The following is a 70,000-nucleotide window of genomic DNA, read 5'->3' as shown; positions in this document are numbered from 1 at the left end:
CACTTTACAATATTTATATCACAGATTCTATCGCTGATTAAACGCTAATTATAGAACTAAGAATAAATAATCAATCACAATAAACCTGTGATGGAAAAGATGGACAATGAATGAGCAAACTGCTTGGCGTGACATTTCTCTGCCATTTGATACAGCTCGGTTTCCTCTTCCTGTGCTCGTGTGTCATGGAGAGACTCATCACGTTAATAGAAATGTTATACTGATCATACCAGGCGAAAAAAGGACCAGGCTGTGGAATTGTACAGAACAATTTGCATTTTGGAGATTCTATTAAATGAAAATTCAAATCCATAATTACAAGACGACCTGAAAACCCTTCCTACAATGCAGGTAACATTTTGTTTAGCTATAACTGATAAGTCAAATTATTTATTTGCCCTACATTTGATTAACGTAAACTTATGTTGCTATGGCAACAAATTCAAGGCAAAATAATAAAAAGGTAAACAAATGATATCTTGACACTGGCTCCAGCATTTGATCAACATTCTATTTTATTTTGCATTTATAATATTTATATTACTAGTTTTAAATTCTAATTAGACCTTTTTAATTCATCTTCATTAAAATGTTTTGTAATGCTTGTGTATATAATTCTATAACATATAATAAAGGGACATTATCTCAGGGACATAAGCTTGTAAAAGTCTGTACGGTATGTTCATCTAATCTCCTATGTTGTAGCCAGCCAGTTACAGATACAATAAGCTCCTGCCCTGATCAAACAATAGCGGTTACACACATAACATAGATACTGACATCAGATAAAATCCATAGGCCCAACAAGACTACCAAAACTTTACTAAAAGTGTAAACTTATTTACTTTGTAGTATACCTTATTCATATCACAGGTATTAATTAGTATGTCTTGCATGAAATATATCAATGTCCTACTTTTAGCAGCGTTCTCCTAATATTTCTTCCCTTTCTCTCCCGTTTCTGTGGTGTCAAATAATAACAAAATAAAATAAAAAACGTATATACTCCTTGTGTCATAACATCTCATTGTATGGAAATCTATACACGATAAAGGAATGATAAGACAGCCATATCCAATAACATTGTCCCTTTGATACACACAAGTTGTCTTTCATTTCTAGATTGGTCCGTTGTAAGGACCCATCCAATTTGCTGAATAAGATCCAATAGGAGGAGCAGTGCGAGCCAATAAAAAGACACTTCTATGGCCGCGCCGTACCCTTTGAAAAAGCCACGGTAGTGGCGAAACATGTTAGGGAATTGTTTGTTGAATGCCGTGTAGCATTTTTTATTTAGCAGGAATGGTGGTCTTTATAGTATAAAAATTGTGGTTGTGCACAATATTGATTTAATGTAATCTATATAGAGAATAACCCAGTAACTATATTAGAAATAGAACCGGCATTTAGAGCGAGCGCTCAGTGTTGACTGCAGACAAGCGGTTAAAAAATACGGAACTCGAAGGCAGATATAATACCGCAAACTGTCAGCTTTAGATCAGCACTCAGCCTGCCAAAACGCTTAAAAACTAGAGTGGTAACACCTATCAATTTGTTATTTTTCAGTACAAGCTAAGCCAAGTTAACTTAATATAGTGGAACAGAACTGGCAGTTACAGCAAGAGCCCAGTATTTATTATAAACAAGCGGTTAAGAAATATAGAATATAAATATATACATAATACCGCAAATCAATTATTTAAGAGTTATATCTAACTTTGGAAAATGCATATTATGCAATTCAGCAATAAATATTACGCATCCTATTTTTTAGCATAAGCTAAGCCACGCTAACTTTACAAAACAGAACCGGCACATATATTAGAAGCCCAGTGTTGATCCAAACGTGCGGTTAAGAAATTTGAAGCATCAAAATAGATTTACAATACCGCAAATTGTTAGTTTGAGATCAGCACTTAGACTTTTAAATGTCTAACATTTAGTCCGGTAATATATACCAACAAGCCTATCTTTAATATAAGCTAAGCCAAGCTAAATTCACGAGCAGCAGCTACTCTGCAGCAGCTCCATATCAAATTCATATAACTGCTATGACTCTGAAAATGAAATAAACACAATACAATCTCAATAAAAATACTGAGGTGAATAAAGATGATAATAGAATTACAAGTCACTTAGGTGAAATATTGCAATAAAAACCGAAAATAAAAAAGTCATTCAAGAAAGTTATTACATCTAACATTAAATGTTAGCAAAACAAGTGCACAATTGATAGAAAATCTTGCTCATGCAGCCAACAACAAATACTGTGCTAACTATAGCAGAAACTAGACAAAAGTGTAACAAATAACTATTCTATACAGTTAACTATGAATTAGATATTGTACACATTTAATATATAAATAAACTTCTAAACAATGGGGTACAATTGAAACTTTTTACAAGCACTTTGTTACAACATTAATTACACGAATCACGTGTTAGAAATAATACTATACCTATCTAAATAAGTGCAATAACAAAATCAAGTTAACCAATTGCTATCCTTTTATAGCTGAGTATCAATATCAGACTCACAACAGAGTAAATATCGAAGCACAATAGCTTTACTGATACCACTTTAGTGTTACCAATATCTAACAGCATATAAGTACTGAGAATACCACAACGTGAAATTGGACTATTAATCCAAGTTTTTCTCTATATATATATCACAACCACCTGAATTTTCTGTAAAAACAGATATAATTTAATCAGACCCAATCCTGCAATTTTTAACTTAGTATGTATGTAGATTGTATTTGTTGTTGCCTTTTTTTTAAATTTACCAATAAAGGTTATATTTTAACTCATCCCCACTCACTCCTCCTATTCTAGACTACTATACCTTGTCCAACTCTTGCCATTGTTAAATAGGGAAAGAGTGCTATACAGGTGTACATTCCATCAATCCTAGGATTGATACTCTTTGTATTAATTAGTATGTAGTATACCTCATTCATATCACAGGCATTAATTAGTATGTAGGATACCTCATTCATATCACAGGTATTAATTAGTATGTAGTATACCTCATTCATATCACAGGTATTAATTAGTATGTAGTATACCTCATTCATATCACAGGCATTAATTAGTATGTAGGATACCTCATTCATATCACAGGTATTAATTAGTATGTAGTATACCTCATTCATATCACAGGTATTAATTAGTATGTAGTATACCTCATTCATATCACAGGCATTAATTAGTATGTAGGATACCTCATTCATATCACAGGCATTAATTAGTACGTAGGATAGCCTCATTCATATCACAGGCATTAATTAGTATGTAGGATACCTCATTCATATCACAGGCACTAATTAGTACGTAGGATAGCCTCATTCATATCACAGGCATTAATTAGTATGTAGGATACCTCATTCATATCACAGGTATTAATTAGTATGTAGTATACCTCATTCATATCACAGGTATTAATTAGTATGTAGTATACCTCATTCATATCACAGGCATTAATTAGTATGTAGGATACCTCATTCATATCACAGGCATTAATTAGTACGTAGGATAGCCTCATTCATATCACAGGCATTAATTAGTATGTAGGATACCTCATTCATATCACAGGCACTAATTAGTACGTAGGATAGCCTCATTCATATCACAGGCATTAATTAGTACGTAGGATAGCCTCATTCATATCACAGGCATTAATTAGTACGTAGGATAGCCTCATTCATATCACAGGCATTAATTAGTACGTAGGATAGCCTCATTCATATCACAGGCATTAATTAGTATGTAGGATAGCCTCATTCATATCACAGGCATTAATTAGTAAATAGGATAGCCTCATTCATATCACAGGCATTAATTAGTATGTAGGATACCTTATTCATATCACAGGTATTAATTAGTATGTAGTATACCTTATTCATATCACAGGTATTAATTAGTATGTAGGATAGCCTCATTCATATCACAGGCATTAATTAGTATGTAGGATAGCCTCATTCATATCACAGGCATTAATTAGTATGTAGGATACCTCATTCATATCACAGTCATTAATTAGTATGTAGGATAGCCCCATTCATATCACAGGCATTAATTAGTATGTAGGATAGCCTCATTCATATCACAGGCATTAATTAGTATGTAGGATAGCATCATTCAAATCACAGGCATTAATTAGTTACGAGGATAGCCCCATTCATATCACAGGCATTAATTAGTAAATAGGATAGCCCCATTCATATCACAGGCATTAATTAGTACATAGGATAGCCCCATTCATATCACAGGCATTAATTAGTATGTAGGATAGCCTCATTCATATCACAGGCATTAATTAGTTACTAGGATAGCCCCATTCATATCACAGGCATTAATTAGTATGTAGGATACCTCATTCATATCACAGGCATTAATTAGTATGTAGGATAGCCTCATTCATATCACAGGCATTAATTAGTATGTAGGATAGCCCCATTCATATCACAGGCATTAATTAGTATGTAGGATACCTCATTCATATCACAGGCATTAATTAGTATGTAGGATAGCCTCATTCATATCACAGGCATTAATTAGTATGTAGGATAGCCTCAATTATATAACAGGCATTAATTAGTATGTAGGATAGCCTCATTCATATCACAGGCATTAATTAGTATGTAGGATACCTCATTCATATCACAGGCATTAATTAGTATGTAGGATAGCCTCATTCATATCACAGGCATTAATTAGTATGTAGGATAGCCTCATTCATATCACAGGCATTAATTAGTTACTAGGATAGCCCCATTCATATCACAGGCATTAATTAGTAAATAGGATAGCCCCATTCATATCACAGGCATTAATTAGTACATAGGATAGGCCCATTCATATCACAGGTATTAATTAGTATGTAGGATAGCCTCATTCATATCACAGGCATTAATTAGTACATAGGATAGCCTCATTCATATCACAGGCATTAATTATGTCATGATTTACACCTGTACCTTTAAGGTTATCTGACACCAGTTGCCATCTGTATAAAAACCCCACCTTCAGTTCATTCATTGCTTAGTAATTTTTGACTACATCAGTCATTTACCTTAGCCTCGCCTGGAATTGTTACTACAAGTCTTTGGACCATTGCTACAATACGTTTCTACTTTGTTGCAAATTTCTAAAGTTACAAGTTCCATCTCATTCCTATTTTTGTTCTCTGATCGATCAGTATTCAGCTTTCTCGCAACTGACAGATTCACAAGCTAATCACGCTGTCTACCGCAGCTGTCTGTGTTACCTTCAGAGCCGGAGTCCGTGGTGACGTCACCCGCCATCTCAGCTGTTCCTCTTACCATCGGGAAGCCGCAGCACACGCTTGTATCACACGCTCTCCTAGCGTGTTCCAAACTCGATCCTCAACTCCTTCAGGCTAATCCAAAGCGGTAACAGTAAGCATTTACCTCCGGTATCTATATTTTTACTTCCTTGACTCCTGACTTTATCTCTCCGGTACAGTTATTCAAGTTGGTTTATTTTATGATTGCCTGTTAACATCCATACTATCTGCCTTAACCAATCTTACATTAACTTGTAAAATTTATCACAAGGTTTTTATTCATAACATAACCTGCCAAACTTGTTGCCACCTATTGGCTATAGGTTATGATTATGATAAGTTAACCTAATAGTAATGGTAGGATTGTTGCCTTAATAAATGAAACCATTTTCATTTAATTCCTTTACCTTCCTAAGTCAGCAATTCTTCCACACTCCTATAACTTTGAAAGTGATACTATATTTATTCTAAGATACTTTTATCTACAGTTGGATTCACAATCTATCCTTATATCTCTCCCTACAGGGAAATATAGGATCTTGACTGAAACCTGACACTAATTACTAAGCCCACACAATGAATCCAGTAGATATAGTGACCCATGTTCAGACATTAACTGAAAAAGTAGAGACAATTACACAGGCACTAAATACTCTGCAACATGAAAATTCATCTCTTAAAGCCTACATAAAAGAAATTGCTGACTTACAAATAACTACTCATGCTTTAGAACCTAATGTTAGCTCACCTGAGCATTTCCAGGGAGACAGAAAACATTTCAGAGAATTCAAGAATGCTTGTTATTTGCTTTTCTCACTAAAACCTATCACATACCCCACAGATCAAGTCAAAGTCCTAACAACTATCTCTTATTTAAGGGGGAACCTTGCATATGGGCTAACACATTTTTTGAAACAAATGATCCAATACTACAATCCTTAGAATCTTTTTTTAATGCCATGTCACAATTGTATGATGATCCCTATAAGCAGCTCACAGCTGAAAATGGTATGAGAGCATTGAAACAACTTAAAAAGCCTGTAGAGGATTATATAACTGAGTTTAAAAAAAATTCTAAGGACAGTGGTTGGAATGATTTATCGTTAAAAAACCAGTTCAGGTTAGGATTATGTGATTCACTTAAAGATGAATTGGCAAGAGTTGAATTGCCAGACACCTTGGAAGGGTTAATTAATCTCTCAATTAGCCTAGATAGACGTCTTAGAGAATGTAGATCTGAACGTAGTTCCAGTGATTTTACCTTTAGACGTCCAAACCTGACAATACCCTCCTCACAAAATACACGTAGTCAAACATTTTCCACACCTGAGGCTATGGACATAGGATTTATAAAAGGACCACTTAATCCTCAAGAAAAACTCAGAAGAAGGCAAAATAATCTGTGTATGTACTGTGGAGCTGCACAACACACAGTAAAGGATTGTCCAATACTAGGACGTCAGAAAAGGGGTAAGGAAAAACACATGAATACCTGTTATAATGTACAAAGTTCCAGATCTACAAACTGCTCACTCACACTTATTTTGCAGTGGGAGAACCAACGAGTAACCTCCAAGGCGATCATTGACTCAGGAGCCAGCACTAATTATATGGATTTGAATTTCACTATATTAAATAAAATACCGCTTATAAAAAAGACAAATCCAGTGTTGCTCAGAGTTATTGATGGTAGTCAAATATCATCCGGCCCTATCTCACATCACACTATACCTATAAAAGTGTCTATAGGGGGAACACATATTGAATATGTGTCCTTTGACGTTATTCCTTCTCCCATATATCCTTTGGTTTTAGGTTACTCATGGTTAAATTTACATGATCCCACTATATCTTGGAAAACCTCTGATGTTATATTTTCTTCTGATTATTGTAAAACAACCTGTATATCCAGTCATTACATTTTACAAACTGAGCATAATAACATACCATCTGAATACTCTGAATTTTCTGACGTATTCTGCAAAAGAGAGTCAGAAAATCTTCCTCCCCATAGGAAGTATGACTGTCCTATAGACCTTGTTCCTGGGGCTGATATACCATGTGGGCATATTTTCCCTCTTTCCAAAAATGAATTAGAGTATTTAAAAGATTACTTAGAAGAGAATCTTCGTAAGGGGTTTATAAGACCATCGACCTCTCCAGCTGGAGCTGGAATGTTCTTTGTCAAGAATAAAGATGGCACAATTAGACCCATAGTGGATTACAGAGAACTTAATCGCAGAACTGTAAAAAACAGGTATCCACTACCCCTAATTCCAGAATTAATCGAAAGACTTGAGGGGGCTTCATACTTTACTAAATTAGACCTGAGAGGTGCATATAACCTCATAAGAGTAAGACAAGGAGACGAATGGCTCACTGCTTTCCGTACGCGTTACGGACTGTACGAATATACAGTGATGACATTCGGGCTTTGCAATGCGCCCGCCACCTTTCAGTATCTAATAAATGATGTGTTTAAAGATCTGTTAGATATATATGTTGTCATTTATTTAGACGACATACTTATATACTCAAAATCTAAGTCAGATCATATAAAACATGTTCGCACTGTACTTTCTAGGTTACGTCAACACCACCTGTATGCAAAGCCAGAAAAATGTATCTTTAACTCCAATAGCATTACTTTTCTGGGTTATGTAATTTCTCCTGAAGGAATAGATATGGAAAAAAATAAAATAACAGCTATCTTGGAATGGCCTACCCCTACTTCCAAGAAACATATACAGAGGTTTATGGGGTTTGCAAACTTTTACAGAAAGTTTATTAAAAACTTTGCTCATATCTCTAAACCCCTCACTAGCCTCACAAAGAATAACATCAAATTCCACTGGTCTGAGGAAGCACAAAAAGCATTTGAAACATTAAAACATAGATTCACTTCCGCACCTATTCTATCATACCCTAACCCCTCATTACAATATGTCATTGAAGTAGATGCTTCAGACTATGCTATTGGAGCAGTTCTGTCACAAAGACAGAGTTTAAAACACCCACTACATCCTGTTGCTTTCTTTTCACGGGTGATGTCAGAATCAGAAATCAATTATGCAATAGGAGAGAAGGAACTTCTAGCCATTAAGGCCTTGTTTGAACACTGGAGGCATCTGTTAGAAGGAACCACTTTACCCATTTTAATATACACTGACCACAGGAACTTACAATACTTGAAAACAAACAGAACTCTTACAGCTCGCCAGGTGAGATGGAATCTATTCTTCAATAGATTTAATTATTTAATAACTTATAGACCTTCTAACAAAAATTTGAAAGCAGATGCACTCTCTAGAATACCAGATAAACCTTCATCTCAAAATACTCATCACTCTATAATTCCTCATGATAACATCATAGGTCTCACAGAGGATATAACTAGCCTATTAAAAACACATCTATTATCAGATTCTGAATTACCTAAAACACTAGTAACATTGGGAACCAATGGTCTTTATTATCATGACAATCTTGTATATGTACCACACACATTAAGAGAGAAAATTCTGTATAGCTATCACGACACTCCTTTGGCAGGTCATCCAGGAATTTCAAAAACTACAGAATTGATTACCAGGCATTTTTGGTGGCCAAGTATGAAAACTGATATTACTGACTACATAAGTTCTTGTAAAATATGTACAGTCTCCAAGACACAACACCAACGACCCACAGGGCACTTACTACCTTTACCTATACCATCACGACCTTGGACTGACATAGCACTAGACTTTATAGTAGAATTACCTAAGTCTTCCAATCATACAACCATATTGGTTGTTGTTGATATCTTCAGCAAGATGGCACACTTCATTCCTACCACTAAATTACCAACCTCTTCAGAAACAGCTCAGCTTCTTATACATCATGTCATCAAATATCATGGGTTACCACTTAGTATAACATCAGATCGTGGAACCCAATTCACTAGTAGATTTTGGCATGAATTATGTAAAACATTGAAAATACGCCATCGGTTAAGTACCTCTTTCCACCCTCAGACTAATGGGCAGACGGAGAGGACTAATCAATGGCTTGAACAATTCTTACGTTGTTTCATTAACAACAAACAGGATAACTGGTCATCTCTCTTAACATATGCAGAATTTGCATACAACAATTCTGTGAATAGTACCACTAAGTTCTCACCCTTCTACATCAACTACGGGTTCCATCCAATATTTCACCAGGAAGATTTACAGGATAGTTCTTGCCCACAAGTCAATGACTTAATTAACACCATATCTGATACGTTCACTACAGTGAAAGACAATATTGCTCACTCTAAGACTTTGCATAAACTCTACTATGATAGAAAACATTTACCATCACCAAATTATCAAATCGGGGACAAAGTCTGGTTATCAACACATAACTTGAGGTTACCATATCCGTCCCGTAAATTGTCCTCCTTATTCATTGGTCCCTATTCTATTAAAGCAATAGTGAATCAAAATGCTGTTACTCTTTCATTGCCTGACAAATTCCGAATACACCCCACGTTCCATGTATCATTGTTGAAGCCTTACAAGTCTACACGGAATGACGATTCCATACCTAAGGATCCTGATATACTTCATGATGTGGACTTGGAATATGAGGTCGCCTCTATTAAAGATTCTCGTCGTCATGGGGGAAAACTTCAATACTTAGTACATTGGAAGGGTTATCCGGATGAGGACGATTCCTGGGAACCTGCTACGAACCTCTCTGCACCCCGTTTGGTTTCTTTGTTCCACAGAAGAAATCCTGATAGACCCAAACCATGATCCCCGGAGTGGATCTTTGAGGGGGGAGTTCTGTCATGATTTACACCTGTACCTTTAAGGTTATCTGACACCAGTTGCCATCTGTATAAAAACCCCACCCTCAGTTCATTCATTGCTTAGTAATTTTTGACTACATCAGTCATTTACCTTAGCCGCACCTGGAATTGTTACTACAAGTCTTTGGACCATTGCTACAATACGTTTCTACTTTGTTGCAAATTTCTAAAGTTACAAGTTCCATCTCATTCCTATTTTTGTTCTCTGATCGATCAGTATTCAGCTTTCTCGCAACTGACAGATTCACAAGCTAATCACGCTGTCTACCGCAGCTGTCTGTGTTACCTTCAGAGCCGGAGTCCGTGGTGACGTCACCCGCCATCTCAGCTGTTCCTCTTACCATCGGGAAGCCGCAGCACACGCTTGTATCACACGCTCTCCTAGCGTGTTCCAAACTCGATCCTCAACTCCTTCAGGCTAATCCAAAGCGGTAACAGTAAGCATTTACCTCCGGTATCTATATTTTTACTTCCTTGACTCCTGACTTTATCTCTCCGGTACAGTTATTCAAGTTGGTTTATTTTATGATTGCCTGTTAACATCCATACTATCTGCCTTAACCAATCTTACATTAACTTGTAAAATTTATCACAAGGTTTTTATTCATAACATAACCTGCCAAACTTGTTGCCACCTATTGGCTATAGGTTATGATTATGATAAGTTAACCTAATAGTAATGGTAGGATTGTTGCCTTAATAAATGAAACCATTTTCATTTAATTCCTTTACCTTCCTAAGTCAGCAATTCTTCCACACTCCTATAACTTTGAAAGTGATACTATATTTATTCTAAGATACTTTTATCTACAGTTGGATTCACAATCTATCCTTATATCTCTCCCTACAGGGAAATATAGGATCTTGACTGAAACCTGACAAATTAGTACATAGAATAGCCCCATTCATATCACAGGCATTAGTTAGTATGTAGGATACCTTATTCATATACCAGGCATTAATTAGTACATAGGATAGCCTCATTCATATCACAGGCATTAATTAGTACATAGGATAGCCCCATTCATATCAAAGACATTAATTAGTATGTAGGATACCTTATTCATATACCAGGCATTAATTAGTACATAGGATAGCCTCATTCATATCACAGGCATTAATTAGTACGTAGGATAGCCTCATTCATATCACAGGCATTCATTAGTACGTAGGATAGCCTCATTCATATCACAGGCCTAATTAGTACGTAGGATAGCCTCATTCATATCACAGGCATTAATTAGTACATAGGATAGCCTCATTCATATCACAGGCATAATTAGTACGTAGGATAGCCTCATTCATATCACAGGCATTAATTAGTACGTAGGATAGCCTCATTCATATCACAGGCATTAATTAGTACGTAGGATAGCCTCGTTCAAATCACAGGCATTAATTAGTACATAGGATAGCCTCATTCATATCACAGGCATTAATTAGTATGTAGGATAGCCTCATTCATATCACAGGCATTAATTAGTATGTAGGATAGCCTCATTCATATCACAGGCATTAATTAGTACGTAGGATACCTAATTCATATCACAGGCATTAATTAGTACGTAGGATACCTAATTCAAATCACAGGCATTAATTAGTACGTAGGATACCTTATTCATATCACAAGCATTAATTAGCGTGTAGGATACCTTATTCATATCACAGGCATTAATTAGTATGTAGGATACCTCAATTATATCACAGGCATTAATTAGTACATAGGATACCTTATTCATATCACAGGCACTAATTAGTACGTAGGATACCTCATTCATATCACAGGCATTAATTAGTATGTAGGATAGCCTCATTTATATCACAGGCATTAATTAGTACGTAGAATAGCCTCATACATATCACAGGTATTAATTAGTATGTAGGATACATTATTCCTATCACAGGCATTAATTAGTATGTAGGATAGCCTCATTCATATCACAGGCATTAATTAGTATGTAGGATACCTTATTCATATCACAGGCACTAATTAGTATGTAGGATAGCCTCTTTCATATCACAGGCATTAATTAGTATGTAGGATAGCCTCATTTATATCACAGGCATTAATTAGTACGTAGAATAGCCTCATATATATCACAGGTATTAATTAGTATGTAGGATACATTATTCCTATCACAGGCATTAATTAGTATGTAGGATAGCCTCATTCATATCACAGGCATTAATTAGTATGTAGGATAGCCTCGTTCATATCACAGGCATTAATTAGTACATAGGATAGCATCATTCATATCACAGGCATTAATTAGTATGTAGGATAGCCTCATTCATATCACAGGCATTAATTAGTACATAGGATAGCCTCATTCATATCGCAGGCATTAAGTAGTACGTAGGATACCTAATTCATATCACAGGCATTAATTAGTAAGTAGGATACCTAATTCATATCACAGGCATTAATTAGTACGTAGGATACCTAATTCATACCACAGGCATTAATTAGTATGTAGGATACCTTATTCATATCACAGGCATTAATTAGTACGTAGGATACCTTATTCATATCACAGGCATTAATTAGTACGTAGGATACCTCAATTATATCACAGGCATTAATTAGTACATAGGATACCTTATTCATATCACAGGCACTAATTAGTATGTAGGATACCTCATTCATATCACAGGCATTAATTAGTATGTATGATACCTTATTCACATCACAGGCACTAATTAGTACGTAGGATAGCCTCTTTCATATCACAGGCATTAATTAGTATGTAGGATAGCCTCATTTATATCACAGGCATTAATTAGTACGCAGAATAGCCTCATACATGTCACAGGTATTAATTAGTATGTAGGATACATTATTCCTATCACAGGCCTTAATTAGTATGTAGGATAGGCTCATTCATATCACAGGCATTAATTAGTACGTAGGATACCTTATTCATATCACAGGCATTAATTAGTACGGAGGATAGCCTCATTCATATCACAGGCATAATTAGTACATAGGATACCTTATTCATATCACAGGCATTAATTAGTACGTAGGATAGCCTCATTCATATCACAGGCATTAATTATTATGTAGGATACCTTATTCATATCACAGGCACTAATTAGTACATAGGATAGCCTCATTCATATCACAGGCATTAATTAGTACGTAGGATACTTCATTCATATCACATGCATTGATTAGTACGTAGGACAGCCTCATTCATATCACAGGCATTAATTAGTATGTAGGATAGCCTCATACATATCATAGGTATCAATTATTATGTAAGATACATTATTCATATCACAGGCATTAATTAGTACGTAGGATAGCTTCATTCATATCATAGGCATTAATTAGTTCATAGGATACCTTATTCATATCACAGGCATTAATTAGTATGTAGGATAGCCTTATTCGTATCACAGACACTAATAAGTACAAAGGATATCTCATTCATATCACAGGCAGCAATTAGTACGTAGGATAGCCTTATACTTATCCCAGGCATTAATTAGTATGTAGGATAGCCTTATGCTTATCACAGGCATTAATTAGTACATAGGATACCTTATTCATATCACAGGCATTAATTCGTATGTAGGATAGCCTTATTCATATCACAGACACTAATAAGTATGTAGGATACCTTATTCATATCACAGGCAGTAATTAGTACGTAGGATAGCCTCATACATATCATAGGTATCAATTATTATGTAAGATACATTATTCATATCACAGGCATTAATTAGTACGTAGGATAGCTTCATTCATATCATAGGCATTAATTAGTTCATAGGATACCTTATTCATATCACAGGCATTAATTAGTATGTAGGATAGCCTTATTCGTATCACAGACACTAATAAGTACAAAGGATATCTCATTCATATCACAGGCAGCAATTAGTACGTAGGATAGCCTTATACTTATCCCAGGCATTAATTAGTATGTAGGATAGCCTTATGCTTATCACAGGCATTAATTAGTACATAGGATACCTTATTCATATCACAGGCATTAATTCGTATGTAGGATAGCCTTATTCATATCACAGACACTAATAAGTATGTAGGATACCTTATTCATATCACAGGCAGTAATTAGTACGTAGGATAGCCTTATGCTTATCCCAGGCATTAATTAGTATGTAGGATAACCTTATGCTTATCACAGGCATTAATTAGTACATAGGATACCTTTTTAATATCACAGGCATTAATTAGTACATAGGATAGCCTCATTCATATTACAGGCATTAATTAGTACGTAGGATAACCTCATTCATATCACAGGTATTCATTAGTACGTAGGATAGCCTCATTCATATCACAGGCATTAATTAGTATGTAGGATAACCTCATTCATATCACAGGCATTAATTAGTACGCAGGATACCTTATTCATATTAGAGCTATTAAAGGGACAGTCTAGTCCAAAATAAACTTTCATGATTCAGATAGAGAATGTAATTTTAAACAATTTTCCAATTTACTTGTATCACCAATTTTGCTTTGTTCTCTTGGTATTCTTAGTTGAAAGCTAAACCTATGAGATTTGTATGCAAATGTATAAGCCCTTGAAGGCTGCCTCTTCTCTCAAGGCATTTTGATAGTTTTTCACCACTACAGGGTGTTAGCTCATGTGTGTCACACAGATAACACTGTGCTCATGCACATAGAGTTCAGGTGAGCCAGCTCTGATTGGCTAAAATGGATGTCTGTCAAAAGAACTGAAATAAGGAAGCAGTCTGCAGAGGCTTATATACAAGATAATCACAGAGGTAAAGGGGGGTAGTTAACAACGTGTCAACTTTCCTGCCTTCGCCGGCCCAATACGCCCGCCTAAGCTCGCCTCACATCGCCGCCGCGGACCTGAAAAATTTCGCCTAAGTTATCAAATAAAGCTGTCAAAAAGCCGTGGGGCGATGAGCAGCGGACTGTGAGAGTTATCACTCATCCGATCTCGCTGCTCTTCGGCTTTTTCCCAGCTTTATTGCTAGCCTGTCACTAAGCACTCACACTAACTACACTGTTCTACACCCTATACCGGCGCCCCCGGAGCCCCCCGCAACTAAATAAAGTTATTAACCCCTAAACCGCCGCTCCTAGACCCTGCCGCAACTCTGATAAATGTATTAACCCCTAAACCGCCGCTCCCGGACACCGCTGCCACCTACATTATACCTATTAACCCCTATCCTGCCCCCCCTACACCGTCGCCACCTATAATAAATTTATTAACCCCTATCCTGCCCCCCACTACACCGCCGCCACTGTAATAAATTTATTAACCCCTAAACCTAAGTCTAACACTAACCCTAACACCCCCCTAACTTAAATATTAATTAAATAAATCTAAATAATATTTCTATTATGAACTAAATTAATCCTATTTAAAACTAAATACTTACCTTTAAAATAAACCCTAATATAGCTACAATATAAATAATAATTATATTGTAGCTATCTTAGGATTTATTTTTATTTTACAGGCAAATTTCAATTTATTTTAACTAGGTACAATAGCTATTCAATAGTTATTAACTATTTAATAGCTACCTAGCTAAAATAAAGAGAAATTTACCTGTAAAATAAAAACTAACCTAAGTTACAATTACACCTAACACTACACTATACTTTAATAAATTATTCCTATTTAAAACTGTTACGGTACCAACAGTGTACCAAGGGTTAGTACCAGGGAACAATGTCCTGCATAGGGAATCAGCAATTCACAACCCAGCCAGTTTCAGGTTTAAAACAGAATGTCATTTATTAAAGGCTATGCCTAGTATTTATGCAGGTCTGACCCCGCCCCCTCAGATGGGGGTTGAAAGACTGTTGTACATTACATGGAGGGAACAAGCCCTTTGACATGATACAATAGAATTATTTTACTTAAACACTTCAACCACAAGACACTCTTGGCTCTTCTTATCACTTAGGCGTTTTCTCTCTGAGGGTGATCAAAAAATGGAATTCTTATCACTAACTAAATTATGGTTGGAGCCAGCAACCTGTGTTTAGAAAATAGTTTCTTAAAGCTAAACACAGTTAACTCCTTCAGTCCTGACAGAAGGGTCTGTCACAAAAACTAAATACTTACCTTTAAAATAAACCCTAATATAGCTACAATATAAATAATAATTATATTGTAGCTATCTTAGGATTTATTTTTATTTTACAGGTAACTTTGTATTTATTTTAGCTAGTTAGAATAGTTATTAAATAGTTATTAACTATTTAATAACTACCTAGCTAAAATAAATACAAAATTACCTGTAAAATAAATCCTAACCTAAGTTACAATTAAACCTAACACTACACTATCATTAAATAAATTAAATAAATTACCTACAAATAACTACAATTAAATACAATTACATAAACTAACTAAAGTACAAAAAATAAAAAAAGCTAAGTTACAAAAAATAAAAAAAATAGGTTACAAACATTTTAAAAATATTACAACAATTTTAAGCTACTTACACCTAATCTAAGCCCCCTAATAAAATAACAAACCCCCCAAAATAAAAAAATGCCCTACCCTATTCTAAATTAAAAAAGTTCAAAGCTCTTTTACCTTACCAGCCCTTAAAAGGGCCATTTGTGGGGCATGCCCCAAAGAATTCAGCTCTTTTGCCTGTAAAAGAAAAATACAACCCCCCCAACATTAAAACCCACCACCCACATACCCCTAATCTAACCCAAACCCCCCTTAAAATAACCTAACACTAATCCCCTGAAGATCATCCTACCTTTAGTCGTCTTCACTCAGCCGAGCCACCGATGGAACTGAAGAGGAGACCCGGACCGGCAGAAGTGATCCTCCAAGCGGCGCTGAAGAAATCTTCCATCCGATGAAGTGATCCTCCAAGCGGCGCTGAAAAAGTCTTCCATCCGGGCGATGTCATCTTCCAAGAGGCGCTGAAGAAGTCTTCTATCCGGGCGATGTCATCTTTCAAGCCGGGTCTTGAATCTTCATCCCGCCGACGCGGAACATCCTTCTTTACCGACGGACTACCAACGAATGAAGGCTCCTTTAAGGGACGTCATCCAAGATGGCGTCCCTTCAATTCCGATTTCGATCAGCCAATAGAATGCGAGCTCAATCTGATTGGCTGATTGGATCAGCCAATCGGATTGAACTTGAATCTGATTGGCTGATTCAATCAGCCAATCAGATTTTTCCTACCTTAATTCCGATTGGCTGATAGAATCCTATCAGCCAATCGGAATTGAAGGGACGCCATCTTGGATGAAGTCCCTTAAAGGAGCCTTCATTCGTCGGTAGTCCGTCGGTAAAGAAGGATGTTCCGCGTCGGCGGGATGAAGATTCAAGACCCGGCTTGGAAGATGACATCGCCCGGATAGAAGACTTCTTCAGCGCCTCTTGGAAGATGACATCGCCCGGATGGAAGACTTTTTCAGCGCCGCTTGGAGGATCACTTCATCGGATGGAAGATTTCTTCAGCGCCGCTTGGAGGATCACTTCTGCCGGTCCGGGTCTCCTCTTCAGTTCCATCGGTGGCTCGGCTGAGTGAAGACGACTAAAGGTAGGATGATCTTCAGGGGATTAGTGTTAGGTTATTTTAAGGGGGGTTTGGGTTAGATTAGGGGTATGTGGGTGGTGGGTTTTAATGTTGGGGGGGTTGTATTTTTCTTTTACAGGCAAAAGAGCTGAATTCTTTGGGGCATGCCCCACAAATGGCCCTTTTAAGGGCTGGTAAGGTAAAAGAGCTTTGAACTTTTTTAATTTAGAATAGGGTAGGGCATTTTTTTATTTTGGGGGGGTTTGTTATTTTATTAGGGGGCTTAGATTAGGTGTAAGTAGCTTAAAATTGTTGTAATATTTTTAAAATGTTTGTAACCTATTTTTTTTATTTTTTGTAACTTAGCTTTTTTTATTTTTTGTACTTTAGTTAGTTTATGTAATTGTATTTAATTGTAGTTATTTGTAGGTAATTTATTTAATTTATTTAATGATAGTGTAGTGTTAGGTTTAATTGTAACTTAGGTTAGGATTTATTTTACAGGTAATTTTGTATTTATTTTAGCTAGGTAGTTATTAAATAGTTAATAACAGGTAAGTATTTAGTTTTAAATAGGATTAATTTAGTTCATAATAGAAATATTATTTAGATTTATTTAATTAATATTTAAGTTAGGGGGTGTTAGGTTTAGTGTTAGACTTAGGTTTAGGGGTTAATAATTTTATTACAGTGGCGGCGGTGTAGTGGGGGGCAGGATAGGGGTTAATAAATGTATTATAAGTGGCGACGGTGTAAGGGGGGCAGATTAGGGGTTAATAAATTTAATATAGGTTGCGGTGGGCTCCGGGAGCGGCGGTTTAGGGGTTAATATGTATAGAGTAGCTTGCGGTGGGCTCCGGGAGCGGCGGTTTAGGGGTTAATACATTTATTATAGTTGCGGCGGGGTCAGGGAGCGGCGGTTTAGGGGTTAATATGTATAGAGTAGCTTGCGGTGGGCTCCGGGAGCGGCGGTTTAGGGGGTAATAACTTTATTTAGTTGCGTCGGTGTAGGGGGGACAGATTAGTGGTGTTTAGACTCGGGGTACATGTTAGGGTGTTAGGTGTAGACAGCTCCCATAGGAATCAATGGGATGTCTGGCAGCAGCGAACTTGTACTTTCGCTATGGTCAGACTCCCATTGATTCCTATGGGATCCGCCGCCTCCAGGGTGGCGGTTTGAAAACCAAGTACGCTGGGCCGGAAAAGTGCCGAGCGTACCTGCTAGTTTTTTGATAACTAGCAAAAGTAGTCAGATTGTGACGAACTTGTGTGCGGAACATCTGGAGTAACGTAAGAATCGATCTGTGTCGGACTGAGTCCGGCGGATCGAAGTTTACGTCACAAAATTCTACTTTTGCCGGTCTCTAGCCTTTGATAACTAAGGCGAATCAGCCTCGCCACAAATACGCTGCGGAATTCCAGCGTATTTGAGGTTGACGGCTTGATAACTAGGCCCCAAAAAGTGTATTTATATAACTGTGTTGGTTATGCAAAACTAGGGAATGGGTAATAAAGGGATTATCTATATTTTTAAACAATAAAAATTCTGGTGTAGACTGTCCCTTTAATTAGTACATAGGATACATTATTCATATCACAGGCAGTAATTAGTACGTAGGATAGCCTTATGTTCTGGCTTTACTCAGTGTAATACTTACTATTCCTCCTGCAGAAACCGCTACCTATACAACCAAGCACTCTACTGGCCATACTCACTGCAATACTTACTATTCCTGCTGCAGATACCGCTACCTATACAACCAAACACTGTACTGGCCTTACTCACTGTAATACTTACTATTGCTGCTGCAGATACTGCTATCTATACAACCAAGCACTCTACTGGCCTTACTCAGTGTAATACTTACTATTCCTCCTGCAGAAACCGCTACCTATACAACCAAGCACTCTACTGGCCTTACTCACTGCAATACTTACTATTCCTGCTGCAGATACCGCTACCTATACAACCAAGCACTCTACTGGCCTTACTCACTGCAATACTTACTATTCCTGCTGCAGATATCGCTACCTATACAACCAAGCACTGTACTGGCCTTACTCACTGTAATACTTACTATTCCTGCTGCAGATACCTCTACCTATACAACCAAGCACTCTACTGGCCTTACTCACTGCAATACTTACTATTCCTGCTGCAGATATCGCTACCTATACAACCAAGCACTGTACTGGCCTTACTCACTGTAATACTTACTATTCCTGCTGCAGATACCTCTACCTATACAACCAAGCACTCTACTGGCCTTACTCACTGTTATACGTATTATTCCTGCTGCAGATACCGCAACCTATACAACCAAGCACTGTACTGGCCTTACTCACTGTAATACTTATTATTCCTGCTGCAGATACCACTACCTATACAACCAAGTGCTCTACTGACCTTACTCACTGTAATACTTACTATTCCTGCTGCAGATACCTCTACCTATACAACGAAAACACTGTACTGGCCTTACTCACTGTAATACTTACTATTGCTGCTGCAGATACTGCTACCTATACAACCAAGCACTCTACTGGCCTTACTCACTGTAATACTTACTATTCCTGCTGCAGATACCGCTACCTATACGACCAAGCACTCTACTGGCCTTACTCACTGTAATACTTATTATTCCTGCTGCAGATACCGCAACCTATACAACCAAGCACTGTACTGGCCTTACTCACTGTAATACTTAATATTCCTGCTGCAGATACCGGTACCTATACAAGTAAGCACTCTACTGGCCTTACTCACTGTAATACTTACTATTCCTGCTGCAGATACCTCTACAACTAAGCACTCTACTGGTCTTACTCACTGTAATACTTACTATTCCTGCTGCAGATACCGCTACCTATACAACTAAACACTCTACTGGCTTTACTCACTGTAAAACTTACTATTCCTGCTGCAGATACCTCTACCTATACAGCTAAGCACTCTACTGGGCTTACTCACTGTAATACTTACTATTCCTGCTGCAGATACCTCTACCTATACAACCAAGTACTCTACTGGCCTTACTCACTGTAATACTTACTATTCCTGTTGCAGATACCACTACCTATACAACCAAGCACTGTACTGGCTTTACTCGCTGTAATACTTACTATTCCTGATGCAGATACCACTATCTATACAAGCAAGCACTCTACTGACCTTACTCACTGCAATACTTACTATTCTTGTTGCAGATACTGCTACCTCTAGAACAAAAGACTCTAATGGCATTACTTACTGCAGTACTTACTATTCCTGCTGCAGATACTGCTACCTTATGCTTATCCCAGGAATTAATTAGTACATAGGATAGACTGATGCTTATCCAAGGCATTAATTAGTAAATATGATAGCCATATGCTTATCCCAGGCATTAGTTAGTACATAGGATAGCCTTATGCTTATCCCAGGCATTATTTAGAACATAGGATATCCTTATGCTTATCCCAGGCATTAATAAATACTTACTATTCCTGCTGCAGATACCTCTTCCTATACAACCAAGCACTCTACTGGCTTTACTCGCTGTAATACTTACTATTCCTCATGCAAATATCTCTACCTATACAACCAAGCACTTTACTGGCCTTACTCACTGCAATACCTACTATTCCTGATGCAAATATCTCTACCTGTACAACCAAGCACTCTACTGGCCTTACTCACTGCAGTACTTACTATTCCTGCTGCAGATACCACTACCTATACAACCAAGCACTCTACTCGCCTTACTCACTGCAATACTTACTATTCCTGCTGCAGATACCGCTACCTATACAACAAAGCACTCTACTGGTCTTACTCACTGCAATACTTACTATTCCTGCTGCAGATACTGCTACCTATACAACAAAGCACTCTACTGGCCTTACTCACTGCATTACTTACTATTCCTGCTGCAGATACCTCTACCTATACAACCAAGCACTGTACTGGCTTTACTCACTGTAATACTTACTATTCCTGCTGCAGACACCTCTACCTATATAACCAACTCTACTGGCCTTACTCACTGCATTACTTACTATTCCTGCTGCAGATACCTCTACCTATACAACCAAGCACTCTACTGGCATTAATCAATGCAATACTTACTATTCCTGCTGCAGATACCTCTACCTATACAAGTAAGCACTCTACTGGCCTTACTCGCTGCAATATTTACTATTCTTGCTGCAGATACCGCTTTCTATACAACCAAGCACTCTAGTTAAGATATCCTCAAAATCTAACCTGTTAGGGAGGTCCGAGGAAAGGACCATACAGTTTCTGAATACGTTTGTAGTGTGGGGCAGCAGCAAATTCTTTGTCTTCTAAATGGTTTATCTTTATGTAAGTCATAATTATTTCTTTTAAGAGCATTTCCATTAATTTCCCTACTACTAAAGTTAAACTAACTGACCTGTAGTCACCAGATTCTTCCCTACAGCCCTTTTATAAAGAGGTACTACCTTTTTTATAAGCTATCTTTGTTGTCTTTATAACATGTGCTATTCATTTGGAAAACCATATCGGTTTCCTCTTATTTTTACAGAAATACCTAATATTGGGCTAGATTATAAGTGGAGTGCAAATTAGCGCTCCCGCTTGCGCATTAACTTTGCTAGAAGTAAGCTTTTTGCACACTTCGGGTAGTATGTGTATTACGAGAATTTTCAATCCTGGGATTGATGGGTTGTACACCTATATAGCACTCATTCCCTAATTAATAGTGGCAAAATTGGACAAGATGGGTGTATCTTGGGAGGAGGAAGTGCGTGGGGATGTATTAAAATATAACCTTTATTGGTAATTTTTAAAATAAAAAGCAACAAACACAATTGACATACAAACTTTGTTAAAAACACAGGCTTGGGTCTGTAAGGGTTTCTTCCGTTGTTCCCGGATTATATAGAGTGGTTATGTCATGTATTGGTGATAGCTTAGCTTATAGTAAGTTTTAGGTCGGGATAATCTCAGTAATTGTGGAATATTTTGATATTCTTAGAGCTTACATTGTATTGGTAAAACTGCTTTGTTATAATATTAACTCTATATTTGTATATGTTGTCTGTGACTCACAGTTCAATTCAAATTATAGTATTGGATATATTGGAATAAATATCCATTGGTTTCACCGAAATTAATTCAAAATTTCTGTTAGTGTAGAATTATTTTCTTATTATATTACATTGGTATATATCTCTGTGTGACAATATCTAGTTTCCTTTACAAATATATTACTTGTGTCATACGTTGTACATATATCTTGATCTGCTTTAGTAGGAAAAATGATATGCTAGGTGCTATTTTTAAATAGGCTTCTAGCACCTAGCACATAATTTTTCCAACTAAAGCAGATCAAGATATATGTACAACGTATGACACAAGTAATACATTTGTATAATTGCAACATTACCTAAGTATTCTGTCATAACCAAAAATGTACGGATCAAAGGAACAATATTAGATCTGTATGAAGCGCAACAGTGTTTTAGCAACATATCAAACTCCATTGTGGTGATATAAGCATAATGTTCTTGTAGACATAAGTATTCACTAAAATACGAAAATGAGACTATACAGAGGTTAACTAAAGAGACAGCTTTGTCTGTCTTTACTTAGCTAGAAGCCTATTCAAAAATAGCACCTAGCATATCATTTTTCCAACAAAAGCAGATCAAGATATATGTACAACGTATGACACAAGTAATATATTTGTAAAGGAAACTAGATATTGTCACACAGAGATATATACCAATGTAATATAATAAGAAAAGAATTCTACACTAACAGAAATTTTGAATTAATTTCGGTGAAACCAATGGATATTTATTCCAATATATCCAATACTATAATTTGAATTGAACTGTGAGTCACAGACAACATATACAAATATAGAGTTAATATTATAACAAAGCAGTTTTATCAATACAATGTAAGCTCTAAGAATATCAAAATATTCCACAATTACTGAGATTATCCCGACCTAAAACTTACTATAAGCTAAGCTATCACCAATACATGACATAACCACTCTATATAATCCGGGAACAACGGAAGAAACCCTTACAGACCCAAGCCTGTGTTTTTAACAAAGTTTGTTGTTACGGTTACCCTTAGTCTCGCTGAGAGATGGACCGCTTAGTAGCCTGGATCCCTATTGCTAAAGAGGGGAGAAGCTGCTTTCCATAGTATTCTATATGAGTCTCGCAAATATAGAATAATCTCCCTTAGCTGCAGTACAGCTAGGATACCCTTCTGCCCACAAAAACGAGTCAACGCTGCGATTGAGGGTCAAAACAAGAACTCAGGACTGGGATGCCCAGCCTGCTTTTTATTAAGGTTACATGCACACAGGGCACTCCCAGGGGGAGAGGGGGGGAAGCACAAAATCCCCCATCACACATTTAGATAGAGAGCACTGTCCTTTGACAGGCCACAATAGGATTACAGTACTTAAGATAACAAGTTTACAAGTTCATCTTATCAATTAGCAGTCTGGCTCCAGAGGTGATTAGACAATAGTTTCTAAAAGCTGAAAAAAAAGAGTTAACTCTTTATGAAATGAAACTTGTTATGGTTTTCTTGGAGCCCTTCTTAGGCGCTGGCTTGCTGGTTCAGGCATTGCTGCTGGGAAATAAGCTTTTCACAACAAAATAACTAATGCTTCTGTAACATTGCTCCCTTTCTGTGGAACACTCTGGCAGACACGGTCTGACCCCTTTTCGGGGCAGACTAAGGCTGTCCAGACCGCTGGTTATGCGGGGCTGAGGTCGGTTTGTCTGGACAACCCGTCGGCGTTGCCATTCTGTTTCCCAGGTCTGTAAGTAATGGTGAAATTGAAGGTTTGCAACGATAAGCTCCAACGTAATAGCCTGCCGTTATCTCCAGAGACCCGGTTCAGCCACACCAACGGGTTATGGTCGGTGACCAGAGTGAACTCCTGACCATATAAATAGGGAGTCAATTTCTTTAATGCCCACACCAAAGCCAAACACTCCTTTTCGACCGCTGCATAGCTGACTTCGCGGGGCAGGAGCTTCCGGCTGATGTAGGCAACTGGATGCTCCCCTCCATCTTCGCCTACTTGGCTGAGGACGGCTCCCAGCCCGAACATGGAAGCATCGGTATGGACGATAAAACGTTTGTTAAGGGCTGGGGCCGCCAAGACAGGAGCGTTAATTAGAGCATTTTTGAGAGCCTGGAAAGCCGTTTCACAGTGGGGAGACCACAGGACCTGTCGAGGTAAGTTCTTCTTGGTCAAGTCAGTCAGGGGTTTGGCAAGTGTGCTGTAGTCTGGTACGAACCGTCTATAGTACCCTGCCGTGCCCAGGAAGGCTAGGACCTGAGTCTTAGTGATGGGGGTGGGCCAATTGGCGACAGCTTCTATTTTGGCCGGCTCTGGTCGCTGCTTTCCACACCCCACCCGGTGACCCAGGTACTGTACCTCGGCCATACCAAAGTGGCATTTTTCTGGCTTCAGAGTCAGGCCAGCAGCCCGGATCTGATCCAGAACCATTCCCACATGAGCTAAGTGGTCCTCCCAGGACTCACTGTGGATCGCTATGTCGTCCAGGTAGGCGCAAGCAAAACTCTGGAAGCCATCCAGGAGCCTATCCACCAAGCGCTGGAATGTAGCTGGGGCATTCTTCATCCCAAACGGCATTACCCTAAACTGATATAAGCCGAATGGGGTGACGAATGCCGACTTGGGGATAGCCTCCGGGGCCAGGGGAATCTGCCAGTAACCTTTGCAGAGGTCAATAGTGGTCAGGTAATTTCCCCTGGCTATACGATCGAGTAGCTCGTCTACCCTGGGCATAGGGTAAGCGTCCGTCACGGTATTTTCATTGAGCCTCCGATAGTCTACGCAGAACCGGGTGGTCCCATCTTTCTTGGGCACCAAGACAACTGGGGAGGCCCAGGGACTATCGGAGGGCTCAATTACCCTGAGCTGGAGCATCTCATCGATCTCCTTCTTCATTCCTGTCCTAACTGCTTCGGGGATTCGGTACGGAGCCTGGCGCAAGGGAGCTTGTCCCGGAGTATCTACCTGGTGGGTGGTTAAAGTAGTGTACCCTGGCTTCGGGGAGAAGGTGAGGTGTTTGGACTGGAGGAGTTGGTTGAGCTGCTCCCTTTCAGTGGGGCTAAGTCGGTCCCCTATCTGAACCTGAGCCACTATACCTGTGGGGAGGCTCTTTTCTAATAGGTCTGGAATGGGTAAACTGTCGGGGTCTTCCTGAGGGGAACAACATATGGCCGTCACGTTCTCTGGTCGCTCAAAATATTCCTTGAGCATGTTTACATGGAATGTCTTTCTAAGATTGTTGTTGTGGCAGCTAGCTATCACATAAGTGGTGTCTCCCCTTTTCTCTACGATCTGGTAGGGACCCTGCCAGGACGCCTGCAATTTGTCTGTCTTCACCGGCTTAAGTACTAACACCTTTTGTCCTATGGTGAAGATTCTCTTTCGGGCCCCCCGATCGTACCATACTTTCTGTCTTCTCTGGGCCAACTGGAGATTAGCCCGCACGGATTTGGCTAATTGCTCCATTCGGTCCCTGAGTTCCAGCACGTATGGCACAATTGGGACACCGTCAGCCTCCATCTCTCCCTCCCAGTGCTCCCGGATCAGGTTTAGGGGTCCCCGTACCTTTCTTCCGTAGAGCAACTCGAAGGGAGAGAACCCTGTCGTTTCCTGGGGCACCTCCCGATAAGCAAATAGGAGGTGCGGCAGGAAGCGTTCCCAGTCTCGGTATTCCTGAGTGAACGTCTTGAGCATTTGCTTGAGGGTCCCATTGAACCTCTCACACAGCCCGTTCGTCTGGGGGTGGTATGGGGAGCTTAGGAGGGACTTAATTTTGCAAACCTGCCAGAGTTGTTGGGTCAATTCAGCCGTAAATTGGGTGCCTCGGTCGGATAGGATTTCTTTTGGAAATCCTACCCGGGAGAACACCTGTACTAGTGCATTCGCTACCGTATCCGCTTGTATGTTGGATAGGGCGACAGCCTCTGGGTACCTGGTAGCGTAGTCCACTACGGTAAGAATGTATCGCTTACCGGAGGGACTAGGGGTAGCCAGTGGTCCCACTAGGTCAATAGCAACCCGGCTGAAGGGTTCCTCTACAATGGGCATATTTACTAGCTGGGCTTTAGGGTGATCGCCTCGCCTTCCTACTCGTTGACACACATCGCAGGTGTTACAGTAAGTTCTAACGTCAGCGTGCACCCCTGGCCAAAAGAACGTGTGAGTAATGCGGTGTAGGGTACGGGTAACGGCTAGGTGGCCTGCTAAGGGGATGTCGTGGCCTATTTTGAGGATTTCTTGACGGTATTTGTGGGGCACTACCAGCTGTCGCCTACGCTGTCCCCTTTTCTCTGTCCAGCGGTATAGTTTCCCTTTTTCCCATAAGAATGTTTCGTTATCTGCCCCGCCCCCTCCGGTCTCTGCTCGTTCCCGGTACTTTTGTAAGGTCGGGTCAGTCTTAGACTCTGCCTCGAAAGCATCTGGGGTGTCCCAGGGTATGGGGCCTAACCTGTCAGGCAAGGTCGGGGTAGGTCTTACCTGTGTCTCCCGCACTGGTGAAAGCTCTCGCTCCGTCCGGGCTTGGGCCCGTGTAGTCACTGGGTCCGCCTCGTTGTTGCATACTGGAGCATAGGCAGAAGTCATGGGGCCCAAATCGTTGCCCAGTAGTACTTCGGCAGGTAAATTATCCATTAGGCCCACGTTCACAGCCCCCTTTCCCGCTCCCCAATCAAGATGCACTTTAGCTGTTGGAATTTTGTACACATCCCCCCCCGCCACTCTAACGGCCACAGTCTGTCCGGATCGCTTGTGCTCTGGCACCAAATGACTCTGTACCAGCGTGATAGTAGCCCCTGTGTCTCGCAATCCCTCGGTAGATCGCCCCTCGAGCCATACCCTCTGCCGATGGTGCTGGCGGTTATCTGAGGCAGCATATACAGGGTCTGCCTCGTGAAGCGGCCCCACATATCCCTCCATAGGGGCCTCTTGGTTAACACAGAGGGCCCGGGCCGGACGATAGGACCCAGAGGGGTCATTGTAATTCCTGGGTGTCTGGTGCGTATTAAGGGGGCAGCTAGCCATGAAATGCCCTGGTTGCTTGCATCGGTGGCAAGTCGGTCTGGGACGCTCAGAGCTGTTATTGGGTGGTCCTGAGTGTCGGACGGGCCCTGTGGGCACCGGGGCTCGGAATTCAGCACGAGGGGGTGCACGGTAAACCTCTCTGGGTTCGACCCGTGCTGGAGCTCGGTAGTTCATGGGTTCGTGAAGACGGGAGTCATAATGTTCATCGGCCAATTTGGCTGCTTCTTCTAAGGTAGAAGGCCGCCTGTCTCGCAGCCATTCCTTCCCTTGCTGTTCCATGCCATTATAAAAATGTTCTAAGAGAAACAATTGGAAAATTTCCTCCCCAGTCACCGCTTTACTTCCGCTCAGCCAGTGATTTGCCGCTCTCCGCATTCGGTGCGCCCATTCCATATGGGTATCGTTAGGCTTCTTTTCCGTGCCCCGAAACTGTCGGCGATACGTGTCCGGAGTTACAGCGTACCGTCGCAACAGTGTCTCCTTAACTAGCTCATACTGTGTCACTTCCTCAGCACCCAGAGTACGAAAGGCTTCCAGGGCTCGCCCGGATAGTTTCCCAGACAATATCGTGGGCCACTCTCTGTTGGGAATCTGGTGCAGGGCACATTGCCTTTCGAAGTCCGCCAAATATTCATCAATCCCTGTCTCGCTCTCTAGGAAGGGTCGAAATGCCGCATAGGGTATCTTGGGCCTCCCAGCATTTTCGACAGGGATGATTACCTGCGGGGCTTCAGCATTGCGGTGTGCGTTCGCTAGGTTGAGTTCGTGGGCTCGAGTCTCTCGTATATCCTCGTCCGCCTCCGCCATCAACTGCTGTACCAATTCCATGGAGGGGTTCGGCCCGTATAATGAGAGCCTTTCCCGAACAATCCTGGTTTTTTCGTCACTAATCGTGGTCGGTGTTTCCGCCATTGTGAAGCTCTGATCCAGTTCGGTCAATTCTGCGATCAGCTCTCTCCTCGGCCGGTTGCTGGCGTACCCCCCTCTGCTTTCAAGTAAATCCTTTAGGGTTGTACGCTTCAATTTTTCGTAAGCGCTCTCCATCCGTTCTGTACCTCTCCTAGGAAATCCAGGAAAATCCCGCCGCTGCCGCCAAATGTTACGGTTACCCTTAGTCTCGCTGAGAGATGGACCGCTTAGTAGCCTGGATCCCTATTGCTAAAGAGGGGAGAAGCTGCTTTCCATAGTATTCTATATGAGTCTCGCAAATATAGAATAATCTCCCTTAGCTGCAGTACAGCTAGGATACCCTTCTGCCCACAAAAACGAGTCAACGCTGCGATTGAGGGTCAAAACAAGAACTCAGGACTGGGATGCCCAGCCTGCTTTTTATTAAGGTTACATGCACACAGGGCACTCCCAGGGGGAGAGGGGGGGAAGCACAAAATCCCCCATCACACATTTAGATAGAGAGCACTGTCCTTTGACAGGCCACAATAGGATTACAGTACTTAAGATAACAAGTTTACAAGTTCATCTTATCAATTAGCAGTCTGGCTCCAGAGGTGATTAGACAATAGTTTCTAAAAGCTGAAAAAAAAGAGTTAACTCTTTATGAAATGAAACTTGTTATGGTTTTCTTGGAGCCCTTCTTAGGCGCTGGCTTGCTGGTTCAGGCATTGCTGCTGGGAAATAAGCTTTTCACAACAAAATAACTAATGCTTCTGTAACATTTGTATGTCGATTGTGTTTGTTGCTTTTTATTTTAAAAATTACCAATAAAGGTTATATTTTAATACATCCCCACGCACTTCCTCCTCCCAAGATACACCCATCTTGTCCAATTTTGCCACTATCAATTAGGGAATGAGTGCTATATAGGTGTACAACCCATCAATCCCAGGATTGAAAATTCTCATTCTACATAACAAGTACACAGCACCTCGGCCGTTTCTTAATACAATAAACCTGGACTATAGATAGATTTATACATATAACATACTCATAGATCCAGAGATCAACAGGCTACCCTAAGTTGTAAATTTGTGCAGTGCCATTAGTACCTCGTTTTTCTTAGTATGTGTATTACAAATTGCAACTAAAAAGTTTATATTTTTATTTTACATGCACAGTATCATATATGTATGTCACAGATACGGGCTGCAAGGGTTAAACCCCTACCCCCTACTACCTCACCCCCTCTTGTTTCTTGGTGGTTTTGGGCTCCTCAGAGCAACCACGATTCCCCAGACCTTCCCTTTTTGTGAGAATTTGTGTGTGAACCTGATCTTGAAAGAGCTGGTCTCTGAACGACCTATCCCTCTCCGGCCAGCCGGGCCCATGGATCTACCATCCGGCCGCCGCACCCACCCAGCATCCTCCGGAGAACTTTACCTCCAGCCACTTCAGAGGCCTCTTGCCATAGAGCTCCGCTCTTTTAGGGACTGGTACCCTGTGGGGAGGGTAAGATGTGGGCCAATTGCAGGAGATAAGCTCCATAGGGAACCAGGGTTTCTGAGCCCTACTCAGCAGACTGCCCTTCGGCTGGCCCCATGGAACTGCCGGCCGGCCACAGGAGCTTGGATTCCCGGTCCCCTTTACCTCAGGTTGCTCCAGCCTTTGGTGGAGTTACCCAGTCAGGGTAGCCGGTAATCCATCACATTGGTGGCAGCAGTGGGATGCTTACATCTACCTGGAACGTCCAAACCACCAAATGAAGACATAATCGGATGGAGCGGTATGAGAGGCTCTGGAAGGAAGAACTAAAGAGCCTGCTGGAGGCCCGAGGAAAAAACTGATGGGAACAAGTCTAAGGCAGTGATAAAGGAGCTGATGGAGGACGATCAGGCTAGTGCACCCGCTAGTGAGGCTGATGGTAGCCAAGAGGGAGAATGGAGCAGTGGGGCCTCCTTCCAGGGGACCTCAATATCTGACCTTGAGAGGCAGGTCCAGTGGTGGCTGGCCCTCTCTGGTGCTCCAGAAGTCCATGGGGGGAGCGTTGCCGGATCCCCTGGACCCATCTCCCCGGCCAAAGAAGTTACCTCATGAGGCCTTTTGGACCTTCAAAGAACAGGAGGGAGAGGATATTGACCGCTTCCTCCAGCTGTTTGAAACCCAGTGCAGGTTGCAGGGAGTTGCCACTACAGACAGGGTAACCATCCTGATCGGGAAGCTATCCAGAAAGGCCCTGGAGGCTTTCCATACTATTCCCTCCAAAGATCAAGCCAACTATGACTGGGTGAAAGAGCGCATCCTTGCACACTATGGACTCATTGCGGAGGCGCACCGACTGAAGTTTTGAGAGCTGCAAAGACAAGAGGGGCAGCCATACACAGAGTGGGCTTACCGGTTAGCCCGGCACTTGGATTCCTGGGTAACTGGCTGCCGCCTAACCACTCGAGACGAAGCTATCCAGCTCATCTTACGGGAACAATTTTACAACTGCACCCGATGGAGGTATGGGACTGGGTGAAAGACAAGAGACCCACAACAGCTGACCAAGCCGCCACCCTGGCAGATCAGTATGTGGATGCCCGTCGCCAGGCTTCCCCAGGACCCCAGCCAGCAACCCACTCCACTTCAACCCCGGCTCATCTTCCAGCGGCACCTCGGCAACCCCAGGCCTGGCTGGCCCCTGTGTCCCCCGGCTGGGGCCAGCAATCAATGGGGGTGATATGGGTGTGGGCAATCCGGCCACTTCCGATGGTACTGTCCGGCATGGCCAAGAAAGCCCCCAGTACAGCAGCCTAGGAACCCCTCACCGGCCCAGTGGGTGAGCGCTCCCGCCAGGACCTATCCAGCCGCTGACCATTGCCTGTATGCAGCGGGTCCTGCCAACTATGCCGACTGGGCAGATGAAGAAGTTGGCATCCTACATGAGGTCAGCCTTGTGACCCAAGATAACTGCCAGCACCATTGCCAGGACATCTGGGTCAATGGGCAGGCGGCCAAGTTTCCCTGATCCAACCCCACCTGGCCCCCACCTTCAGCTAAACTGGGAGGACGCTTGCCGTTCGAGTGGCTGGAGGTGCCATATTGGAGGTCCCCACAGCCTAGGTGCACCTGAACTGGGGAGCGGGCTCCCATGATGTGGAGGTGGGCATCATGAAACAGCTACCTGCCAAGGTCTTGTTGGGGAATAACCTCGGCCACCTTGCCTCAGCCCTGCCCATCCTGACTACTACTTTGCCCCGACCTTCCGCTCTGACTCCAATCCTACCCCCTGACCAACCCTCCTGGGCGTCCCCCTCTCACTTTGCCCAGGAGGCTTGAGTGACCCAACCTTAGCCACTTACCGAGACTGAGTAGGTACTTAACCCCAGGGCAACAGGGAGGAATGTTTCCAGTGGGAGAGAGGGCTACTGTACTGGATCTTTGAGAGGAGAAAAGGACCAGTGCCCAAACGTCAGCTGGTTGTACTGAAGAAGTTTCGGTCCAACCTACTGCTGATAGGGCATGATATTCCCCTAGCTGGATATTTAGGAAAGTCCAGGACCCACAACCGCCTAACCAAGACCTTCTTTTGACCAGGTATTACAGCAGGAATTAAGGACTACTGTAAAACTTGCCCAGTATGTCAGAAGGTAGGGAAGACTGGAGATCACACTAAAGCTCCCCTGCATCCCCTTCCCATTATTGATGAGCCCTTTAGTAGAGTGGCAGTAGATATAATTGGACCTTTGGCCTGACCTAGCCCCACTGGGAAGAAGTATATACTTACAGTGGTTGACTATGCTACCCGATACCTGGAGGCAATCCCCCTGGCCAATATCCAAGCGGAGACAGTGGCAGATGCAATGCTCTGGATATTCACCAATGTAGGCTTCCCCCGGAAAGTGATCTCTGACCAGGGAACCCAGTTCACTGCGGAGATCACCCGGCAGTGGGATCAAACCCCTGCACAGTGCTCCATATCACCCCGACTAATGGGTTTTGTGAGCGGTTTAACGGGACCTTAAAACAGTGGCTTAGGACATTCTCGTCCACTCACAAGGACTGGGAGAGGTTTCTGCCACACCTCTTATTTGCATACAGAGAGGTGCCCCAGGAATCCACCGGTTTCTCCCCATTCGAGTTAGTGTATGGCCGAAAGATAAGGGGACCCCTACACCTAGTGAGAGCCCATTGGGAGGGGGCCACAGAAGAGGAAGGACCATTGGTTATGGAATACGTCCTCTAACTCAGTGACCGACTGAAGGACCTTGCTGACAGGGTGCGAGAGAACTTTCAGGTCGCTCAAAGAAACGATGGTACGACCGAAATGCTTGTATTCAGACCTTGACAGTAGGGAAGAAGGTCCTAGCTCTGAAGCCTGTCAAAACAGACAAGCTACAGGCCTCCTGGCAGGGACCCTACTGGGTGGTGGAATAACTGAATGCCACCACCTACCTGGTAGCCAAATGTTCAGATGACCGAGTCTGCTGGCCCTTTCATGTGAACATGTTGAAGGCATACCTAGAAAGGACCAAGGATATGGCAGCTATCTGTGCTCCGGCTGTGTAGGACTATGAGAGTCTTTCCGTGCCGCAGCTCCCTGGGCAAAATGAGACCCCACAAGGAGTAGCCGACATACTCCTAGACGAGAGGTTAGGGACTGGACAGAGAGAGCAATTCTGGGAACTTCTTGAAGACAGACGAGATATGTTCTCTACTGTCCCTGTGTACACCACAGTGGCCATACACTGAATGGAGAGCCCCGGACAGGCCCCCCTATGAAAGGCAGCCTACAGGGTCCCAGAGGCAGTCAGGGACAGTATGCACCGCAAGTTCAGAGGAATGTTGGACCTAGGTGTTGTTGAACCGTCCAACAGTTCCTGGGCCTTCTTGGTGGTGCTGGTGCCAAAGAAAGACGGGACTACCCAGTTCTGCATCGACTACCGTAAGCTCAATGACAGAACCACAACTGAAGCCTACCCTATGCCCCGAGTCGATGACCTATTAGACAGAATCGCCCGTGGCCACTTCCTGACTACCCTCGACCTCTGCAAGGGATACTGGCAGATCCCCTTAGACCCTGAGTCAGTCCCCAAGTCCGCCTTCATCACCCCCTTCGGCCTCTACCAGTTCAAGGTCATGCTGTTTGGGATGAAGAACACTCCAGCCACCTTCCAAAGGATGGTGGATCACCTTCTGGATGGCCTCTAGGACTATGCCTGTGCATACCTGGATGACATCGCCATCTATAGCGACACCTGGGAGGACCATTTGGACCCCTTAGGCGTTGTTCTAGACCGCCTCAGAGCCGCCGGGCTGACCTTGAAGCCCGACAAATGCACCATAGGGCACTTGGAGGTCCAGTACCTGGGCCACCGAGTGGGCTGCGGAAAGCAGCGGACAAAACCGGCTAAGGTTGACAAACTAGCCCACTCCCAAGACCAAAACCTAAGTCCTGGCTTTCCTAGGAACCACAGGGTACTACAGGAAGTTTGTTCCTAATTACAGTGTCCTCCCCAAAACCCTAACCAACCTGACTCGTAAACGACTTCCCCAACAGGCCCTGTAGTCCCCAGAATGTGAAACTGCCTTCCAGAGCCTTATGTCTGCCTTAATCTCTGCTCCTGTCCTGGCCGCTCCAAACCCCACCCAATGTTTTTGTGTCCACACAGATGCCTCCATGTTTGAGTTTGAAGCAATGTTAAGCCAGGTGGATGAAGAAGGACAAGACCACCCCGTAGCCTACATCAGTAGGAAGTTGTTGCCCAGAGAGGTAGGCTATGCGGCGGTGGAGAAGGAGTGTCTGGCCCTGGTATGGGCCCTGAAGAAACTACAGCCTTACATCTATGGGAGCCCTTTCACCATCCTCATAGACCATAACCCCCTCGTATGGCTTAACAGAGTTTCTGGGAACAACAGAAGATTGCTGTAGTAGAGTTTAGCCCTGCATCCCTTTAACTTTGACATTCAGTACAGGCTGGGAAAAAGCAATGGAAATGCTGATGCACTTTCCCGGCAGACTGAATTTGCATAAGCTCCTCGGACAGCCCCAGGCCGACCCATGTGTGGATCTAGCCGGGTCTGCCAATCTGGAAGGGGGGAGTAGTCATGGATACCGGGCTGCAAGGGTTATACCCCTACTACCTTACCCCCTCTTGTTTCTTGGCGGTTTTGGGCTCCCCAGAGCAACCACGATTCCCCAGACCTTCCCTTTTTGTGAGAATTTGTGTGTGAACCTGATCTTGAAAGAGCTAGTCTCTGACTGACCTATCCCTCTCTGGCCGGACGGGCCCCTGGATCCTCCGGCCAGCCGCCGCACCCAGCATCCTCCGGAGATCTTTGCCTCTGGCCGCTTTAGAGGCCCCTTGCCCTAGAGCTCCGCACTTTTGGGGATTGGTACTCGGTGGGGAGGGTAAGATTTGGACCAATTGCCAGAGGTGAGCTCCATAGGGAACCAGGGTTTTCAAGCCCTACTCAGCAGACCACTCTTCGGCTGGCCCGCTCCATTGAACTCACGGTCGGCCACAGCAGCTCAGATTCCCATCCCATTTACCTCAGGTCGCTCCAGCTGTCCCTCGTCCTAGAGCTCCATTCTTTTGGGGATTGATACCTCTCAGGGCGGACTAGAAGTGGGGTGATTTCCATGGGTGAGCCCATTTAGGAACCAGAGGTTTCGGACCTCCCCTCAATACCCATTACCCAGAGGTCTAGCCCATAACTCCAACCCCCAGTCATGGATTAAGGCGATTTTTGGACTGAAGTAACTGGGGGCCATTGGACACTGGGGGCCATTGGACATTATGGAGGTGCCAGCCTGTCTGGTGGGGCGGGAATGGCAGGAGATATGGGGGAATGATAAGGCTCTTATCAAGATCAATTTGTGTATAAATGTTGTGGTTTTTTTCCCAATAGTGTTCTTGTTTCACCTGAATGCTAGTCGGTCTAGTTATTTGGGTGGGAACTACCATAATCACTCTTCTCCGCTACATAGCGGCAGGTTCCAGGTGCTGGAAGGATCCTTTGGTGGAGCTACCCATCAGGGTAGCCAGTAATCCGTCACAATATATATATATATATATATATATATATATATATCATAATAAAAAGTACATTATTTTCGATTTGAAGAACATAGGAATATAAAATATGTGTTTTGCTCATTATGTTTTGCTCATTATGTTTTGCAATTTAAATCTTAACGCGGTCAGGCTAGCGCACCTGAAAGCTTAGTACTGTAAAAGTGTCTAAATAATCCATAGAATATATCTGTATATTTTTTAATAATTTTATATGTCATATTTTAACAAAGTGCCTTAAGAATACTAACGGCTAGATTACGAGTCTTGCGTTAGCCTTAAAAAGCAGCGTTGAGAGGTCCCAACGCTACTTTTAAACGCCTGCTGGTATTACGAGTCAGGCAGGTACAGGTGTACCGCTCACTTTTCTTCCGCGACTCGAGCTTACCGCAAATCCACTTAGGTCAATTGCGTATCCTATCTTTTTCATGGGATTTGCCTAACGCTGGTATTACGAGTCTTGGAAGAAGTGAGCGGTACACCCTCTCCTGTCAAGACTAATACCGCATTTAAAAGTCAGTAGTTAAGAGTTTTATGGGCTAACGCCGTAACATAAAGCTCTTAACTAAAGTGCTACAAAGTACACTAACACCCATAAACTACCTATTAACCCCTAAACCAAGGCCCCCCCTGCACATCTCAAACACTTTAATAAATTATTTAACCCCTAATCTGCCGACCGGACATCGCCGCCACTTTAATATATTAACCCGTAAACTGCCGCACTCCCGCCTCGCAAACACTAGTTACATTTTATTAACCCCTAATCTGCCGTACCTAACATCGCCGACACCTACCTACATTTATTAACCCCTAATCTGCCACCCCCAACGTCGCCGCTACCATATTAAATTTATTAACCCCTAAACCTAAGTCTACCCCTAAGTCTAACCCCCCGCCTAACTTAAATATAATTTACTTAAAACTAAATAAAATTACTACAATTAAATAAATAATTCCTATTTAAAACTAAATACTTACCTGTACAATAAACTCTAAGATAGCTACAATATAACTAATAGTTACATTTGTATCTATCTTAGGGTTTATTTTTATTTTACAGGCAAGTTTGTATTTATTTTAACTAGGTAGAATAGTTATTAAATAGTTATTAACTATTTAATAACTACCTAGCTAAAATAAATACAAAAGTACCTGTAAAATAAACCCTAACCTAAGTTACAATTACACCTAACACTACCACTATAATTAAATTAACTACCTAAACTACCTACAACTAAATACAATTAAATTAAATAAACTAAAGTACGAAAAACAACAAACACTAAATTACAGAAAATAAAAAAATAATTACAATTTTTTTAAGCTAATTACACCAACTCTAATCCCCCTAATAAAATAAAAAAGCCCCCCAAAATAAAAAAAATCCTGACCCTATACTAAATTACAAATAGCCCTTAAAAGGGCCTTTTGCAGGGCATTGCCCCAAAGTAATCAGCTCTTTTAGCTGTAAAGAAAAATACAATACCCCCAACATTAAAACCCACCACCCACACACCCAACCCTACTCTAAAACCCACCCAATCCCCCCTTAATAAAACCTAACCTAACACTACCCCCTTGAAGATCTCCCTACCTTGAGCCGTCTTCACCCAGCCGGGCACAAGTGGACCTCCAGAGGGGCAGAAGCCTTCATCCGATCCGGCCAGAAGAGGACATCCAGACTGGCAGAAGTCTTCATCCAGCCAATAGGATTGAAGTTCAATCCTATCGGCTGATCCAATCAGCCAAAAGGATTGAGGTCGCATTCTATTGGCTGTTCCATTCAGCCAATAGAATGCGAGCTCAATTCTATTGGCTGATTGCATCAGCTAATAGGATTTTCCCTACCTTAATTCCGATTGGCTGATAGGATTCTATCAGCCAATCGGAATTGAAGGGACGCCATCTTGGATGATGTCACTTAAAGGAATCTTCATTCTTCAGTCGCCGTCGGATGGAAGAGGATGCTCCGCGTCGGATGTCTTCAAGATGGACCCGCTCCGGATGGAAGAAGATAGAAGATGTCGCCTGGATGAAGACTTCTGCCGGTCTGGATGTCATCTTCTGGCCAGATCGGATGAAGACTTCTGCCCCTCTGGAGGTCCACTTTTGCCCGGCTGGGTGAAAACGGCTCAAGGTAGGGAGATCTTCAAGGGGGTAGTGTTAGGTTTTATTAAGGGGGGATTGGGGGGGGTTAGAGTAGGGTTGGGTGTGTGGGTGGTGGGTTTTAATGTTGGGGGGGGTATTGTATTTTTCTTTACAGGTAAAAGAGCTGATTACTTTGGGGCAATGCCCCGCAAAAGGCCCTTTAAAGGGCTATTTGTAATTTAGTATAGAGTAGGGAATTTTTTTATTTTGGGGGGCTTTTTTATTTTATTAGGGGATTAGAGTAGGTGTAATTATCTTAAATCTTTTGTAATTATTTTTTTATTTTCTGTAATTTAGTGTTTGTTGTTTTTCGTACTTTAGTTTATTTAATTTAATTGTATTTAATTGTAGGTAGTTTAGGTAATTAATTTAATTAAAGTGTAGTGTTAGGTGTAATTGTAACTTATGTTAGGTTTTATTTTACAGGTACTTTTGTATTTATATTAGCTAGGTAGTTATTAAATAGTTAATAACTATTTAATAACTATTCTACCTAGTTAAAATAAATACAAAGTTGCCTGTAAAATAAATATAAATCCTAAAATAGCTACAATGTAATAATTAGTTATATTGTAGCTATATTAGGGTTTATTTTACAGGTAAGTATTTAGTTTTAAATAGGAATGATTTATTTAATTGTAGTTATTTTATTTAGATGTATTTAAATTATATTTAAGTTAGGGGGTGTTAGGGTTAGACTTAGGTTTAGGGATTAATAACTTTATTATAGTGGCGGCGACGTTGGCGGCGGCAGATTAGGTGTTAATAAATGTAGTTAGCTTGTGGCGATGTTGGGGGGCAGATTAGGGGTTAATAAATATAATGTAGGTGTTGGCGATGTTAGGGGCAGCAGATTAGGGATTCATAAGTATAATGTAGGTGGCCGCGGTGTCCGTAGCGGCAGAGTAGGGGTTAATAATTATAATGTAGGTGGCAACGATGTCGGGGACGGCAGATTAGGGGTTAATAAGTGTAATATTAGGGGTGTTTAGACTCGGGGTTCATGTTAGGGTGTTAGGTGTAGACATAAAATTCCTTTCCTCATAGGAAACAATGGGGCTGCGTTAGGAGCTGAACGCTGGTTTTTTTCCAGCCGACTCAGCCCCATTGTTTCCTATGGGGAAATTGTGCACGAGCACGTTTAGCCAGTTTACCGCTACCGTAAGCAGCGCTGGTATTGAGGTGAGATGTGGAGCTAAATTCTGCTCTATGCTCACTTTTTTGTGGCTAACGCCGGGTTGAAAAAAACCTGTAATACCAGCATTGTCTTAAGGTAGCGTTAAAAAAAAAAAGGCTTGTTAGCACCGCACCCCTGTTACCGCAAAACTCATAATCTAGGCGTAAGTTTTTATGTGCACTAACCTGACAGCGTTAAGATAGAAAATAATGTACTTTTTATTATGTAATATATATTTCTATATACTGTATATAATAAAACTGTTCATGTAAAATACAGATCTATACCTATATATCTATAGGAATAGGTATATACCAGCATATATAGAATCATGTATTTAAGAAAAAAAATAACATTATCCTGTAAGTGAAGAGGATTTGAACATGAAATATGTTCATTAAATATACAGTAAAACACATAAATACATATCTAAACACATATAAACATATAATATATATATATACACACACATAATCATATTTAAACATGTGTATGTATGTGTATACATATTTTAATAAAAATAAACTTGATGTATATACATATAAGTATATCATTTGCACTATTGAAACTTGTTTTCTTTTTTCTTGCAGTTGGTATTCTGCAGACTACGTACACACCAGTGGTGCTTCATTATCTTTAACATTTTGCTATTTCATGCCCTATTATTTGGAGCAGATTTCATGGAAGAATATTTTCTACGGTCTGGTCCGATCTCCTACTCTGAGGCAAAGTTTATGGAAATCAGAGAACTGGCTAAAACATTGGATATGTATCCTATGAAGGACAACATATCAAAGTCCTTTGTAATTAACGAGCCCAGTCTGTGCTCCGACAAGAATGTTTTCCTTCTCTCCATTATCTTTAGCTGTCCCGAAAATAAAACAGGAAGAGACAGAATCAGGAGCACGTGGGGCAATGTTACCTCTGTCAAACATCTTGGCATCATCAATATATTTGCTTTAGGGAGACCAGTCTCTGGAACTATTCAATCAGATGTCTTGAATGAATCACATGTCTACAAGGACATCATTGAAGGAAACTACCTAGATACCATTCAAAACAAAACACATAAGACTCTGATGATGATAGAATGGACACTGACATTTTGTCCCAATACAAAATTCCTCCTTAAAACTGATGAAGAGATGTTTGTCAATATCAAAAGCTTAACTGAGTATCTACTTGACTTGGAGGCACATTCTGAAGATATATACACAGGTAGAGTTATTCACCAAAGCCTTCCAGACAGAAATCACCAAAGTCCTAATTTTGTTCCCATATGGTCCTATTCTGAAACAAACTATCCTGATTACTGCAGTGGGTCAGCCATGGTCATTTCACTGGATGTGGCTAAGAAGGTTTATATAGCATCAAAGGATATTTCAACCTTGGTACCATCGGATGTGTTCATTGGTATTTGTACTCAGAGAGCAGGAATCATACCCATTCACAGTTCTCGATTCTCTGGCCCTCGACATATCACATATAACAGGTGTTGTTATAAGTTCATTTTCACGTCCTTGTCAGTAGACAATGAACAAATCTCCTTTGTTTGGAGAGACATGAACAATGGAGAGGAATGTTCTATTCTCGAGACCTACTACGGCTTACTGTCGTGTAAAGTTTGGACCTACCTTGATAAGTTTAAATATTTTAATATGGAAAAAATAAAGAACGGGGCATGGTCAGTGTAACCTGATATTCTTAAAAGGTCTTCTAGATGACAAACCAAGTCAATGAAGGAAGACACACTGCATTCTTCAAGCCTTTAAAAGAAGAAATGCTCACCTGAACTATTGTTAATGCTTGACAACTAACATAGGACTGTTGGTCAGTAATCCCCTGCACACAACTTGCTTAGTGCACAGTTTTTGTAGAGAGTTTCTATGTATTTTCTTTCTGCATTGAAACTGAAAAGTGTATTGATCTTTCTGCAGATTGTGCCCTAGAAACCTAGGGGGACTTTCAAAGAAAAATTATTACATTTAAAAAAAAAAAAAATCAAATTATTAAAAATATTAAAAGTGGAAAAGAATCTACTTTTTTTTGTAACACAAATTTATATGGATAAAAATTCTTAAAGGGCCAGTAAAGCTAGAAAATAATGTTATTTAATTCTGCAGAATTATATAACATTATTTTCTAGCTTTACTGGCCCTTTAAACAGCAAAATTAATCTAAAATCTGTTCTTATAGTAACAGAAACCTATTTATGCTTATTATTACTATGTTTGACCTAAAAAACATAACATGTTTATGAGATAGGTAGATAGATAAGAGATAGATAGATAGATAATAAATAGATAGATGTGCTAACTTTTGCAGCCCCGGGAAGAATAAAAGTCATAGCTTTGATGTCACCAGGAAAATGTACCACTTAAAATGTGTGCTTGGGGACTTTTGGTGTATAAGAAATTCGCCAGGAAACAGGTGACAACATCAAGTGATAAATAAAAGTGATAAATAAAAAAGATGTTATATTGTGTACAGAAATACAGAAATTAAAACAGTTACATGAGTTGTGTAGAAGTAAAACAACAACATACACAAAGTGCAAAAAAACAAATTGTATCACTATACTAAAACCAATAGGGGTCTCACTCTCTTATGGGTAAGTGTTCCCAGACATCCTTCTTGTGGGTCTCTGATCTTTAGGGACTGCTCCAGGAATAGTCTCTGGTCCAAGGTTCCCTCAGGATCTTCAGACTGCAAAGCTCCCAAAGTTCCACTCTGCACTGTACAAAACTGAAGCCCCTCTCCAAAGTTCCAGTCATTGCAGGCCCCAAAACCTCTGCTTCCACTCACATCAGTATATATACAACTAGTTCCAGTCATGGCAGCCCCAGCATCTCTGCCCTCACTCTCATCATCAGCCACAGAACCATTGCTTCCACTCTCATCAGTATATATACAACTAGTTCCAGTCATGGCAGCCCCAGAACCTCTGCTTCCACTCTCATCAGTATATATAAAACTAGTTCCATTCATGGCGGCCCCAGAACCTCTGCTTTCAATCTCATCACTGTATATACAACCAGTTCAAGTCATGGCAGCCCCAGAACCTCTGCTTCCACTCTTATCAGTCTATATAAAACTAGTTCCAGTCATGGTAGCTCCAGGACCTCTGCCTCCACTCTCATCAGTCGATATAAAACTAGTTCCAGTCATGGCAGCCCCAGAACCTCTGCTTCCACTCTCATCAGCCTATATACAACTAGTTCCAGTCATGGCATGGCAGCCCCAAAACCTCTGCTTCCACTCTTATCAGTCTATATACAACTAGTTCCAGGCATGGAAGCCCCAAAACCTCTGCTTCCACTCTTATCAGTCTATATACAACTAGTTCCAGGCATGGCAGCCCCAGAACCTCTGCTTCCACTCTCATCTGTATATATACAGCTAGTTCCAGTCATGGCAGCCCAAGAGCCTATGCTTCCACTCTCATCAGTCTATATACAACTAGTTCCAGTCATGGCAGCCCCAGAGCTTCGGCTTCCACTCTCATCAGTCTATATACAACTAGTTCCAGTCATGGCAGCCCCAGAACCTCTGCTTCCACTCTCATCACTCTATATACAAATAGTTCAAGCCATAGCAGCCCCAGAACCTTTGCTTCCACTCTCATCAGTATATATACAACTAGTTCCAGTCATGGTAGCCCCAGAACCTCTGCTTCCACTCTCATCAGTCTATATACAACCCAGTTCTAGTCATGGCATCCCCAGAACTTCTGCTTCCACTCTCATCAGTCTATATACAACTAGTTCTAGTCATGGCAGCCCCAGAATATCTGCTTCCACTATCATCAGTCTATATGCAACTAGTTCCAGTCATGGCAGCCCCAGAACCTCTGCTTCCACTCTCAGCATCTCAGCATTCTATATACAACTAGTTCCAGTCATGGCAGCACCAGAACCTCTGCATCCACACTCATAAGTCTATATACAACTAGTTCCAGTAATGGCAGCCCCAGAACCTCTGCATCCACACTCATCAGTCTATATACAACTAGTTCCAGTCATGGCAGCCCCAGAACCTCTAATTCCACACTCATGAGTCTATATACAACTAGTTCCAGTCATGGCAGCCTCAGAACATCTACTTCCACTCTCATCAGTCTATATACAACTAGTTCCAGTCATGACAGCCCCAAAACCTCTGCTTCCACTCTCATCAGTCTATATACAACTAGTTCCAGCCATGGCAGCCCCAGAACCTCTGCTTGCACACTCATCAGTCTCTATACAACTAGTTCTAGTCAAGGCAGCCCCAGAATATCTGCTTCCACTCTCATCAGTCTATATACAACTAGTTCCAGTCATAGCAGCCCCAGAACCTGTGCTTCCACTCTCATCAGTCTATATACAACTAGTTCTAGACATGGCAGCCCCAGAACCTCTGCTTCCACTCTCATCAGTCTATATACAACTAGTTCCAGTCATGGCAGCCCCAGAACCTCTGCTTCCACTCTCAGCAGTCTATATACAACTAGTTCCAGTCATGGCAGCCCCAGAGACTATGCTTCCACTCTCATCAGTCTATATACAACTATTTCCAGTCATGGCAGCCCCAGAACCTCTGTGTCCACTCTCATCAGTCTATATTCAACTATTTCCAGTCATGGCAGCCCCAGAGCCTATGCTTCCACTTTCATCAGTCTATATACAACTAGTTCCAGTCATGGCAGCACCAGAACCTCTGCATCCACACTCATAAGTCTATATACAACTAGTTCCAGTCATGGCAGCCCCAGAACCTCTAATTCCACACTCATCAGTCTATATACAACTAGTTCCAGTCATGGCAACCCCAGAACCTCTGCTTCTACTCTCATCAGTCTATATACAACTAGTTCCAGTCATGGCAGCCCGAGAACCTCTGCATCCACACTCATCAGTCTATATACAACTAGTTCCAGTCATGGCAGCCCCAGAACATCTACTTCCACTCTCATCAGTCTATATACAACTAGTTCTAGTCATGGCAGCCCCAGAGCCTATGCTTCCACTCTCATCAGTCTATATACAACTAGTTCCATTCATGGCAGCCCCAGAACCTCTGCATCCACACTCATCAGTCTATATACAACTAGTTCCAGTGATGGCAGCCCCAGAACCTCTGCTTGCACACTCATCAGTCTCTATACAACTAGTTCTAGTCAAGGCAGCCCCAGAATATCTGTTTCCACTCTCATCAGTCTATATACAACTAGTTCCAGTCATAGCAGCCACAGAACCTGTGCTTCCACTCTCATCAGTCTATATACAACTAGTTCTAGTCATGGCAGCCCCAGAACCTCTGCTTCCACTCTCATCAGTCTATATACAACTAGTTCCAGTCATGGCAGCCCCAGAACCTCTGATTCCACTCTCAGCATAAATATAAAAAGAGAGATGCACTCAGCTGAGACAGAACAAAAGCTGGAAAAACTTCCGTGCCTGTTCATTTTAGGGTGCCACTCAGGGTGCATACTCTTTTAGCACACTATGCCCCTTCACAGAGAAAAAATATCCTGTAGCATATCAGTCTGACCCTGCCCAATGACAGTCCAGCACCGAAATACCAGGTAATTCTTCTCTGAACAAGAGAAACAACAACCCCAGACGATCGTTTCGGCCTTCTGTGGGCCTTGTCAGTGAGGTGCAGTCGCATCTCTCTAAGGGCATGTGTGCAAGGAGTCCACGTCTGGTTTCCCCTTTTACTCTTAGCGAGACCCAAGAGCAATTTGCATAAATATAAAAAGAGAGAGAGATGCACTCAGCTGAGACAGAACAAAAGCTGGAAAAACTTCCGTGCCTGTTCATTTTAGGGTGCCACTCAGCGTGCATACTCTTTTAGCACACTATGCCCCTTCACAGAGAAAAAATATCCTGTAGAATATCAGTCTGACCCTGCCCAATGACAGTCCAGCACCAAAATACCAGGCAATTCTTCTCTGAACAAGAGAAACAACAACCCCAGACGATCGTTTCGGCCTTCTGTGGGCCTCGTCAGTGAGGTGCAGTCGCATCTCTCTAAGGGCATGTGTGCAAGGAGTCCACGTCTGGTTTCCCCTTTTACTCTTAGGGAGACCCAAGAGCAATTTGCATAAATATAAAAAGAGAGAGATGCACTCAGCTGAGACAGAACAAAAGCTGGAAAAACATCCGTGCCTGTTCATTTTAGGGTGCCACTCAGGGTGCATACTCTCATCAGTGTATATACAACTAGTTCCAGTCATGGCATCCCCAGAACCTCTGCTTCCACTCTCATTAGTCTATATACAACTAGTTCCAGTCATGGCAGCCCCAGAGCCTATGCTTCCACTCTCATTAGTCTATATACAACTAGTTCCAGGCATGGCAGCCCCAGAACCTCTGCTTCCACTCTCATCAGTCTATATACAACTAGTCCCAGGCATGGCAGCCCCAGAACCTCTGCTTCCACTCTCATCAGTCTATATACAACTAGTTCTAGTCATGGCAGCTCCAGAACATCTGCTTCCACTCTCATCAGTCTATATACAACTAGTTATAATCATGGTAGCCACATAGACTATGCTTCCACTCTCATTAGTCTATATACAACTAGTTCCAGTCATGGCAGAGCCTATGCTTCCACTCTCATCAGACTATATACAACTAGTTCGAGTCATGGCAGCCCCAGAACCTCTATTTCCACTCTCAGCAGACTATATACAACTAGTTCCAGAACCTCTGCTTCCACTCTATACACAGCTAATTTCCAAATGTATATGTATATTAACATACAGCTAGATTATGAGTTTTGCACGCTATAGGGAAACTAATGAACGCGACAAAAGTTGCTTTATTTAACCCACTATAGCGCAGCCATTTTAAGTTTTGAAAATCCCGGCTTGTGCGTGCGATATGGTGCTTTTAAGCTCTATACCGCACAAAATACAAGCGCTATTTTGACGTGCTTGTGCACTTTTTCCCCCTTGATATCAATGGGGAGAAGCTGAAAATAGAAAGCAGAAACAGGCGCAGCCCGATTCAAGTGCAGCAAATTTTATTTGGAGTAAGTGCACATAGACAAATGGCTACTTACAAGATAGAATAGATTTCTATGGGGAAATATAATTTATGTCTACAACTAACACCCTAACATGAACCCCGAGTCTAAACACCCCTAATCTTACACTTATTAACCCCTAATCTGCCACCCCGACACCTACAGGGAGTGCAGAATTATTAGGCAAATGAGTATTTTGACCACATCATCCTCTTTATGCATGTTGTCTTACTCCAAGCTGTATAGGCTCGAAAGCCTACTACCAATTAAGCATATTAGGTGATGTGCATCTCTGTAATGAGAAGGGGTGTGGTCTAATGACATCAACACCCTATATCAGGTGTGCATAATTATTAGGCAACTTCCTTTCCTTTGGCAAAATGGGTAAAAAAAAGGACTTGACAGGCTCAGAAAAGTCAAAAATAGTGAGATATCTTGCAGAGGGATGCAGCACTATTAAAATTGCAAAGCTTCTGAAGCGTGATCATCGAACAATCAAGCGTTTCATTCAAAATAGTCAACAGGGTCGCAAGAAGCGTGTGGAAAAACCAAGGCGCAAAATAACTGCCCATGAACTGAGAAAAGTCAAGCGTGCAGCTGCCAAGATGCCACTTGCCACCAGTTTGGCCATATTTCAGAGCTGCAACATCACTGGAGTGCCCAAAAGCACAAGGGGGGGTAGTTATCAAGCCGTCAACCTCAAATACGCTGCGTATTCCACAGCGTATTTGTGGCGAGGCTGATACGCCTTAGTTATCAAAGGCTCGAGACCGGCAAAAGTAGAATTTTGTGACGTAAGCTTCGATCCGCCGGACTCAGTCCGACACAGATCGATTCTTACGTCACTCCAGATGTTCCGCACACAAGTGCGGCACATTCTCACAACTTTTGCTAGCTATCAAAAAACTAGCAGGTACGCTCGGCACTTTTACGGCCCAGCGTACCTGGTTTTCAAAGCGCCAGCCTGGAGGCGGCGGATCCCATAGGAATCAATGGGAGTCTGACCATAGCGAAAGTACAAGTTCGCTGCTGCCATACATCCCATTGATTCCTATGGGAGCTGTCTACACCTAACACCCTAACATGTACCCCGAGTCTAAATACCACTAATCTGACCCCCCCTACACCGCCGCAACTACATAAAGTTATTACCCCCTAAACCGCCGCTCCCGGAGCCCACCGCAACTATAATAAATGTATTAACCCCTAAACCGCCGCTCCCTGAACCCGCCGCAACCTATATTAAATGTATTAACCCCTATCCTGCCCCCCCTACACCGTCGCCACCTATAATAAATTTATTAACCCCTATCCTGCCCCCCACTACGCCGCCGCCACTGTAATAAAATTATTAACCCCTAAACCTAACCCTAACGCCCCCTAACTTAAATATTAATTAAATAAATCTAAATAAATTAACTCTTATTAACTAAATGAATCCTATTTAAAACTAAATACTTACCTTTAAAATAAACCCTAATATAGCTACAATATAAATAATAATTATATTCTAGCTATCTTAGGATTTATTTTTATTTTACAGGTACCTTTCAATTTATTTTAACCATGTACAATAACTATTAAATAGTTATTAACTATTTAATAGCTTACCTAGCTAAAATAAAGAGAAATGTACCTGTGAAATAAATCCTAACCTAAGTTACAATTACACCTAACACTACACTATACTTTAATAAATTATTCCTATTTAAAAATAAATACTTACCTGTAAAATAAACCCTAAGATAGCTACAATGTAATTCATAATTATATTATAGCTATCTTAGGATTTATATTTATTTTACAGGTAACTTTGTATTTATTTTAGCTAGTTAGAATAGTTATTAAATAGTTATTAACTATTTAATAACTACCTAGCTAAAAGAAATACAAAATTACCTGTAAAATAAATCCTAACTTAAGTTACAATTAAACCTAATACTACACTATCATTAAATTAACTAAATAAACTACCTACAAAGAACTACAATGAAATACAATTACATAAACTAACTAAAGTACAAAAAATAAAAAAAGCTAAGTTACAAAAAATAAAAAATTAAGTTACAAACATGTTAAAAATATTACAACAATTTTAAGCTACTTACACCTAATCTAAGCCCCCTAATAAAATAACAAACCCCCCCAAAATAAAAAAAATCCCTACCCTATTCTAAATTACATAAATTTCAAAGCTCTTTTACCTTACCAGCCCTTAAAAGGGCCATTTGTGGGGGCATGCCCCAAAAAGTTCAGCTCTTTTGCCTGTAAAAGAAAAATACAACCCCCCCCCAACATTAAAACCCACCACCCACATACCCCTAATCTAACCCAAACCCCCCTTACAAAAACCTAACACTAATCCCCTGAAGATCATCCTACCTTGAGTCGTCTTCACTCAGCCGAGCCACCGATGGAACTGAAGAGGACATCCGGAGCGGAAGAAGTTAATCCTCCAAGCGGCGCTGAAGAAATCTTCCATCCGATGAAGTCATCATCCAGGCGGCGCTGAAGAAGTCTTCGATCCGGCCGATGTCATCTTCAAAGAGGCGCTGAAGAGGTCTTCTATCCGGGCGAAGTCATCTTCCAAGCCGGGTCTTGAATTTTCCTTCCGCCGACGCGGAACCACCTTCTTCACCGACGGACTACGACGAATGACGGCTCCTTTAAGGGACGTCATCCAAGATGGCGTCCCCTCAATTCCGATTGGCTGATAGGATTCTATCAGCCAATCGGAATTAGGGTAGGAAAATCTGATTGGCTGATGGAATCAGCCAATCAGATTCAAGTTCAATCCGATTGGCTGATCCAATCAGCCAATCAGATTGAGCTCGCATTCTATTGGCTGATCGGAACAGCCAATAGAATGCGAGCTCAATCTGATTGGCTGATTCCATCAGCCAATCAGATTTTCCTACCTTAATTCCGATTGGCTGATAGAATCCTATCAGCCAATCGGAATTGAGGGGACGCCATCTTGGATGACGTCCCTTAAAGGAGCCGTCATTCGTCGTAGTCCGTCGGTGAAGAAGGTGGTTCCGCGTCGGCGGAAGGAAGATTCAAGACCCGGCTTGGAAGATGACTTCGCCCGGATAGAAGACCTCTTCAGCGCCTCTTTGAAGATGACATCGGCCAGATCGAAGACTTCTTCAGCGCCGCCTGGATGATGACTTCATCGGATGGAAGATTTCTTCAGCGCCGCTTGGAGGATTAACTTCTTCCGCTCCGGATGTCCTCTTCAGTTCCATCGGTGGCTCGGTTGAGTGAAGACGACTCAAGGTAGGATGATCTTCAGGGGATTAGTGTTAGGTTTTTGTAAGGGGGGTTTGGGTTAGATTAGGGGTATGTGGGTGGTGGGTTTTAATGTTGGGGGGGGGGTTGTATTTTTCTTTTACAGGCAAAAGAGCTGAACTTTTTGGGGCATGCCCCCACAAATGGCCCTTTTAAGGGCTGGTAAGGTAAAAGAGCTTTGAAATTTATGTAATTTAGAATAGGGTAGGGATTTTTTTTATTTTGGGGGGGTTTGTTATTTTATTAGGGGGCTTAGATTAGGTGTAAGTAGCTTAAAATTGTTGTAATATTTTTAACATGTTTGTAACTTAATTTTTTATTTTTTGTAACTTAGCTTTTTTTATTTTTTGTACTTTAGTTAGTTTATGTAATTGTATTTCATTGTAGTTCTTTGTAGGTAGTTTATTTAGTTAATTTAATGATAGTGTAGTATTAGGTTTAATTGTAACTTAAGTTAGGATTTATTTTACAGGTAATTTTGTATTTCTTTTAGCTAGGTAGTTATTAAATAGTTAATAACTATTTAATAACTATTCTAACTAGCTAAAATAAATACAAAGTTACCTGTAAAATAAATATAAATCCTAAAATAGCTACAATGTAATTATTAATTACATTGTAGCTATCTTAGGGTTTATTTTACAGGTAAGTATTTAGTTTTAAATAGGAATAATTTATTAAAGTATAGTGTAGTGTTAGGTGTAATTGTAACTTAGGTTAGTTTTTATTTTACAGGTAAATTTCTCTTTATTTTAGCTAGGTAAGCTATTAAATAGTTAATAACTATTTAATAGCTATTGTACATGGTTAAAATAAATTGAAAGGTGCCTGTAAAATAAATATAAATCCTAAGATAGCTAGAATATAATTATTATTTATATTGTAGCTATATTAGGGTTTATTTTATAAGTAAGTATTTAGTTTTAAATAGGATTCATTTAGTTAATAAGAGTTAATTTATTTAGATGTATTTAATTAATATTTAAGTTAGGGGGGCGTTATGGTTAGGGTTAGACTTAGGTTTAGGGGTTAATCATTTTATTACAGTGGCGGCGGCGTAGTGGGGGGCAGGATAGGGGTTAATAAATTTATTATAGGTTGCGGCGGGTTCATGGAGCGGCGGTTTAGGGGTTAAACTATTTATTTAGTTGCGGAGAGGTGCGGGATCAGCAGGATAGGGGTTAATAACTTTATTATAGAGGGCGGCGGTATAGGGGGGGCAGGATAGGAGTTACTGGGTATAATGTAGGTGGCGGCTGTGTCCGGGAGCGGCGGTTTAGGGGTTACTACATTTTTAATAGTTGCGGCGGGGTCTAGGAGCGGCGGTTTAGGGGTTAATAACTTTATTTAGTTGCGGGGGGCTCCGGGGGCGCCGGTATAGGGGGTAGAACAGTGCAGTTTAGTGTGAGTGCTTAGTGACAGGCTAGCAATAAAGCTGGGAAAAAGCCGAAGGGCAGCGAGATCGGATGAGTGATAACTGTCACAGTCCGCTGCTCATCGCCCCGCGGCTTTTTGACAGCTTTATTTGATAACTTAGGCGAACGTATTCAAGGTCCGCGGCAGCGAAGGTAGGCGAGCTTAGGCGGACGTATTGGGCCGGCGAAGCCAGAAAAGTAGACGGCTTGATAACTAGCCCCCAAGGTGTGCAATACTCAGAGACATGGCCAAGGTAAGAAAGGCTGAAAGACGACCACCACTGAACAAGACACACAAGCTGAAACGTCAAGACTGGGCCAAGAAATATCTCAAGACTGATTTTTCTAAGGTTTTATGGACTGATGAAATGAGAGTGAGTCTTGATGGGCCAGATGGATGGGCCCGTGGCTGGATTGGTAAAGGGCAGAGAGCTCCAGTCCGACTCAGACGCCAGCAAGGTGGAGGTGGAGTACTGGTTTGGGCTGGTATCATCAAAGATGAGCTTGTGGGGCCTTTTCGGGTTGAGGATGGAGTCAAGCTCAACTCCCAGTCCTACTGCCAGTTTCTGGAAGACACCTTCTTCAAGCAGTGGTACAGGAAGAAGTCTGCATCCTTCAAGAAAAACATGATTTTCATGCAGGACAATGCTCCATCACACGCGTCCAAGTACTCCACAGCGTGGCTGGCAAGAAAGGGTATAAAAGAAGAAAATCTAATGACATGGCCTCCTTGTTCACCTGATCTGAACCCCATTGAGAACCTGTGGTCCATCATCAAATGTGAGATTTACAAGGAGGGAAAACAGTACACCTCTCTGAACAGTGTCTGGGAGGCTGTGGTTGCTGCTGCACGCAATGTTGATGGTGAACAGATCAAAACACTGACAGAATCCATGGATGGCAGGCTTTTGAGTGTCCTTGCAAAGAAAGGTGGCTATATTGGTCACTGATTTGTTTTTGTTTTGTTTTTGAATGTCAGAAATTTATATTTGTGAATGTTGAGATGTTATATTGGTTTCACTGGTAAAAAGAAATAATTGAAATGGGTATATATTTGTTTCTTGTTAAGTTGCCTAATAATTATGCACAGTAATAGTCACCTGCACACACAGATATCCCCCTAAAATAGCTATAACTAAAAACAAACTAAAAACTACTTCCAAAACTATTCAGCTTTGATATTAATGAGTTTTTTGGGTTCATTGAGAACATGGTTGTTGTTCAATAATAAAATTAATCCTCAAAAATACAACTTGCCTAATAATTCTGCACTCCCTATACATTATACTTATTAACCCCTAATCTGCCGCCCGACATCACCGACACCTACATTATAACTATTAACCCCTAATCTGCTGCCCCCAACATCGCCGAAACCTACATTATATTTATTAACCCCTCATCTGCCACCACCACTATTCTAAATGTATTAACCCCTTGTTACGGTTGCCTCCAGGCTGGCTGGAAGTTGGACCGTAGAAAAGGATGCTCCTAGCGCTCACCAAAGAATCATCAGCACCATAGTCAGCAATCCCTGTAGTGATATTAGCTGAAGCTGTCCCCTACAAACATGAGTCAAAGCTGCAAGTTAGAGGGACAGAAAATAGGTCTGCTGTGCTGGAGCACACAGCCTCCTTTTTATTGAGGTTACATGCCAACAGGACACTCTCAGGGGGAGGCATAAAATCCCCCATCACACATTTGATATTAGATAGAGAGACACTCCCTTTGACAGGCCACAACATTTACTTCAGCAGATAACATTACACACAATAAAACAATGCAGTCCACCTTATCAATACTAGTCTGATTAGACAATGGGAAAGTTGATCACTAAACCTAATTAGAGCTAATCCCAGCAGACTTGTATTTAGAATAGGTTTCTTGAAGCTGAACAAAATTTAACTCTTAATGGCACACAATGAAACTGAACCAAGTGGGAGAAAGCCAGGGACAAGTCATTTCACAGGTCTGGGGACATAGTCTTAAAGGGGCATTGTTCATTAAAGTCACAATATGTCCCCAGATGGTTCTTAAAGGGCCACACACACCCAACAAAAGTCAATATGTCCTCAGGGGCACAATCTTCCAGGGGCCATAGTCATGAGGAAGGAGGCTGGCAAATAGGCTTCTCCAAAATCCAGGGAAGCAGGGCAATTTTTCATTTAAAGGGCCAGTTACAAACAGCAGTTTGTAACATATCTCCCCTTTTGGAGGGAGACTAACCAGGCACCTGACCTTCTGCCGGTCAGTGCCCAAGTTAGTCTCGCAACCCACCCACAAATAATCGCTAGCAGCAAAGTAGCCCCCCCACAATACGTAGTACTGGCCTGTAAGTTCCAGGTTGCAGGATGAAAGTGCAGCATCCTCGGCCTTCCTGGCGCAGCTGGGCAAATAGCTGATGGTACTTGGGGGGCAGAGGCCAGCGGCACTCTGCCCTGGTGCCAGCGCTTCTGCTGGGGTGAGGGGTTTGCAGGCCAGTCCTGTAACAAGGGGGTCTGTAGGGCAGAGGCCAGCAGCGCTCTGTTCTGATGCCAGCTCTTCTGCTGGGGGAATTGGGGCATAGTCCTGCCCGGTGGCAAAGGGAACGTGGGGGTCAGTGGGGGTTAACATCTCCACTGTTAACCCTGGGCCCAAGTTAGGAGTTAGCTGGGGAGGGGGAGATTGGCTTACCTCCTCCTCCTGATACTCCGGTGGCCGTTGGGAAGGGAGGTCGATGCTCTCCGCTTCCTGTGGAACATGCTGCGGCTGGGGAGAGAGACCGGTTGTCTCCTCTCCCTGGAAGGCACACTCCGGCTGGGGAGGGAGGTCGATGCTCTCCCCTCCCTGTAGCTGGGTCTGTCGCTGGGGATCTGGGCCGCCTGCCCAGCATCCCTGTAGGGCCGGTAGAGAGACTGCGGTCCCATCTCCACCTGCCTGCTGGGGGTCCTCCCAGGACCAGTCTATGAGGCCTGCTGCCTCTGGTATCTCTGGCTGGGGAAGGGGACTGGTTGTCTCTTCCCTCTGCACGGTATACTGCCGCTGGGGAGGGAGGTCGCTGCTCTCCTCTCCCTGTAACTCTGGCTGCCGCTGGGAAGGGAGGTCGTTGCTCTCCGCTCCCTGTGACTCACTTTCTCGCTGGAGACCAGGTGTCCAGACCCTCAAACTCCACAGTTGGCGCTCAAAGGCTCGTGCCGCTTTGTTCTCCGTATCCAATTCCCGGATGATGCGACTGACTACCTCCTGTGCAGGGTCTGGACCATATCGGACTAGCCGCCTCTTTACCTCTGGAACGAAATCCGCGCCCTCATAGCGACGGATCAGGTTGAGGTGCTCTTCACAGGGTTCTGAATAGTGTCTTGTCAGCTCCATGCTGCTGTAGGTAGGGACGCTGCGCAGTGGCTAGCGTTGCCCTCAATAACTCTCCTACGATACCAGTGCTGTTGTGGTGCTGCTCCTTGCGCTAGGACGCCAATCCCACCGCTGCCGCCAAATGTTACGGTTGCCTCCAGGCTGGCTGGAAGTTGGACCGTAGAAAAGGATGCTCCTAGCGCTCACCAAAGAATCATCAGCACCATAGTCAGCAATCCCTGTAGTGATATTAGCTGAAGCTGTCCCCTACAAACATGAGTCAAAGCTGCAAGTTAGAGGGACAGAAAATAGGTCTGCTGTGCTGGAGCACACAGCCTCCTTTTTATTGAGGTTACATGCCAACAGGACACTCTCAGGGGGAGGCATAAAATCCCCCATCACACATTTGATATTAGATAGAGAGACACTCCCTTTGACAGGCCACAACATTTACTTCAGCAGATAACATTACACACAATAAAACAATGCAGTCCACCTTATCAATACTAGTCTGATTAGACAATGGGAAAGTTGATCACTAAACCTAATTAGAGCTAATCCCAGCAGACTTGTATTTAGAATAGGTTTCTTGAAGCTGAACAAAATTTAACTCTTAATGGCACACAATGAAACTGAACCAAGTGGGAGAAAGCCAGGGACAAGTCATTTCACAGGTCTGGGGACATAGTCTTAAAGGGGCATTGTTCATTAAAGTCACAATATGTCCCCAGATGGTTCTTAAAGGGCCACACACACCCAACAAAAGTCAATATGTCCTCAGGGGCACAATCTTCCAGGGGCCATAGTCATGAGGAAGGAGGCTGGCAAATAGGCTTCTCCAAAATCCAGGGAAGCAGGGCAATTTTTCATTTAAAGGGCCAGTTACAAACAGCAGTTTGTAACACCCCTAAACCTAAGTATAACCCTAACCCCCCCAACTTAAATATAATTTAAATAAATATAAATAAAATTATTATAATTAACTAAATTATTCCTATTTAAAACTAAATACTTACTTATAAAATAAACCCTAAGCTAGCTAGAATATAACTAATAGTTACATTGTAGCTAGCTTAGGGTTTGTTTTTATTTTACAGGCAAGTTTGTATTTATTTTAACTAGGTTAAACTAGTTACTAAATAGTTACTAACTAGTTACTAACTACCTAGCTAAAATAAATACAAAAGTACCTGTAAAATAAAACCTAACCTAAGTTACAATAACACCTAACACTACACTATAATTAAATTATTTCCCTAAATTAAATACAATTAAATACAATTAAATTAAATTATCTAAAGTACAAAAAAAACACTAAATTACAGAAAATAATAAACAAATTACAAGATTTTTAAACTAATTACACCTAATCTAATCCCCCTAACAAAATAAAAAAAAAACCCAAAATAAAAAAAATCCCTACCCTACACTAAATTACAAATAGCCCTTAAAAGGGCCTTTTGCGGGGCATTGCCCCAAAGGAATCAGCTCTTTTACCTGTAAAAAAAAATTACAAATCCCCCCAACATTAAAACCCACCACCCACACAACCCACCCTACTCTAAAACCCACCCAATACCCCCTTAAAAAAACCTAACACTAACCCCTTGAAGATCACCTTACCAGGAGAAGTCTTCATCCAACCGGGCCGAAGTCCTCAACGAAGCCGGGAGAAGTTTCCATCCAAGCCGGGGCGAAGTGGTCCTCCAGACGGGCAGTAGTCTTCATCCAGACGGCATCTTCTATCTTCATCCATCCGGCGTGGAGCGGGTCCATCTTCAAGACATCCGACGCGGAGCATCCTCTTCATCCGACGGCTAATACTGAATGAAGGTACCTTAAAGTGACGTCATCCAAGATGGCGTCCCTTCAATTCCGATTTAAGGAATTAAGGAAGAAAAAATAACATTGGCTGATGCAATCAGCCAATAGGATTGAGCTGGCATTCTATTGGATGTTCCAATCAGCCAATAGAATGCCAGCTCAATCCTATTGGCTGATTGCATCAGCCAATAGGATTTTTTCTACCTTAATTCCGATCAGCCAATCGGAATTGAAGGGACGCCATCTTGGATGACGTCACTTAAAGGTACCTTCATTCAGTGTTAGCCGTCAGATGAAGAGGATGCTCCGCTCCACGCCGGATGGATGAAGATAGAAGATGCCGTCTGGATGAAGACTTCTGCCCGTCTGGAGGACCACTTAGCCCGGCTTGGATGAAGACTTCTCCCGGGTTCGTTGAGGACTTCGGCCTGGTTGGATGAAGACTTCTCCCGGTAAGGTGATCTTCAAGGGGTTAGTGTTAAGTTTTTTTAAGGGGGTATTGGGTGGGTTTTAGAATAGGGTTGGTTGTGTGGGTGGTGGGTTTAATGTTAGGGGGATTTGTAATTTTTTTACAGGTAAAAGAGCGGATTATTTTGGGGCAATGCCCCGCAAAAGGCCCTTTTAAGGGCTATTTGTAATTTAGTGTAGGGTAGGGCTTTTTTTTTTTTTTTTTATTTTATTTTGTTAGGGGGATTAGATTAGGTGTAATTAGTTTAAAAATCTTGTAATTTGTTTATTATTTTCTGTAATTTAGTGGGGTTTTTTTTGTACTTTAGCTAATTTTATTTAATTGTATTTAATTGTATTTAATTTAGGGAATTAATTTAAATATAGTGTAGTGTTAGGTGTTAGTGTAACTTAGGTTAGGTTTTATTTTACAGGTAAATTTGTCTTTATTTTAGCTAGGTAGTTTATTAAATAGTTAATAACTATGTAATAACTAGTCTACCCAGTTAAAATAAATAAAAACTTGCCTATAAAATAAAAAAAAACCTAAGCTAGATACAATGTAACTATTAGTTTTATTGTAGGTAGCTTAGGGTTTATTTTACAGGTAAGTATTTAGTTTTAAATAGGAATAATTTAGTTAATTATAGTAATTTTTATTTAGATTTCTTTTAATTATATTTAAGTTAGGGGGGTTAGGGTTAGACTTAGATTTAGGGGTTAATAACTTTAATATAGTGGTGGCGACGTTGGGGGCGGCAGATTAGGGGTTAATAAATGTAGGTAGGTGGCAGCGATGTTAGGGACGGCAGATTAGAGGTTAATATCACACACTCTGATATCACAAACTGATATTACACACACTGATATCACCCACACTGATATTACACACACTGATATCAAACACACTGACATTAAACACACTGATATCACACGCACTGACATTACACACACTGATATTACACACACTGACATTACACACACTGCTATCACAAACTGAAATTACACACACTGATATCACAAACTGATATTACAAACACTGATATCACAAACTGATATTACACACACTGATATCAAACACACTGACATTACACACACTGATATCACACACACTGACATTGCACACACTGATATAACAAACTGATATTACACACACTGATATCACAAACTGATATCACACACACTGACATTACACACACTGATATTACACACACTGACATTGCACACACTGATATAACAAACTGATATTACACACACTGATATCACAAACTGATATTGCACACACTGATATCACACACACTGATATCACACACACTGATATCAAACACACTGACATTACACACACTGATATCACACACACTTATATTACACACACTGACATTGCACACACTGATATAACAAACTGATATTACACACACTGATATCACAAACTGATATCACAAACTGATATTGCACACACTGATATCAAACACACTGATATCACACACACTGGCATTACACACACTGATATTACACACACTGATATCAGTGTGTGTGATATCAGTGTGTGTGATATCAGTGTGTGTAATGTCAGTGTGTGTGATATCAGTTTGTGATATCAGTGTGTGTAATATCAGTTTGTGATATCAGTGTGTGTAATATAAGTTTGCTATATCAGTGTGTGTAATGTCAGTGTGTGTAATATCAGTGTGTGTGATATCAGTGTGTGTAATGTCAGTGTGTTTGATATCAGTGTGTGTAATATCAGTTTGTGATATCAGTGTTTGTAATATCAGTTTGTGATATCAGTGTGTGTAATATCAGTTTGTGATATCAGTGTGTGTAATATCAGTTTGTGATATCAGTGTGTGTAATGTCAGTGTGTGATATCAGTGTGTGTGTAATATCAGTTTGTGATATCAGTGTGTGTAATATCAGTATGTTTGATATCAGTGTGTGTAATATCAGTTTGTGATATCAGTGTGTGTGTAATATCAGTTTGTGATATCAGTGTGTGTAATGTCAGTATGTGTAATATCAGTGTGTGTGATATCAGTGTGTGTAATATCAGTTTGTGATATCAGTGTGTGTAGTGTCAGTGTGTGTAATGTCAGTGTGTGTGTGTGATATCAGTGTGTGTAATGTCAGTGTGTTTGATATCAGTGTGTGTGATATCAAACACACTGACATTACACACACTGATATCACACACACACTGACATTACACACACAGATATCACAAACTGATATTACACACACTGATATCACAAACTGATATTACACACACTGATATCACACACACTGACATTACACACACTGACATTACACACACTGACATTACACACTGATATTACACACACTGATATCACACACACTGATATTACACACACACTGATATCCCAAACTGATATTACACACACTGATATCACACACACTGATATCACAAACTGATATTACACACACTGATATCAAACACACTGATATTACACACACTGATATCACACACACTGACATTACACACACTGATATCACAAACTGATATTACACACACTGATATCACACACACTGATATCACACACACTGATATCACAAACTGATATTACACATACACTGATATCACAAACTGATATTACACACACTGATATCAAACACACTGATATTACACACACTGATATCACACACACTGACATTACACACACTGACATTACACACACTGATATCACAAACTGATATTACACACACACTGATATCACAAACTGATATTACACACACTGATATCACAAACTGATATTACACATACACTGATATCACAAACTTATATTACACACACTGATATCACACACACTGATATCACAAACTGATATTACACACACTGATATCAAACACACTGACATTACACACACTGACATTACACGCACTGACATTACACACACTGATATCACACACACTGATATCACAAACTGATATTACACACACACTGATATCACAAACTGATATTACACACACTGATATCAAACACACTGACATTACACACACTGACATTACACACACTGACATTACACACACTGATATCACAAACTGATATTACACACACTGATATCAAACACACTGATATTACACACACTGATATTACACACACTGACATTACACACACTGACATTACACACACTGATATCACACACACTGATATCACACACACTGATATCACAAACTGATATTACACACACACTGATATTACACACACTGATATCACACACACTGATATCACAAACTGATATTACACACACACTGATATCACAAACTGATATTAAACACACTGATATCACACACACTGATATTACACACACACTGATATCACAAACTGATATTACACACACACTGATATCACACACACTGATATCACAAACTGACATTACACACACTGATATCACACACACTGATATCACAAACTGATATTACACACACACTGATATCACAAACTGATATTACACACACTGATATCACAAACTGATATTACACACACTGATATCAAACACACTGACATTACACACACTGACATTACACACACTGACATTACACACACTGATATCACACACACTGATATCACAAACTGATATTACACACACTGATATCAAACACACTGATATTACACACACTGATATTACACACACTGATATCACACACACTGACATTACACACACTGACATTACACATACTGACATTACACACTGATATCACACACACTGATATCACACACACTGATATTACACACACACTGATATTACACACACTGATATCACACACACTGATATTACACACACACTGATATCACAAACTGATATTACACACACACTGATATCACACACACTGATATCACAAACTGATATTAAACACACTGATATCACACACACTGATATTACACACACTGATATCACACACACTGATATTACACACACACTGATATCACAAACTGATATTACACACACACTGATATCACAAACTGACATTACACACACTGATATCACACACACTGATATCACAAACTGATATTACACACACACTGATATCACAAACTGATATTACACACACTGATATCACAAACTGATATTACACACACTGATATCAAACACACTGACATTACACACACTGACATTACACACACTGACATTACACACACTGATATCACACACACTGATATCACAAACTGATATTACACACACTGATATCAAACACACTGATATTACACACACTGCTATTACACACACTGATATCACACACACTGACATTACACACACTGACATTACACATACTGACATTACACACACTGATATCACACACACTGATATCACACACACTGATATCACAAACTGATATTACACACACACTGATATTACACACACTGATATCACACACACTGATATTACACACACACTGATATCACAAACTGATATTACACACACACTGATATCACACACACTAATATCACAAACTGATATTAAACACACTGATATCAAACACACTGATATTACACACACTGATATCACACACACTGATATTACACACACACTGATATCACAAACTGATATTACACACACACTGATATCACACACACTGATATCACAAACTGATATTACACACACTGATATCAAACACACTGATATTACACACACTGACATTACACACACTGATATCACACACACTGACATTACACACACTGACATTACACACACTGATATTACACACACTGATATCACACACACTGATATTACACACACTGATATCACACACACTGACATTACACACACTGATATCACACACACTGACATTACACACACTGATATCAAACACACTGATATTACACACACTGATATCACACACACTGACATTACACACACTGACATTACACACACTGATATCACACACACTGACATTACACACACTGATATCACACACACTGATATCACACACTGATATTACACACACACTGATATCACAAACTGATATTACACACACTGATATCACAAACTGATATCACACACACTGATATCACAAACTGATATTACACACACTGATATCACACACACTGATATCACAAACTGATATCACACACACTGATATCACAAACTGATATGACACACACTGATATCAAACACACTGATATTACACGCACTGACATTACACGCACTGACATTACACACACTGACATTACACGCACTGACATTACACGCACTGACATTACACACACTGACATTACACGCACTGACATTACACGCACTGACATTACACGCACTGATATCACACACACTGATATCACACACACTGACATTACACATACACTGATATCACACACACTGATATCACAAACTGATATCAAACACACTGACATTACACATACACTGATATCACACACACCGATATCACAAACTGATATCAAACACACTGACATTACACACACACTGATATCACACACACCGATATCACAAACTGATATCACACACACTGATATCACACACACTGATATCACACACACTGATATCACACACACACACTGATATCACAAACTGATATTACACACACTGATATCACACGGCTGATTAATAATGAACATCGTTTCATGCTAGCACTGTTTTCACATTTTCAGTCTTTTGTCCTATTAAAAAAATGTAAAAAGTAGTGACATATTTTATTTATACACCCCTTATATAGCAATACAATATATGCTATTATGGGATATTACTATTCACGTAAGCAGCCATAAGTAGTGACATATTTTATTTATACACCCCTTATATAGCAATACAATATATGCTATTATAGGATATTACTAGTCACGTAAGCAGCCATAAGTAGTGACATATTTTATTTATACACCCCTTATATAGCAATACAGGGAGTGCAGAATTTTTAGGCAAGTTGTATTTTTGAGGATTAATTTTATTATTGAACAACAACCATGTTCTCAATGAACCCAAAAAACTCATTAATATCAAAGCTGAATAGTTTTGGAAGTAGTTTTTAGTTTGTTTTTAGTTATAGCTATTTTAGGGGGATATCTGTGTGTGCAGGTGACTATTACTGTGCATAATTATTAGGCAACTTAACAAAAAACAAATATATACCCATTTCAATTATTTATTTTTACCAGTGAAACCAATATAACATCTCAACATTCACAAATATAAATTTCTGACATTCAAAAACAAAACAAAAACAAATCAGTGACCAATATAGCCACCTTTCTTTGCAAGGACACTCAAAAGCCTGCCATCCATGGATTCTGTCAGTGTTTTGATCTGTTCACCATCAACATTGCGTGCAGCAGCAACCACAGCCTCCCAGACACTGTTCAGAGAGGTGTACTGTTTTCCCTCCTTGTAAATCTCACATTTGATGATGGACCACAGGTTCTCAATGGGGTTCAGATCAGGTGAACAAGGAGGCCATGTCATTAGATTTTCTTCTTTTATACCCTTTCTTGCCAGCCATGCTGTGGAGTACTTGGACGCGTGTGATGGAGCATTGTCCTGCATGAAAATCATGTTTTTCTTGAAGGATGCAGACTTCTTCCTGTACCACTGCTTGAAGATGGTGTCTTCCAGAAACTGTCAGTAGGACTGGGAGTTGAGCTTGACTCCATCCTCAACCCGAAAAGGCCCCACAAGCTCATCTTTGATGATACCAGCCCAAACCAGTATTCCACCTCCACCTTGCTGGCGTCTGAGTCGGACTGGAGCTCTCTGCCCTTTACCAATCCAGCCACGGGCCCATCAAGACTCACTCTCATTTCATCAGTCCATAAAACCTTAGAAAAATCAGTCTTGAGATATTTCTTGGCCCAGTCTTGACGTTTCAGCTTGTGTGTCTTGTTCAGTGGTGGTCATCTTTCAGCCTTTCTTACCTTGGCCATGTCTCTGAGTATTGCACACCTTGTGCTTTTGGGCACTCCAGTGATGTTGCAGCTCTGAAATATGGCCAAACTGGTGGCAAGTGGCATCTTGGCAGCTGCACGCTTGACTTTTCTCAGTTCATGGGCAGTTATTTTACGCCTTGGTTTTTCCACATGCTTCTTGCGACCCTGTTGACTATTTTGAATGAAACGCTTGATTGTTCGATGATCACGCTTCAGAAGCTTTGCAATTTTAAGAGTGCTGCATCCCTCTGCAAGATATCTCACTATTTTTGACTTTTCTGAGCCTGTCAAGTCCTTCTTTTGACCCATTTTGCCAAAGGAAAGGAAGTTGCCTAATAATTATGCACACCTGATATAGGGTGTTGATGTCATTAGACCACACCCCTTCTCATTACAGAGATGCACATCACCTAATATGCTTAATTGGTAGTAGGCTTTCGAGCCTATACAGCTTGGAGTAAGACAACATGCATAAAGAGAATGATGTGGTCAAAATACTAATTTGCCTAATAATTCTGCACTCCCTGTACAATATATGCTATTATGGGATATTACTATTCACGTAAGCAGCCATAAGTAGTGACATATTTTATTTATACACCCCTTATATAGCAATACAATATATGCTATTATGGGATATTACTATTCACGTAAGCAGCCATAAGTAGTGACATATTTTATTTATACACCCCTTATATAGCAATACAATATATGCTATTATAGGATATTACTAGTCACGTAAGCAGCCATAAGTAGTGACACATTTTATTTATACACCCCTTATATAGCAATACAATATATGCTATTATGGGATATTACTAGTCACGTAAGCAGCCATAAGTAGTGACACATTTTATTTATACACCCCTTATATAGCAATACAATATATGCTATTATAGGATATTACTAGTCATGTAAGCAGCCATAAGTACTGACATATTTTATTTATACACCCTGTTACTGTACCAACAGTGTACCAAGGGTTAATACCAGATGAACAATGTCCTGCATAGGGAATCAGCAATTCACAACCCAGCCAGTTTCAGGTTTAAAACAGAATGTCTACTTTATTTGAAGGCAGCACACAGATTTATACACCCTGGCTTCAGGTTACAAAGGGCATTGGTTTAACAGTAAAGCAAACATATGAACAATGCATCAAACCTCTAACAATTGTCTATTCACAGGTAAAACAGATTAACATATTAAGTTAATTAACTAGGGAAGAACGTTTACTCAGACAATCTGATGTTGGGCAGTCTAGTTAACATAATCACACAAGGACACAATCAGTTTACCCAGACAGACTCCTGAGACACAATCAGATCTGAAACATACATAGAATACATCTTATTACTGAATATAGGAACAGTTCTTATTAGCTATAAAGTCTTTTATGCCCACTTGGCTTATAGAGTCACAATTGCTCCCACAAGGGGCACTCACACCCTGTACCCATCCTGTATTTATGGATACAGGGTGACATAGACATAAGACAGAGTTATGAAAGTACATGGGGTGTCCAGCATATAAAATTCCATATTTCCATGCAGTCTCTGGGTATCCTTAAGCCCATGTACCTCCAGCCCAAAGAATGTTCTATAACAGGCCCTCCAATGTACAGTGGCGAGATTGGTTTTGTCACATCTCTCCCCTTTTCCAAACAGACTAACAGGGTATCTGACCTCCTGCCGGTCAGTGCCCTGGTTAGTCCAGCAACCCACCCATAAAACACAATTAGTAGTACAGCCCACCCACAATAAATGGTTACTACACCTGAGTACGGGGAAAACTTGTCCATGTCCAGGTACCTCACCACAGCTGTGTGGGGGACTGGTACGCTGCATTGGTGGGTTGCGAGGTGGGCAGAGACCAGCTGGTGGGAGCCTGGTTGCTGGAGGGGGAGACCGACTGTCTCCCCTTTGGATACATAGCTGTGCTGCTGGAGGGGGAGACCATTCGTCTCCCCTTTGGCTAAACAGCCGTGTTGCTGGGGGACAGGACCAACTGTCCCTACCCCTTGTAACGCAGCCTGCCGCTGGGGAATGGAGTCTGGGCTCCCAAAGTCAGGCTCTGCAAAGGACTCCCATAACAAGCCAGGACCATCAAACTCCTCTCCCTCTGGTTTGTCATGCTCGGCTGTCCAGGGTATATAATGTGCCATATACCACCAGAGCGCCTGGTAGGCATGTCAGTTTGCTGGGACAATCCATCTGGATTCCCGTTATGAGAGAGAATTCCTGTCCATACAAACAAGGGTTCAAATTCCTCAGTGCCCAGACCAGGGCCAAACAGTCCTTCAAAATCCCATCAGCTTCTTTACGAGTTTTCTGTACCTGCTCTTTATAGGTATCCACAATCCCTTCATACTGACATAGGGTGCCCTTGAGTTGCTGCACCTCACTATGAGCCAGCGTCAGCTTCTCCTCAAGTGTCGCTAAGTTTGTCTTTAAGGTTTCATGTCCCACTCTCAAGCTGGTGTTTTCTGCAGTCTGTCGGTGCAGCTTGTCTAGCAGAGATTCACGTTCTAAACGTGCTTTTTCCTCTGCGCTCCTCTTCTCCTTCATCAGCGCATTGTAACGGGACCTCCACATATCAATAGCGGATAGAGATTTACTGAGCTCATCGTCCTGGGGCTTAGCAGCAGGTGGGTCAGTCTCTGCTGCATGGATCTGGGCACGGGTAGTCACAGAGTTAACATCAGCGGGACCCATAGGAGCGTAGGCAGAAACAAGGGGGGCCAAGTCATTTCCAAGAAGAACATCAGCAGGTAAGTCCTTCTTGACCCCCACATTCACAGGTCTAGCGCCCACTCCCCAATCCAAATGTACCCTGGCAACAGGTAGGCTGAACACATCGCCCCCTGCTAACCTCACAGCCACAGTGTCTCCCGTGTACTGTTTCTCAGACACCAAGTTCTTTTGAAGCAAGGTCATGGTAGCACCAGTATCCCGTAGACCACTGACCTTCTTCCCATTCACTTTAACCAGTTGCCGGTTATTCCGATGGGCAGCTTGCACAAGGTCTGCCTCATGTAGGATGCTCCAGCATTCTTGCGCCTCTACGTAGCGGGCCGTAGGCTGAGGATTACGTGGGATTCCGCCGGCGGGTCTTCTCCAGGACTGCGCTTGGTTCGCTGCGTTTAGGGGACACTCTGGTCTTTTGTGCCCTAGTTGCTTACATCTAAAGCACCGAATAGGTTGTGAGTAGCACCGCAAATTGAACAGGGCTCTCTGAGGGTAGTTCGTGGCCGGAGGCCGTGTGGTATAGCGGTGCGCCGGGGTTTGGTAACTGGCAGCTGCTGGGGTGACTGGGGGTCTGTACTCCACTCTAGCAGGGGGCTTAGTGGTAGCAGTGTCCAGTTTGCGGGCATCCGTATACTCATCTGCCAAGCGAGCCGCTTCCTGCAGGGTGGAGGGTTTACGGTCCTGAACCCACTCTCGAACTCCTGCGGGTAACTTGTCGAAGCAATGTTCCAACAGGAATAGCTGCAGCACCTCTTCCCCAGATATGGCTTGGCACCCCGCTATCCAGTGAGCTGCTGTGCGGTGCACCTTACATGCCCACTCAAGGTAGGAATCTCCAGCTAATTTAACAGTGTCTCTGAACCGCCTCCGGTATGCCTCCGGTGTAACCGCATACCTGGAGAGCAGAGCCTCTTTTACAGTATTATAATCCCTGACTTCCTCATCTGGAATGGCCCGAAAAGCCTCTCTGGCCCGGCCGGATAATTTTCCAGATAATATCGTGACCCAGTCCTCTGCGGGTACCTTGTGTAGTGCACATTGCCTCTCAAAATCCGCAAGGTACCCATCAATCTCTCCTTCTGTTTCCAGGAAGTTTTTAAAAGCTGCAAAATTTACTTTTCTCTTTTCCATCTTAGTCAGTATTGTAATAATCCCCCTCTTCCTGAGGTTACTGGCTTGTGTAGTTGCTCTTCTGGGCGATAAGGTTCATTCCGTCGCTGCCACCAATGTTACTGTACCAACAGTGTACCAAGGGTTAATACCAGATGAACAATGTCCTGCATAGGGAATCAGCAATTCACAACCCAGCCAGTTTCAGGTTTAAAACAGAATGTCTACTTTATTTGAAGGCAGCACACAGATTTATACACCCTGGCTTCAGGTTACAAAGGGCATTGGTTTAACAGTAAAGCAAACATATGAACAATGCATCAAACCTCTAACAATTGTCTATTCACAGGTAAAACAGATTAACATATTAAGTTAATTAACTAGGGAAGAACGTTTACTCAGACAATCTGATGTTGGGCAGTCTAGTTAACATAATCACACAAGGACACAATCAGTTTACCCAGACAGACTCCTGAGACACAATCAGATCTGAAACATACATAGAATACATCTTATTACTGAATATAGGAACAGTTCTTATTAGCTATAAAGTCTTTTATGCCCACTTGGCTTATAGAGTCACAATTGCTCCCACAAGGGGCACTCACACCCTGTACCCATCCTGTATTTATGGATACAGGGTGACATAGACATAAGACAGAGTTATGAAAGTACATGGGGTGTCCAGCATATAAAATTCCATATTTCCATGCAGTCTCTGGGTATCCTTAAGCCCATGTACCTCCAGCCCAAAGAATGTTCTATAACAGGCCCTCCAATGTACAGTGGCGAGATTGGTTTTGTCACACACCCCTTATATAGCAATACAATATATGCTATTATGGGATATTACTATTCACGTAAGCAGCCATAAGTAGTGACATATTTTATTTATACACCCCTTATATAGCAATACAATATATGCTATTATAGGATATTACTAGTCACGTAAGCAGCCATAAGTAGTGACACATTTTATTTATACACCCCTTATATAGCAATACAATATATGCTATTATAGGATATTACTAGTCACGTAAGCAGCCATAAGTAGTGACATATTTTATTTATACACCCCTTATATAGCAATACAATATATGCTATTATGGGATATTACTATTCACGTAAGCAGCCATAAGTAGTGACATATTTTATTTATACACCCCTTATATAGCAATACAATATATGCTATTATAGGATATTACTATTCACGTAAGCAGCCATAAGTAGTGACATATTTTATTTATACACCCCTTATATAGCAATACAATATATGCTTGCCCTTCCCCAGGTAATCACAGTTTGCCACCAACAGGATAAAATATATGGCACCAGAAGGGATAAACTAGCAGCTACCTGAAGCCTGGATACCATGATGCCTCATTGCTGGATTTCGGTTGGCCCCTCTGTATGGCTTAGGGGTCTCAGTTTTGGTATCTGACTTATTGGTCAGAGAAAGCTGCTAGCTATTTATCTTCCATACATCATTGCCTGCTCACATAACACAACTAGATCATGTGCATTTTATTATGTTGTACATTGTTCTCTGGAGAAACAGAGCAGGTAAGGTAACAATATATAAGAAACCAAGCATAGAAAATACTTCCTGGCTCCTGTTTCTTAAAGGACTCTTAGCAACAAGACTTGTTACAATCTGTCTCGCACTAGGTGCCACCAGCAGCCAAACTGATGCAAGAATGAAACCAGCTCTCAGAAATAACCCAGAACCCGTCCAGAGACCCCCGTGCAAAGTAAGTGTCAGACGCAAACAACTGCTAATTATGGGATGGTATCAAATAACTAACTGAAGGCAGCACAAAAAGACATTATTATGTATCATATTATACACATATGTATACTGTTTATATCCTTTTTTACCTTGTTAAGGACTAAATTACAAGTGGTGTGCTATTTATTGCTTTCGTTCGAGCGCAAAATTCGCTAGAAGTAGGATTTTTACGCACGTCGGGTAGCAGGCGGATTACAAATTAAAAGTACAAAAGTTTGCACATGAGAGAAACTGACACACACTAACCAAATGACTTAGAATATTGCAACCGCGTTAACTCATTCTCCCTCATAGACTTCTATGGAGATCGCAGAACACTTATCGCTGGCTAACCTGACAGGCGTTATGAATATTTCACATCCCATTGTTCTTCACATACAGAATTTTTTTTTTATTATTATAAATGTGTATGTATATACAGAATATATATATATATCTATATATATATATATATATATATCTGTATATACCTATACAATATATATATTCCTATAGCTATATATGTATAGATATCCATTTTTCCATAACATTATCAGAGATATATATATATATATTTAATAATAAAGATTAAAAAAAAAATTCTATGTGAAGAACATAGGTATGTAAAATATGCGTAACGCCATTCGTGTTTCGCGCTTTGGGTCTAAAGCATTGTCAGGTTAGCACACATGAAGAATTAGTGACCTTAAAAAGTGATGTTGAAATATTATATAAAATGTTAAAAAATAATAATTATTAAAAAACTATTATACATACTGTAAAAAACATATTCTATGGATTATTTAGAATGTTTTACATGTATAATAATTTTTAATGATTAATATTTTTTTAATATTTTATATGTAATAATTCCAGAATGCACTTTAAGATTACTAATTTTTCATGCGCCCTAACCCGACACCACGTTATACCTAAATAGAGCGCGTTACGCACATTTTATATTCCTATGTTCTTCACACAGAAAAAATTTAATTTTTACTATTAAACATAGATTTATTTATTTATATATATATATATATATATATATATATATATATATATATGGTAATTTTAATGTAAAATATATATCTATAGCTATAAATCTATAGGAATAGATTG

The 70,000-nt window shown here is 41.1% G+C and overlaps 1 protein-coding gene across 1 annotated transcript; it reads left to right on the top strand.

The window, feature by feature from the left end:
* Window positions 1–31,548: 31,548 nt before the first annotated feature.
* Window positions 31,549–41,036, top strand: B3GALT9 (beta-1,3-galactosyltransferase 9). The gene is made up of 3 exons (XM_053695933.1): window positions 31,549–31,589; window positions 32,403–32,643; window positions 39,637–41,036. The coding sequence occupies exons 1-3, from the start codon at window positions 31,549–31,551 to the stop codon at window positions 40,738–40,740; spliced, it is 1,386 nt and encodes a 461-aa protein (XP_053551908.1). The 3' UTR covers window positions 40,741–41,036.
* The last annotated feature ends 28,964 nt before the right edge of the window (window positions 41,037–70,000 follow it).

This window comes from Bombina bombina, chromosome 12 (genome assembly GCF_027579735.1).
Source record: "Bombina bombina isolate aBomBom1 chromosome 12, aBomBom1.pri, whole genome shotgun sequence".
Classification (NCBI taxonomy): domain Eukaryota; kingdom Metazoa; phylum Chordata; class Amphibia; order Anura; family Bombinatoridae; genus Bombina; species Bombina bombina.
The sequence above is the reverse complement of the archived record's forward strand: the minus strand, read 5'-3'. Positions and strand labels throughout refer to the sequence as shown.

Excerpts from the sequence above, each read along its gene's own strand:
- B3GALT9 (XM_053695933.1), top strand. The coding sequence starts at position 31,549 with ATGCCGACTGGGCAGATGAAGAAGTTGGCATCCTACATGAG. Across the intron at positions 31,590-32,402 it reads AAGTTGGCATCCTACATGAG|CCCCACTGGGAAGAAGTATA; the intron begins GTCAGCCTTGTG and ends GGCCTGACCTAG. Across the intron at positions 32,644-39,636 it reads CACCCCGACTAATGGGTTTT|TTGGTATTCTGCAGACTACG; the intron begins GTGAGCGGTTTA and ends TTTTTCTTGCAG.